This window comes from Protopterus annectens, chromosome 14.part0 (genome assembly GCF_019279795.1).
Source record: "Protopterus annectens isolate FY-2018-M chromosome 14.part0, PAN1.0, whole genome shotgun sequence".
NCBI classification, from domain to species: domain Eukaryota; kingdom Metazoa; phylum Chordata; order Ceratodontiformes; family Protopteridae; genus Protopterus; species Protopterus annectens.
In genome coordinates, this window is record NC_056748.1 from 660,062,091 (window position 1) to 660,134,179 (window position 72,089).

The window sequence follows — 72,089 nt, forward strand, 5'->3', positions numbered from 1 at the left end:
GAGGTGGAATCCTTCAAGGTCCCCGGGCCAGGGGAAACTATGGCCCAAACAGCTGAATCCTATATAAATGCATTCTATGGACACCTCCAGGAATGCATGGATCATGCTATCCCTAACAAAACCAAGGCCCAATCATCCAAAGGCAGGCATCCAGTCCTGTGGACCCCAGCCATAAACAAGCTGTACAACAGAAGAAGGAAGCTACTACATGATAGAGCAAAATCCCTAAAAGGGAAGGCATCTCTGATCAGTACTAGCAAAAAATTACGATCCCTCATAAAATCCTCCAAGGCCAGCTTCGAGAAAAAAATTGCACTAGACACTAAGGACAATCACAAGGCTTTTTTTAGCTATGTTAGGAACCTGGAGTGCAACTCCCAGATATGCTCAGAGTTGATTCTAAATGACAAAAAATTCACGGAACCCACAGACATTGCCAATCTCCTGGCAGACAGGTTTAGTGCAAACTTCTCCCCCCCCCCAAAAGAGCAAATATATATCCCAGCAGAGTGTAGCCCCCCTAGCATCTCAGATGCTCAGGTGAAAGCCACCCTCTCCAAAGCAAAAAACACTGCTTCAATGGGACCGGACGGTGTCCTGGGTTGCGTACTACACAAACTCCAAGAAGAACTAAACCCTCATGTAAAAATGCTGTACAATCTCAGCCTTACTACAGGATATGTACCCAATGAATAGCATACAGCAACAGTGGTCTCTCTCCACAAAGGTGGTGCCTCGACGGACCCTGGAAACTACCGGCCCATAAGCCTGACTAGCCAAGTCTGCAAGGCTATGGAGAGGATCATCATGGAACTCATAAACAATGACATTGGGGACCTACAGACACTAGATCCTACCCAATTTGGCTTTATCAAGGGCAGATCCTGCCTCTTGAACCTGGTCGACTTCTTTGAAACAGTCACCAAAGCCATAGATGAAGGAAAGGTAGTCCACACAGCCTATCTGGACCTCACGAAGGCATTTGACACAATACCCCACTCGGGCATCATAGATAAGCTATCCAGCTTAAATATAAACCCCTATGTCACAAGATGAGTTGCAAACTGGCTCAAAGACAGAACCCACAGAGTCAGAATTGCTGGAGCCATGTCTGACTCAAAACCAGTTACAAGTGGTGTCCCACAAGGCTCAGTCCTGGGACCTCTCTTGCTCGGTATATATTTTTCCGAGTTACAGGCTAACATGGGAGGACTGTGGCTGACCAAGTTCGCAGATGACTGCAAACTGGGAGCCATAATTGACTCTCCAGCTGACACAAGCATCCTTCAAAAAGGTCTCACAGAGATGGGTAACTGGTGCCAGAACCACGGTCTAAAGCTAAATGCCAAAAAGTGTATAGTCATACTCTTTGGCAAAAACAAAGTACCCACAAATTACCACATAGGTGGAAACCCATTAAGCACGGAGAAAGTAATTAGGGATCTGGGGACCCAAGTTGATAGTAATCTCTCCTTTGATAACCACATTGCCAAAGTGGTTAGAAAAACCTCCTACATAGCCCACCTCATCATGAAAGGATTCACATCTAGATCAAAGGAGGTCATAGTGCCCCTTTATGCAGCCCTAATCAGGCCCATAATAGAATACAATGCCCCTTTTGGGATGTACCTTACCCAACACCTGCAGCAACTAGAAAGACCCCAAAAGTACTTCACAAAAAGAGTCAAAGGACTATGATATATAAATCCAGTTTGATCATTATTTATTGCTCTGGATAGTGGTATTTTCATTCTGTTAGTTAATATTGTCACAAATATCTTATAGTCATTATTTAATAATGATATAGGTTTATATGAGGTACAGAGGTTTGTGGATTTGTTTTCATTTAGGATTGGTGTGATTAAGGAATGTCTCCAAAAAGGTGGTATTAAAGCTTGTGACTGAATTTCTAATAGAGTTTTATGGAAGAGGGATAGTATCTTTGAAGGAAAAAGTTTATATATTTCCATAATTATGCCATCTATACCTGGAGCTTTATTATTTTTACCCTCTTTTATTGTGTCTGTAATTTTTTTATAGGATATGGGTGCTTGCAGATCTAGTTTTAATTTTTCTGTTTTTTTTTTTTTTATTAGAACATTTTTCATCTAGATTTAATTGATCAATATGTATATTTTCTTTTTGGAAATGTTCCTTATAGTGATTTTTGTAGGCATCAAGAATGTCACTATATCCGGGACATTTTTCCCTTTCTTTTCATGGAAGATACTTTTAATGTTGAAACAAACAAACAGCGGCTTCAACTCCACTTCCGAATCAAGAAGCGGACAGAGCTATTGATTTTCAAAAAAACTTAGGTGCCATACCAAAACAGAATGTCCAGAACAGTACTCGTTTTTTACCCTTTCCGATAAGGAAGCAAGCTTCAACGTGCGAACGTCTTGGCAGTTGGGAGACCAGGAAACGAAAGTTTTCGGGAGAAAACGCGTCGTATCAGAGAAGGAGACAAAAACATTAGAACCATTGTTCTTTAACATGTCAAGGTATGTACTTTCTAAAAATGATCAAGACTTGTTAAACAAAGGGCTATCATTCGTCCCTTCACAGGGCAGTGTTTTATCAGACATACTTATTGATTTACGCTTGTTTGGGCGAGCAGTTGCTCTGAAGCTATATTTTTATACAGACGCTTCAAGACATAAGACTGAGAATGCATCTGGTTTGCATTTCCACAAAAAGAAAAGTTCTTATACACCTCCATTGCCAGCACATGTTGAATCCTTTATAAAAATATGCGAACAAGATTTATATCAATATTTCTTTAGCGGTGAAAGAAAATGTTTGTATTTTAACATGTCTAGAGATATTAGATTGTCTTTAAATAAGCTGATTAATGATTCTTCTATTGTATTGAGACCAGTAGACAAGGGCGGCGGTATTGCTCTGTTTGATTCTGAGAATTATCAAACTCTGATGTTAGATATGTTAAATGATGATGCGACTTATTTAAGGATAGATCAAAGAAAGCTCTCAGGAATCATTAATGCTATCAAAGACGACTTATATGATCTACTTATGTGTTGTCAGTTATCACCTGGTCTTTATGAGTTTTTACTTAATGATAGCCCAGTGGTTCCAATCATCAAGGGTTTACCAAAACTTCATAAAGGTAGCTTTCCCCCTCCTTTGCGTCCAATTGTGTCTAGTGAAAAGTGGGTCACAGAAAATATCTCCATATATTTAGAAGACACACTTAGACCTTTAGTTAATGAGGTCCCGAGTATCCTTAAAGACACTTATCAGCTATTATCAGCTTTAGATACATTAGAGACACATCTTATAAAAGGTAAACATTTATTAGTGTCTATGGACATTCAAAGTCTTTTTACTTCTATCCCTAATGACCAAGGGATACAAGCAATAAGAGAAGTACTCCAAGTCTTTCCTTCTGTGGACAGGAATCAGGAAATTTTAATATGTCATCTATTAGATTTAGTTTTAAATAATAATGTATTTTCATTTGAAGGGAACTTATACTTACAAGTATCTGGGGTAGCCATGGGCACCCCTTGTGCGAATACGTACGCAAACCTAGTCTTATATCACTGGGAAAGGGAATATGTTTTCACAAGCATCTATTTTAGCAAAGTTCTAGTCTATAAATGTTTTGTAGACGACATTTTAATTGTTTGGGATGGTTCCACAGAAGAATTCTATTTATTTAAAAATTATCTTGAAAGCACGACAAATTTTCTCAAATTTACAGCAGTAACTTCTTTTGACTCTGTATGTTTTTTAGATGTCTCTCTAGATATTAGAGATGGTACACTGACGTCAACATTGTATAGAAAATTATGTTGGAGAAACACAATTTTACGTTATGATAGCATGCACCCACGTCATGTTTTCAGTGGGATAGTTAAAAGTCAGTTTATTAGACTCTCTAAGATTTGTAAAGACAACATGGATCTATTAATAGAGGCTGACAAAATGGAAAAAATATTTTTAGATAGAGGCTATGATCAAGAGTTAGTAAAGAATATCAGAAGGCAAGTTCTAGATAGAGCAGAAACACCTAGAACTGCAACTAGATCCAAACACTCATTTTTTCCTCCTCATGCAAATGAAAATAAAAAAGCACAGATATGAGAGTGAGCTTTGTGACTACTTACACCAATGATAGTGTAAATATTAAGAAAATTATTGCTAATAACTGGAAAGTTTTATTATTAGATGACCGCACTTTGAATTTAGTAGGTAAGAACCCTCACTTTATCTATAGAAACAACAAGAATTTAAAAAGACTTTTATGTGATAAGGCAAATAATGGAAGACTTGATATAGTACATTTAAGGAATAATTTTGGTACATTTCCTTGCAACCATTGCAATTATTGTAAGTATCTAACTAAAAAACAAGAATTCACACATTCAGATCTTTCCTATACATTTGTACCTAGATTCCAGGCTACCTGCGATACCACAGGCATAATATATCTGGCCACCTGTGAACAATGTTCAGTGTTCTCGAGGCCTGACAAAGAGGAAGTTGAAAAATCGCATTTATAACCATCAATATGACATCAAAAATAAAAATGAGCTTAATGCTCTAGCAAAGTATATCCAACTTTTCCCTGGTCATACCTTTGTGTTTAGAGTATTACAAATAGTAGAACTGAACACTAGAGGTGGTGATTATATGAATTTATTAGAGTTGAAGGAACTGAAATGGATCCTTAGGTTAAAAGGTCACTATCCCCCTGGACTTAATGCCTATGTCTCATTAAGATCTTTTTTGAATACACGTAGATGAATAGTTGTATATTTATTTATCCATATTTACTTATTTATATATGCATTTTTATTTATTTAATCATTCATCTAATTGTTATATATATTTATACATATTTATAACATGGAACCTGATTTTAAACTGATTTTAGCATGGATTTTCAGTATTACATTTTTCTTGCAGACAAGGCCTTATAATTAGAAAATGTTTTATAAATTCTATACATATACATTACTTTGTTTCTATAAATAGCAATATAGTTTAAAAGTAAATAACAAGATTGTTCATAGAATAGTTTGAATATTATGCATAAATATTTAAGTTTTTTATCCAGGGACTTTAACCTATGAATTTTGCAGAATTTTGCACTGTTTAGTTTGTATATTAACGTGCATTAAGATTTCACAGGCATATTTTATATGAGTTTTCATATGCCTTAATTTGAAGCAGTGAGGTTTCTTACATACTTTTTATTAATGCTTTTATTAAAATTTTAAAATATATTTTTTATAAATAGAAAAAGTTCTGCATTACCTAGTGTTTTGCCCAGATGAAGCTTTTAGCATGCATAGTCATGTTGCTTGAAGCGTTTCCCTTTTAAGGGTTGATTGTTTTATTGTTAAATTAATTGAATAATTTGAATGTATCTTCACTATATATTCTTTGAAAGTTCATTCACTGTATACATGGTCTGAAGAAGCATATCAGGAGATACGCGAAAGCGCTTACCTTTGTTAAAATAAAGTCTTTCTTCTTTTATTGATAACAGTCTTGGTGAGTTTAAGTTTTGCCTACCAATACTTTTAATGTTATTAGCTTTTGATCGTATTTTATTCTTGTGCATAAATTATGTAGATATTTGGGAGAAGTGGCCAAGGTATTAATTTTTAATTTTTCTAAAGCTAAACTAGTTTTATGTGTTAGAATTTTGTTGTATTCGTTGTTTAATACTTCTACGTTCGTTTTCATCTCCAATTGATTTTGATTTTTTTCAACTTTTACTGAGAAAAGTTTGGATTGTAGATCTAATAATTCAGAATCCCATTCTCGGATTTTATTTTTATACCAAGTTAGGGTTTTGCCATATATGTAAGCTTTTGATGAGTCCCATATCATTATTTTATTTATCTCTGTGGTGCAATTAATATCTAAAAAGAACTGTAATTAAGATAATAATAAGGGTTTGAAGTCTTTAATTTTAGTTATATATGCTTGAATTCTGGAGTTAAAGATTAATAGTTTGTACCCATTTTGAAGTTTTAGTATCAATGAACTGTGGTCTGAAAAGGGGAAGGGAGTGACTGAGAAATTAATGATTTTAGAGTGTAAGTAATGGGCAGCAAATATTTTATCTATTCTAGTTTGGGTACCAAATCTGTGATCTTGATGGGAAAACAACAAAGATTTATCTTCTTTAAATTTGAAAGTATCTACAAGATTAAATGATTCTACCCACTTGTTTAAAGCTTTTGATACAGCAGATATACGCAGTTTCAGAAATATCAAAAATACAGTTAAAATCTCCTCCTAATATTAATTTGCCTTTATAATTATCAGAAATGAAATCCAAGTGTTTTTAACAGTTCATGTCCCAATGCCTGGGAACCAGTGTAGATTGGCTAGGGTCCATATTCTGTTATTATATTTAACTATTACTAATGCCATAAGGCCTTCTTTATCTTCCTACTTATAAATGATTTCTGGGTTAATCACATTTGTTTTCCATAAAATTGTTATCCCTTTTGTCTTTGTCTTATAAGTGGATTGCACCAATATCATATATTCCTTAGGATTCCATTTGTAATTGTCATTTGTTTTAAAATGAGTTTGTTGATGGAAGACAATTTGTGCTTTGTTCATTTTTAAATATTTCAGTAGATTTGATCTCTTGCTAGGATTGTTTAAGCCATTGGTATTGAAAGATAATAAAGTTAAATCCATTTTAGATTATTTAGACTATGTATTTTTAATTTTATTGTGACTATTAAACATTTTCCTCTGATAACTATAAAGTATATGTTTGAGCTTTTAAAGGAAATTATCAGTGTTATACTTTGAGCGTTTACTAATAAAGTAATGTTTTGGTCAGGCATACTAAAAATGTTTTTGTGAAATAAATTTAAATTAATAAATGTTAACAAAACTAAGATCCCCACTAGCCATGGAATGACACTTCTATATCTGGACCACACCATCTTCTGTTACTTTTTGCCAGACGCCATGTCCATATGAATGGAAGAGACAACTTTTGTTTTTGCTTTCCACTATCTGCCCTTATTTATACCAGTTTGATATCTCAGAACTTGTCCATGCCTAGTGAACAAGGTGCTTCTCCCTCTCCCCAGACTTAATCCAGTGTTGCTGAGGCCAGTCATGAAACTTAGTATCCAGGGGCTCAGCACATCTGTGCATCCATCCAGGGGAGGGTTTTGTTTTGACATTATTATGTACCTGTCCCCCCAGTGGACCTAATGGTTAAGGCTTGGGATAGGCATGCAATGGAGATGAGCAGATTATCACCTCACCTCTGCAGTGGCTCAGCCAAGTCTCTATCCTATACCCCCCTTTAGGCATGCCTACATTTGTGTCTTCCCCAGCCTCCATCAAAGGTAGATATGGTAGGCATAGGTCTACCCGGATTCATGTCAATCAAATTTTAATGAATGCAAATAAGCTGAAACCATCTTCAGTGAACACTGCTTTTTTTTGCAAAGGGCAAAGCCACAATGAACCTCCTCCCCCATATCCCCTGAAAATATATATCTATATATATATATATATATATATATATATATATATATACCAACTCTGAGGTCATACAAAAGTGGAGAAAAAGGCAATTTCCACTTTCATCGAAGATAATTTTAGCAAACTGGCTTAGGTTTCTTTGTGTTCACTCTAATCACCTTTGACAGACAGACATGCTCCCGGTCGGTACACAAGATGGCAATGCTCATCCCTAACTGACACTCTATCAGTTGCACAAGCCATTAATCAATGCTGGGTCAACTGAGTCATAGTCAGTGCTTTATCCCTCTATGTTACCAGAACATCTTCATAGGTTCATAGGTTCACAGGCTGGTACTAGGCTATCAGCCCTAGGGCCTATAGAAGCCTAGCCATAACAATTCCCTGGCTATTTCTTCCCACATTATTTACTTCCCTGGACCCCTGTCTAGCAGGGCGACTGACGTGATCCCCTGGGTGAATTTCCTTTCTCCCATCCAATCGTCAAGGTTCCTTTTAAAGATGACCAAAGAGGCACTCTGCTTGACATGTATGGGCAATCTATTCCAGAGTCTAGGGAGTCTCTGGGTCAGGAACCTATCCCTCCGGCATGTTTTGTTTATTGTGATGACAAGGTTTAGATCCATGGAGTGTGTGGCTCTGAGGGATTGGTATTTCTTTAAGTGTAGCATGTCCAACAGTTCTGGGTTTGACATGGCCTTGTATGTTAAGCAGAGATCGCCTCTGAGTAGACGATATGCAACAGGGTATAGCTGGAATTTTTTAAGGTGGTCAGCATAGGGCATCTGCTTTAGGCCTGTGATTCTTTTAGTGAGGTATTTCTGCAGCCTTTCCAGTTGTTGCAGATATCTTGAGAGGTACATACCAAATGGGGTGTTGTAGTCTATAATGGGTCTAATGGGGGATGAGTACAGTGGGACAATGACCTCCTTTTTTCTGGATGACAAGCCCTTAGTAATGAGGTGTACCACATAGAAGGATTTCCTAACTGTTGTGGCAATGTGGTTATCGAAGGTGAGACTACTGTCCACCTGTGTCCCTAAGTCTCTTATCACACTTTCAGTGTTTAGTGTACTGCCAGCTATATGGTAATTCATGGATACACGTTTTTTCCCAAAGGGGATAACTATACATTTCTTGGCATTGAGCTTGAGCCCATGGCTCTGGCACCAAGCATCTGTTTCTGTAAGGCCCTTTTGTAGAGTATCCACATCATTTGGGGATTCAATAATGGCTCCCAGTTTGCAGTCATCTGTGAAATTTGTTAGCCAGAGTCCCTTAGTGTTGGCCTGTACTTCAGAGAAGTAGATGCCAAACAAGAACGGTCCCAGGACTGAACCCTGAGGTACTCCACTTCTCACTTGTCTGGAGCTGGATTTGGAGTCGGCTACTTTTACAGTGTGAGTTCTGTCAGTAAGCCATTTAGCAACCCATTGGGTGATGTAGGGATTAATGCCCAGCTTAGTAAGTTTATCTATGATTCCAGAGTGGGGGTGGTATCAAAGGCCTTGGCAAGGTCTAGATAGGCTGTGTGGACCACCTTACCCTTGTCCATGGCTCTGGAGACTGATTCGAAGAAGTCACTCAGGTTCAGGAGACAAGATCGGCCCTTCACAAACCCAAACCGGGTGGAGTCCAGTGTTTGAAGGTTGCCAATGTCTTTGTTTATAAGTTCCATGTTAATACGCTCCATGGCCTTGCAGATAAGGCTCGTCAGACTGATGGGACGGTAGTTTCCGGGATCCAAGGTGGATCCCCCCTTGTGGAGTGGGATAACTGTAGCTCTGTGCCACTCAGTGGGCATGAAACCTGAGGTGAGGCTATGATTAAACATGACACTTAGGCGAGGTGCCAGTTCATATTGTAGTTTATATAGTACACAACCCGGGATGTCATCTGGTCACATGGATGCTGTATTCTTAGCTTTGGAGAGTGCATTTTTACCTGTGTGGCCATTATTACCGGTGTTTGACAATCTTCTGGTATTGAGATGGGCCATTTAGGGGGTGAGAGGGGGGTGAACTTGGCACTGAATCGATCTGCCAGGATATTGGCAATATCCTTGGGATCAGTATATTTAATGCCATTCTGTTTTAACTCAGAGCAGATCTGAGCATTGCCATTTAGATTCTTGACATAGTTATAGAATGCCTTGTGGTTGTCGTTGGAATCTTTGGCAATTTTATTTTCATAACTAGCTTTGGAGGATTTTATGAGGGATCTCAGTTTCTTACTGAGGCTGGTAAGGGAGTTTTTTGCATCCTGGGATTTTCTTCTTTTCTGCAACAGTTTCTTTCTTTTGTTGTAAAGTTTGTTTATGGCAGGGGACCACCAGATTGGCTTCCTTTTTTTGGATGAGAGCATCTTGATTCTATTTGGGATGGCATGATTCATGCATGAGTGGATGTGCTCGTACAGTGCCTTAGTGTAGGATTCAGCAGTTGAACTTTCAGTTCCCATCTGCATGGGTATCATGAAGTTTGTCACTTCTGACTTGAGTAGCATGAAGTTGGCTTTGGAGAAGATTTTTATGGAGGTTTCCTTACTGGGGGGTGGGGGTGGGATGTGGATGTTAAGGGTGTTTAGCTTATGGTCAGACCTGACTAACGAGGGGGTGACCATAGGTGTGGAGCATCGATTTCCTATGTTGGTAATGACCACGTCTAGGATATTGGAGCTCCTGGTGGGACTATGGATTAGTTTATCCAGGGAGTTGAAATTTATGAATTCCAAGAACAGTTGGGCAAAGGTGTTGGTACATGAGTAGTTTTCCCAGTTAATGGCAGAGTAGTTAAAATCACCCAGTATTAGGGTGTTTGGTTCTATCTTAATATTTTCCAGTATGTTTAGAACGGTGTAGTGAGAATTTTGGGGTATGGTGGGGGATCTGTAGCAAGCTACAATTTGGATTGCAGTCTTACCTAGTGTTAGTTGTACCTGGAGAATTTCAGAAGCATTGTGTTGGGCAACTAGCCTGGTGGTGTGAATATCCTTGGTGAATATTGACACTCCTTCACCTTTAGTGTTTCGGTCCTGGTTTGGTGGCCGAAAAGTATGGTAAGAGTTGTAGCCTGGTATTGCAGGGGTGCTCGCTGGAGCCTTGAACGAGGTCTCAGTTACTGCACAGATATCGATGTTCTCCATTTTTAGGAGTGCCTCGAGAGAGTGCATTTTGAGGTTTAGACTTCTAGCATTGAGTAGCATTACCTTCATATTTTGCATGCTTGTACCTGTTACGGTGGTGGTTTTGTCCTTTGACCTTTACCTAAAAAAGGCACTATAGGAGTGCAAGAGCCTTAGCCAGTAACCTGAATCCCAGGAGCGACAGGTGCAGACCATCTCTGGCAAAGCATTGTGGTCTGTCAATCATGTCATCCCAGGCAGACAGATACTGGATCCGCTTTGAATGACACCAGAAGCTTAGCCAACTGTTGAAGTCAGTCATTTTGTCCTTATATTGTGGTATCATTCTGGGTGAAGGCAGGATGCAACTCAGGGCTAGGGTCATACCTGCCTGGGCCACATGATCTGACAGCTCTTCCATGTCTCTTTTCATGTAGTCCAGGGAGGTACATCTCAGGTCATTCACTCCAACATGGACAATGACGGAGTCATATTTGTACTTGTTGTGGAGTGACATGAGTGCATGCATTATGTGGCGGATCCTGGCAACCGATAGGCAGCTGACTGTAATTGTCTCTTTGTTCAACCTGGTGAGTGGGACATCAGTGTGCCGGACTATAGAGTCCCCTATGACTAAAGTGTTAGGTACATTGTCTTGCCTTAGGGGCTGTTGCTGGGTGGCACACTGGTGTTGTGAACTATGTGACACTTTGGTTGTGATTGGTGTTTGTTTGCATTTCAGCTTCAGGGATCCTTGTTGCTTGGGCAGGTTACAATTAAGGGCCTCTGCATATGTGGATTTAGTGTTGCTATATGTGGGTGTTGGTGGTGTGGGTTTAGAAGGGCTATGTGTTGCTTGAGGTGTAGTGTGGGTGTTAACCTTCTTCTCTTGACTGTCTAGCACAATCTTGGGTGGACAGAGCTTGGCTTCCATTTTGGCTATGTAAGTGCATCTCTCACAGGTTGCAGTGTTGGGTGGTAGGAGGAAAGTGTTGTCTGTGTACATGAAGCAATTACTGCATTGCCCCAGTATGCCTGGATTCACTAGGTGGACAGGAGAAATCACCGAAAGCTGACTCTTGGACATGCCTGGTTTGGTGCTTTTTTTTTTTTTTTTAAAGTACAGGAGCTGTTTTCCCTTACCTTAGCAAGGTACTTTGCAATTATAGGCTGTTTAGTGCCTACTATTAATTAACAAGGAGAGTTGAGTGCTTGTATCAGTTTAAGGCTTCCTAGTGCTTTCCAGCAGGTATTAAAGCAACTGCTAGTCACAGGGATGCTTAAAGGTAAGATGAAAAAAAATGCACACTGCAGTGTGCACTAGAGAAGTTAGATGTGAAAGTAGGTAACTTAAGTTTTATCTGTTTAAAAAGTTAAGGTTTAGTGGAGAGTTACTATTTTTAAAACAGCAAGATGGATTGAAAGGGGTGGTCACTTTTGTATTCTGGTACTATGGAATACAGTAGGATGGCCAATAAATTTAAATAGTTGAAGGGGAGGGATTTCAAAAATTATGATTTTGTGATTACTCACACAAGCCAGTGAAAGTAGAGAGGAAATGAGATATATGGTCAGATTAACATAAGAGGCAGGCAACTAGAAAGACAGTGGTATTTAACAAGACAACTGTAACTGGGTCAGAGAGCGGGATTTCTGCCTGACTCAGAAGAGATAGAGCTGTGGTCTCTTTTGAAGTTTTAATATGCTGTTAAAGCAGGATGCAAGTAAAACACAAGGTAAAGAAAACAAACCACAGTATTCAAAATACAGAAAGGCTATAAAGTAATACAAAATACAAAAAATAAAAGCAAACTAACCTTTCCTTCACAGCAAAGTGTAGCAGAGTCTGGATGTGCCTTTCTGGTAAAGCTCTGAAATGTTTTATTTTACACCTTAAATAGAAGGTTTAGTTCTTAGCTCCACCCCCTCAGTTAACAAATGATTAACCTTAAGTGACCTCTTCTATCTTATGAGTGAGTCCTTAATTGATCAGTTCTAATTTCTGCCTCACTCAGTTCTAATTTCTGCCCGACTCAGAAGAGAAAGAGCTGTGGTCTCTTTTGAAGTTGTAATATGCTGTTAAAGCAGAATGCAAGTAAAACACAAGGTAAAGAAAACAAACCACAGTATTCAAAATATAGAAATATGGAAAAGTCAACTTGGCGCAAAATGTAAGTCAGAATTGAACTTGTGGTATCTTTCTATGAAGTACTAAGCTGTTGTGCAGGATACTGAAAAGAGGTTATCTTGTTTGAGAAGATGGGTAGAAGCCTGTACTACAGCAGTGATCCTACTCAAACATCTATTGCTTTGTTGGAATTTCACACAATGGTACTGCATTCTTCATATGGATCACTGTTTTAGTAGAATTCATTATATATGGAAAACAGACCACAGATCTCACCCAGCCCACTGGGGGGATTGCATTTGCATTTGCATACCCCACCCAGGCTCCTTCAGTGAATAGTTTGGAAGACATTCACTCCAGTTCTTGCTCTGTGCCTGCACTGTATATCTAGTTTGTAGTGTTTTGAGATGGTGAGGACTGATAACCAGATAGACTCCTCACAAACAGTTTTTATGCAGATATTGCCTGAAAAAGCCACTGAAGTGATGGCTGCTTTGGAGGAATGCACCTTTACATATTCCTGCAGAGACCTGCCCTTCTTGTCACAGCAGAAGACTATGCTGTTTGCTAGCCAGATGGAGAATGCCTACTTCATGATCAGTCTGCTCTCCTTGTATTGTGTAAAGTCCATAAAAAGCTGGTGTATACATTGTATGGCTTTAGCCACATCCATGATGGCACAACTACCAGTGGAGGTCTAGAAAATACAGAATACTTTACCCTTAGGATTTGTCCTGAGGCTGACCATGTCACTGAAAAACTGAATAGTTCCTTTGCCATCAAGGCTTGCAACTCTGAGATTTTATTTGCAGATGCTATTGTCACCAAGAAAACTGTTTTCCAAAATAAAAATCTAAGCAGTTCTGAGACTGCTGGCTCCATATGGTCCAAAACAAGCTGCTTGAGGATAAAACAGTAGTTCCAAGGTGGAGGGACAGACATTCTTGGTAATCAAAGATGAACTAACTCTCAAAGGGCTGCATACTGCCCATGAACAGGTATGCCCTGTAGAAAGCAAGGAGATATCTCAAAAACATGAACATTTATTCAGCAGTAAGACAGCCTCACTCAAAAGAAATCTGACCAGTAAGACAGGATGAGGGGAACCTCTACATTAATGGGTCATTAGTCCTCTTCTTGCACTAGACAGGAAACCTCTTCCATTTTGCTTGATATGATTTTCTTTAATTAGGTTTCTTGCCTCTTTCAAAATAGTCAGCACATCCTGACAAAACAGGTGTCTTACCGGAATTAAATTCAATTCTTCTAACCATCACCTTGTGTCTCTTCAGATTGGGTTACACGAGGTTCTAGCCCCTTGAGTGTACAAGTCTTTCCTCTGTGTCAAAATGTTTGGTGGTTAAATGGCCATTTATGCCACCCTCATAAACCACAGCTCCTAAAGCCAAAGCAGAGTTATGAAAAATCATTCTGTGCTTTCCTTTGCTGACCTTCTCCGGCTCACCACTGAATCAGTGGGGAGCAGGTGGGGTGACATAAAGAAATTTCCTTCTCCATTCTAAGGAAAAGCCATCCATTCTCCAAGGCTCACTTCAGAAGAGCTCTGTACAATCGATAAAAAACTGATGATTTAACAAGGAGACAAATTAATCCATCTCTGAGAATTCAAATCTGGCTCTCAGTTGCCAGAAAAATCTCTCATTTTCTTTCCATTCATGGTTATTTACATGTTTTCTGCTCAAGTAGTCTATGGTGCTGTTACAATGAGACATTCTATACCCCATTCTGAGTTGGTTTGTACTGTTAACTTGCAAATTGACATTGCTGGTCTGCAAATTGACATTGCTGGTCTGCACAAATGTGATGACCTTTCTTCTCCTGTTTTCTGTATCACATAACTGTGGCACTGCCCACACCAAGTTGCTGTATTGGGAAAACGGGAATGGGGGCAGAAAAAAGTTACTTTCGAATTTTAACTTGGCCATTTTTTTTCATTTTCCTGGTGGGTTTATCAAGCCCCTCCCCCCGGTCTCCCTCAGTGAATACCCTGGGGGACATTCACTCCAATACCAAAAAAAAAAAAAAAATGAAATCACCACAATGTCGACTGCTCCACGGAAACTGGATTTAAGGGTTATTCACTGTTAAAAACATTAAGACTTAGTGCTTTCACCAAAAAACCTAAAGGCATCATCAGAGCCAACTTCTTAAAAATACCATGCTTCTTATATAACTTTGAGTCATGTGATTAGCCCAATTATAAAACAATTGTGAAACAATTAAACAACAAATAAGAACTGCAGCTTCCTTAAAAGGACTGATCTCTATAAAAAATAACTCCCCTAACAAAATAAAGAAATAATAAATCTAACTGCAACTTATTCTCACCCTATAAGAAAGTCTTAACACAGTACTACATACATATTCATACAATATTTAAAACATGGTAAATGAATACCAAATAGTAATTATATTAAATTAAAAAGTATACAATGAAACAATAGTAAACTTTAAATTTGCAATGCTCTTAATTTGAGTGCACTAGCTATAGAACAATATTCATTAATATCAGGAGAAACTGTGGCATTCAATCTAAGTTGCCATATCATCTCTCTAAACTCTAACAATGTTTTAATATCACACCCTCCAATTCTTGCTCTGCTCCTGGGCTGCATATCCAGTTGTATCCAAGGGAATGTTTAATAATTCCACTTTGACTCCCCTAGTTAACATAGGTACCCTAAGGTCAGGCAAGGTGACTGATGGCTAAACCCACAGAAAGTCTAACAGATGAATCTACAGCAGTATAACTACATTTAATAATATGCTTCCTCACCCCTGGGGCAGCTGAACAAATTTCAAGAACTTGACACTTGATAGGCTTCACTTTGAATTTCTGCATATTGGTCACCTATCTGTGCCAGAGGGTTTTCCTTAATGTTAACTATATGCATTTACCAACTTATACCCATAAAAGACAAAGTGATGTGTACACCTTTTTACCAAATCTGTTTAGAACCCCTTTTCCCTGGTAATCAGTTACATGTTTGTTCTGAGGACTAAATTACCAGCTTCTGAAGTCTACAGGGAATTATGATATGGTCCAGCAAAAGCTTCTCATAGAGGTATTGGTGTATCTGTTGGACTTTAAAATCCTGTTCAGTTTCTTGGGTATGGGTGTTAGATGTTGAACTGTAAGGAGGCAGCTATGAAGGCATCCTCAAAGGTTTCACAAACTGGAGGGACTTCAGTAGGCTTCAGTTCCTCCAAGCTCAGAAGTTTGAAATATTTCTTTTACTATCCAACATTTTTTCCCCTATTTGCTGACCCTTGTTGTCTTTTCCCTAGGGCAGAATATTGGGTTAAATCTGGGTAAAATTGGCTAGGCTTGTAAAGGCTCTTGAGTCATTAGCCTAGTCATCTGCTATGAACCTATGAACCTAATGAACAGGAACTGGAAAACTGACTCACTGGTTAAAGTAATCGTGGGACTATATGACACTGCTTAAGTGATCTTCTTCTCCCTGGTGTCTCTTTTAAGGGTATTCTCTCTGAAAACATAGTTATGCACTCTTTTTATAGATCTTCCTGGGGAAAGGCCTTCCACAAAAGAAATAGATATAAAACTTCTCTGACTCTTGCAGAATAATGTCTACTTCTGTCTGTGTTCTGCATGCATCATTTTTCATTTCCTTTGGGTTTTCAGGTAAAATCCAAACTAATCTGGCAATCTATGAACAGATGAGATTCTACTAAACAGAAAAAGGACACTTAGAAGGATATTTTTTTCCACATAATTTGATGTCAGCACTTGCAAAGGATCTTCAGGTCTACACAAGGCAAAACCCATGAACCAGTGGTTTGTCAAGCAAACCTCACTGACAAACATTATCAAAGAAATGGAACAGGAAAAATGAGAAAAAAAGATTTTATTTCCACAACAGAACACTTATCTGCAAAGATACAAAACATGAGCATCTGCATACTTAAGTGTCTAAACATGTATATATCTACAGTAGGCCAATGTCCCCATTTGTATTTGAAGCAGGAATGCATTTTCATGTGGGGGGATGGCTGGCTTTCTCAATTATGTAAGCACAGTTCTGGAAGCAGGGATAATCACACATGTCAGCCTATGACTGACTCCAATATGTAACAAATTTCACTGCAACAGTGATCCATATGAATATATAATGGACTATGGTAAACTTACTTTCTAAGATATTATTAACAAATGCAGAAAGTTTAAGGAATAAGTACAATGACCTCTGTATTTATTACTAGATTTAGCTAACATTTCAGTAACCATTGTCATGGCAACACGATTCAGGGCATTACCAAGTGCCTCGGCTCTCCCTGATTAAATTGATCACCATAAATACAGAACAGATACTACTGGAGAGGAGGTTCTGTTTGTGTTCAGTATAGTTTACCGTCTGAAGTACTTCATAATTCTACTGAATATGAGATCATATAAGAGTAAGTGAAATCCAGTAGTCACCTAATTTTAACAATAGTTTATTAAAGGTCACCTGCCATAAGCTCTGAAGAACACAGGCAATTCCTCAGACAGCTCCATGACCTCCCTACAAGGCAGCTTTTTTTTATTATAAGTCATCTTAAGTACCCAGTTCCTACTATGAATAATTTTCATTATTCGTATTTATGAAACTTCTTTTTTATATTTTTATAATAATAAGGAAAAGTCTACACACATCATTAAGGATCTTTCCAAGGGTATAATATATTAGATATAATAGTAATCAAATGTGAGAATTTTACCTCTAAAGTAATAACTAAACACTTCAGACTATATCTCATAAATAAATAAATATATATATATATATATATATATATATATATATATATATATATATATATTTAAGTTGAAAATATGATCAAATTTCAGAAAAGTCAAATGACAGAAAACAACAAAAATCAACATTATTTGCAGTAGGCAAGCTCCCCTGCACTCCCATACCTCCTGCATATTATGGATCTACTTCGTTTAAATGACAATATATTTAAACAAATCTGACTTACTGAAGTAGGTTCCACAGAAATGGCTTTAGAATGAATGGACGGACTGCCAAATTTTTTTCCCTGTGAAAGGAGCCACTTGGCCTTTCATTTAAACGAAGTAGACACCATATTATATCTGACGAACAAAACCAACAATATCCAGGTGTCTCTGCAATAAACCACTAAGAATCCAGAAATAAGAGCAAAAAGGTAACAAAGACAAGGCTCCAGTTTCTTCAACAAACACAGCTGTTTTATTAACACAAGCGCTTTCACTAAATGCTTCTTCAGTTGTATCCATATTGTTACTAAAACACCTGTTTTAAACTATCATCACAAATCACATAACAAAACCAATCAACATTTTAATGGAAAATGCTTATAAAAACATATAAAAATATATACATTTAAAAATATCATCAAATGCAAGTGCAAAAATGCAAAAAGTATATATATATATATATATATATATATATATATATATATATATATGTATATAAACACAATTAAAATCATTACCTAAGTAGTGGTCTATTTTTTAAAATAGGTCTCATTGGCACATGGTCATTTAAAGTTAAACAGAATACCAGCATGAACACTAATGGTATTCTAGATAAACCAATTTGTTATCTTGTTACCTTAAGGAATTACTATATCCAGTCCTACATAACCTACATAATGTGTCCATAAAATATGGTTAGGTGGTGGCCTGGTCAACTAACTATAATTGTGAGGAAGTGTTTTAAAAGGTTTCTATCCAGCACTATTACTATAGCTGTTAATGGCCAATACAAAGTCTATATACTATATAAGCATGCTTTTCTAGGTTTCCATAAATGTGTTAGGTATAAAATGCTAGATTTACTAGACGTATGACCTATATGGAGGTGGACAACATTTTTGATAGTATCCATTATGACAATCCTACATGAACACTTAAAGCCCTTTTAATAGATCCATATGTAATTAGGTAGGCCAATGATTAGTTGCCATATTGCATATACAAAGTCTCCATGAAACATCACTTCACTGAATGGCAAGAAATAACTTGAGCATACATCAGAGTTAGGTTTTGCCCCTACTTCCCAGAAATTCAACCTTTTTTTCTCTTAACTGTTTGTGTTCAATGGCTGATTATACAAGCTTACACATGACTGCAAGATGGATGCTATTACCAGTCACCCAGAAGATATTAAACGTATTCAAAACACTTTAAATTAGTTCATTAAGTGATGTCACAATTAAGTTTAATGCTGAAAAATCATTTAGTGTGTTTGTTCAAAAATATATTAGCAAATCATTACATTTGGATGCACCTGTATATTGGTACTAGCATTATGGTAAATGATATTCAATTTTGTAAAAACATCATAACTACACATTTTTTGTTATTTATGTATTCTTCAACTTCTTTTGTGTATTACTCCTCTTTATTCTGTTTTGCAGATTGAGTGTTAAGATTCAGATGTATTTGTACATATAATTCTTTAATTATGCAAATATTTCATAGTGATTAATGATGTAGTATAAAATAATATGCTTTGCTGGAGTCAGCAGCAATGCCAAAAGCCATAGACTATCAAGCCATTGTTATTTGTAAGGATAGTCACACTTTGCATTTTTTTTGTCTATTCCTCTACATCTAAAAGGAATAGCTCTTGCATCAAGGTTGTAGAACCACTAATGATATTATTTCACCATCAGTGGTGCAACAGGTAGCACACACACCTTTGGTACAGAAGGCTGTGGGTTCTATTGTCATACTAGGAAGATGGGTTGATGACATTGCAGTGCAGTGAAAGGGAGGTGCTGTACTTCTGAGTGTGTCTTCCTTTGGATGAGATGTTAAATCAATGGCCGGTATGCCTGAGTTGTTAGTAATGCAGGTGAATGTAAAAGATCCAATGGCACCTACTGAAAAGAGTAAGGAAGTTCCATGATGCCCTGGCCAAATTTCTCCTAGTGGTATAAATATCACCTGGATCTCCCCTGAAAAAAAAGGCTATTAGCCTAGTGGCACAACCCAGTTGACAAGAATGAACGAATAAATAAATACAAATTTAAAAACAGATTTATTACATTCAACAAGAAAAAAAAGAACAAAAATCTTCTGAAACAAAATCCTAAGAATCTATGAATCTATTAAATTAAAATACAAGAATTCATCTTATATAAGTGTATTATTATGGCTGAAAATTTTCTTTTCTTTTCCTTTCTGGTGCACTCGCACAATCACCTACAGTTATAAGATATACTAATAATAAACTGACTACAAATATACAGGTCTATATTGAAACTTCGAATGCTGAAAACAGCGAACGATGTTTCATCGACACATCTTCAGCGAAAGCTGAAAATGTCGAAACCACAGAACAGAGATTTCTTTCCTAGGGAAAGAAATTGCTGTTCCAACCCCCCCCTCAAAAAAAATGAAACACTTTCAAACACATACACACATACCCTAACCCTAATTATACCCCCCCAAAAAAACAGTAAACAAGTAAATACACATATGCACGTAACCCAACCATACATCTAACGAAAAAAAAAAAAACAGTAAACATTTTAAAACATATGCACTTACCTTAACCCGCACTCTAACCCTAAGGTCAGTAACTCTTGCACATTTACATAAACAGTTCCAAACACACACACACACTTACCTTAACCCTAATTCTACCCTCCCAAAACAAAAGTAAACAGCTGAAAGCACATATACGTGTAACTCAACCATATATCTAACGCAAAATAAAAAAACAGTAAACACTTTCATACATATGTACTTACCTTAACCTGCACCTTAACCATAAGGACAGTAACTGTTGCACATTCACGCTCGGGAGCTATACTGGACAAGGGACCACACTACACTTCAAAACATAGCAAAGCAACAAAGCGGTCAAGTGACTTCTTTCCCAGGGAAAGAATTTGCTGAACAGCCACTTTGCTGTTTTGCCTGTTCACTCTACATGTGTCGACAAAAACACATTCGACAAAATGCATTTTCGTCATTCTAATAGGAACCCAAATATACAGTAATCCAAAAAAAATCAACCCTTTTTAACAACATTTTTACTGAATATATGTTAAATACAATAAAAACAAATAACTTTATAATTATCACAGATAAATGTCAATATAATAAAAGAAGTAATCATTTTCAAAATTACAAATGAAAAGGAAAAATAAACACACACACACCATTTTTCCCCAAAAAAGAGAGAAATAAAAAAAGGACAGAAATCAGATATCTAACAAGCACAACTATATACATTATATATAAAGTGAGTTAAGTCTTCAAGTATAGTTTGTCAAAAAGAAAGAACAAAATGTGCTACTTCTGATAAGAAAGTAGTAATCAATTTAGATATTTTGACAAAATAATATTAAGTTCTATTTTTAATAAATTAGTTTAACTAGTATGCCTTCTGTCTTAGACGGAATTTAAAATTAGGTATTTTATCCCCAGACTTATGTTTAATTTTTATTGGGTTCTTTATCATGAATTCTTAAAATTGTAAGAAATTCAGTTAAAGTGGAAAGTTCTGAGTTCATCTTCATTCTAGTAATTACTTTTCTAACACTAGCTAAAATGATCCAAATAATGGATATTGATTTATTATTGGAAAATAATTATAAAGATTCATATTTCTAGAAATATGAAAATTATCAGACCAAATAACTTCAGCAACATTTTCAATCTCTTTTCAATTATTATAAGCTTTGGACAAAATATGTAATATATATTCCCAAATAGGTTTAATTTCTGAACTACACTGCCGATATTTACATTAATTTTAATAATATTATAGTGTTGTATTTACACCTGATAACTCAAATAAAAATTAACTTTTAACAGACATTTTATATACAGTAATGCATGCATGGACTCATAATATTTCACATACACATACAGCCAAACCATATACTAAATATGGCAATAAAACTAAAGCAATTTATTTTAAGCAAATTGAAGGGTAGTCATAGTACATACACATCAACTTAAACAACGTTAACCCTATTCCAGCCAGCTGATTTGATACTATTCCAGCCTTACAAATTATAGTTCCATCAACTCTCTTTACAGTTTATATGGTAACCACTTAGCCACATATTTCTCCAAGGAATTTTTCTTTCCAAGACTGCTTTTTCTGTTATCTGTCTTAACCATTAATAGAACCACATTTCTAAATGTTAGTATTAATCTTGACTTCCATCTTTGTGTAACAGTTTTCTTGATTTTACTCCTAAAAGTATTAAAACTGGGTTGTACTCAAATGTTTAGTATAGTGAAAATTTTTCATACTAGAAAACCATAAGCATTCTATTCAAATATGCCTTCCTTCTTAAAACGTCAGATAATCATTCCAACACTTCCCTAAAAACTGTTAAACTCATACATAGCCAAACTATATGCTGCCATGTATGCAGCACTTCTTCAAACCTGCAGCAGTGCTATTCCACAGTCAAAAACATTATCTAGGTGTACCTTGACAGTGGCAGGGGTGCTACTCTGCTTTTCATGTAGTGGGTATTTATTCCTATGGTGATTAACACATTGCTACAGGGATCTGTCATGCTAACACGTCTTATTTATCTGCTGATAAAGGTTTATTTCATTTAACTGGGTATTTGAGGTACCATTTGTTCTGTAAAGAAATAGGCACTCAAAGAAGGTTGGATCATTCATGGCTCAAAATACTAGATAAATATCTCCATGGAAGAGTCTATAACAGAAAGAATACAATAAGAAGGCTGCTAGTCTGTCCTGATAACTAATATTTTTTGAAGCCACTGATCTTTTCATTTATGAATTTCTAAGGTCTTTCAAGCTGAGAGAGATACTTAGACAAGTACATGCCAAAAGGTGCATTATATTTAATAATGGGGCTGATGAGATATGAATAAAGAGGAATTAAGGCTTCTTTGGATTTAGTGGAGATGCCTTAGGAAATTAGATGAACCAATAGAGGGCTTTTTGAAATACTGTGGAGACATAATTGTCAAATGATAAGGAATTATCAATAAAGTTCCAGGATCCCTTAAAACATTGTCTGATTGGAGGTGTGAGTCACCTATATCTTCTTCTTTCGGCTTTTCCCGGTTAGGGGTCACCACAGCAGATTACCTGTCCACTCATGATTGGCAGTGGAGTTTTATGGTGCCGAGTTGCCAGCCCGGTGCCCAGCCTTCCACAGAAGACACACACATGCACGCACTCACTCCTAGGGCCAATTTAGAGTGTCCAATCCACCTACAGAGTCACCTATATAATACGTTAAAATGTTTTGTTCACCAAAATGAAGTACACTACATTGTTTCACATTTAATTTGAAACCAATTGTTAACAATTGTGAATCAGCAGAAGACTGAATAACAGCAACTGATTCACAGTCATCTACAAACATAGATCAGCATAGGCTAGGATTATTGGCTTGAAGGGGTAAGAAATAAATGCCAAATAGGAGAAGACCAAGCACTGAGCCCTATAGTACCTCACTGCTACCTTTTTTTGATTTCAGAAGTAACACCGATGATTCTAACTGCATATGTCATATTAGACAACCAGTGAGTTTTCCAGCTCACATCATAAGAATTTGCATCCAGATTTACGAGACCATCAATATCTGAATGGAAAATAGTGTTAAAGACCTTGGCCAGGTCCTTTATGACTCTCTGATTATCCTGTTATAATACATTTATATTACTTTTTATTATTTTTTACACCAATAAAGAAATGGCTTTTCTGTCAAAAATGCCTAGGAAACTACTAATGCCTTTCTAAAAAGAAGAAATCATCTTACACATATAGTCCTCTAAAAGGGTTTGCTTTGGTGCCATTGTTGGATGCAATTTCATATCTTTAACCAAGAAAGCTTGTTTAATATTAATTTATATTTTACCTTTTAATGATTTTGATAGACATCTATCTGAGTAACAAGTATACTGAGCAGATTCTAATTTAATATGTGACTCTGAGGTAAGACTCATTGCCTTTATGCATGTTCCTACATATCTCCACATACATGATATATAGTGACCTCTTGGCCTGTTTTTGAATTCTGCAACACTTGTTATTACATTCCAGTCTTCCGTGTGTATAACAATGCACTGCAGAAGGAATATTATTTCTTTCAGCATTATACCCAAGTCTTTGTAGTTTGTCCTTGGGGGTAAGTACACATGACAGACTCTAATACAACTCACAGCGATATACATGTTAATACTCACATAACTGCCAGTAACACTGATTAATAGAGCATCAGGTTCCTGATCATCCAGATGTGCTTCTTGTCATACAATTATCCAAAGTTTTAATCCTCCAAAGTCGGAAACAATTCTCGTTTTTGACTGGATTAGTTTAACTGATAATTTTCCATGTTATAAAACTCATCTTCCCACATTAACATACTATTTCATCTCTATCCCTCTATCATTTTATCTAGACTTCTTATCCTAATATTTATTCACTTAGTGTAGCATATATTGATATTGTTTAAGACCAGACATTTTCAATAAGTACAAGAAAAACATAAAGCTATTTACAACAATACACAACAGAATAAAAGTGATAACATTAATAGAATTCAAACAGTTTAAATTGTAACAATTTATTCATGACACATAGTTGACTAGCTTACAATAACAGAAAAAGCAGATTTGCTAGGTGCCCCATAAACACCTACAGCCCCCCCCCCCCCACTGGTTGCCCTGTACCAACTACACTGTAGAGGCGCCAGAAGGTGTTGAAGGCTGGGGGGGAGGGTGAGAGGGGCACTTAGTGATCTACAAAAAGCAATTTTTAAAAACTATTTACTACCAGAACATAGGTTCACTTGGGGGACATTTTAAGCTTAGCCAATTCCCTTTTGGTGCTTGAATTAACATTTCCTGATTGGTCTTACCTATCCCATTGCTGATAATTGTATATTAGCCATAGTGAGAATAACTGTGATCATACCATAGATAATTTGAGGGGACCCATGTAAGGGATGCAGCATTTAGGAACTGCCTCTATCCATTAGTGGCTCGAGGTGCAATCCTGGAGTACATTTTCTATTACTCATCCTTAGATCCAAGTTGCATTTGAATACGGACAGAGATGAGCTTTTTTTACTTGAATGGATAATCTGTTCTGGAACAGTGGTAGCCTCTGTGATATTTATTTATTTATTTTTTATTTTATTTCAGTTTGATGACCGGGGAGGTCCACTGGGCTCAGGAGCCCATTTTCAGTGGAGGCCCGGGGAGAAAAGCTCCACATTATAAAATACAAAGATAAACAGAATAAAAAGAATAAAAACAAAATACAAAAGATAAAAATAAACATAAGATTCAAGGTACAGATACATAAGGATGCAACTGTCAGTCTACATGGTATGAATGCTGGTAATTTTTGATACAGAGGCAATAAAAGGAATGGTGTTTACATAACATATTATTTATATCATGAAATGGATGATTAAAAGATTACAAAGAGTCTGAGTCTAGTAATGGCAGAGTGGTAGAACAAGCATAAGTTTTAGGAGGGAATAAAGGAGAGCAAACTATTTACAGTATTTACATATATACACAGGACAACAGTAGCAATAAGTAGATATGAACAAGGTTGATAGTAGTAAGAAATTGAATAGCATTACTGTTAATATGTACAGTGAGGAGGCTAGGTGGGGAAAGTGCAGTTGCACTTCCACTTAGAAAACAGGTAGGAATGGAGTAGTTTTTTGAAATTATTAGGATTTTCTATCAATCTTAAAGAAGGAGAGAGAGAGTTCCACTTTTGGCTAAGGAAAAAGAAAGGAGGTGCTGCCCGGGAGGTCGTTTTGGTTTGTAGACATTGAGTAGGTTTAGGTGGGCTGAACGAAGTGGCCTATTAGGGGTATATGGTTGAAGGATGTTGGATAGTGCAGGACATTTAGAGGGGTTAAATAATAGCCTGTGAGCAGTGGTAAGTTGGAGGTAGTCTAGAAGGTTGGGGAGTTCTAGCCAGTTTAGTGACTGGAGGGCAGAGCAATGATGGGAGGAGTGTTTGGCTTTGGTGGTGAATTTAGAAATTTTGTTATAACAAATTTCCATTTTTGAGGAGGTGGAGGTGGATAAGTTAGTTAATAGAGGGGCACCATACATTAGTGAGGGAAGAAGATAGGTAGTGGCAAGCGTTTGTCTAGAAGCAGGAGAGAGATAGTGGAAGTTTCTGTATAACAGGCCAAGTTTTTGATGTGTTTTCTTAATGTTGAGTTGAACATGGATGTCAAATTTTAGGTTTTCATCGATAGTGACCCCAAGAAGTTTGGCATGGGGGACAATTTCTATGGTAGAATTTTTAAGGCTTCTAATTTTGAAGGTCTTTTTGTCAAGAGGGAAGGATTTTGTAGCGGGGAAGAGTAGTATTTTAGATTTGTTAGCATTTAGAGATAAGTGATTATGGAGCATCCAGTTCTCAGTGGCAGAGAAGGCATTTTGTGTGTGTGCTAGAAGTTCAGGGAGATTGGTGGCACAGCAGATTAAGGTGGAGTCGTCGGCGTATTGTACGATATCAGTATTTGGGATAGCAGAGTGGAAGTCATTGATGAAGATATTGAAAAGCATGGGGCCAAGAATGGAACCTTGGGGAACTCCAGTGGGGGTAGGAAGGAAGTTAGAGGTGCCTTTTCTCCATTTTACAGCTTGGGATCTGTTGGAAAGGTAACTTGAGAACCAGGATAGTGTATTGTCAGAGAGGTTAAGGTTAGAGAGGTGACTAAGGAGATGAGTATGGGAGACAGTGTCAAAAGCCTTAGAGAGATCAAGTAGGACTGTTGAAACTATTTTGCCAGAGTCACGAGCATGATTGACTATATCAAGGAATGAAAGTAGAGCAGTTATAGTGCTATGGCCAGGACGGAAACCATGTTCAGTGTGAGAGAGGAGGTGGTTTTTAGTAAGGAAAAGCATTAGTTGAACATGAACGCATTTTTCCAGTATTTTCGATACTGGGGAGAGGATGGCTATGGGATGAAAGTTTGAGGTATTATTGTTTATACCACCCTTATGAAGGGGGTGTATAAAGGCAGTATGCCACAGCTTAGGGACATATGATTCCTGCATGGATCGATTGATTAGGATGCTAATGGGGAGAGCGATTCCATCTGCAGCAATTTGTAAGAATTTAGATGGAATATTATCTGGGGCATTTGAGCAAGGTTTCAGTTTGCTGAGAAGTTGTTTTATATATGAGGTAGAGACTGGTTTGAGTTGAAAAGTGGTGGGAGGGTTGGGTTTAGAGGCTGGGGTAGAGTGACAGAACTGTGAGGATGGGTTAGTAGGGAAGGACGTATTTAGTTCAGCTATAGAATTAATAAAGAAGGAGTTGAACAGAGTAGCAATTTCTGTGTCGGATTTGGTAGTATCAGGGCAAGGATTATTTTTGGTGCCTGGGTTGAGAAGAGAATTAATGGACTTCCAAAATTGTTTGGGGTTATTAGAATGGTTGGCTTGGAGAGTCATGTAGTAGGATTGTTTGTCTTTGTATATAAGTCTTTTAGTAAGGTTGCGAAGTTGTTTATATTGAAGTAGGGTCTCAGGATGTTTATTATGCTGAGATAGTTTCCAGCATTTGTCTCTCTGTCGCATGAGTTTTTTGGTTTCTCTAGTTAACCATGGTGTGAATTTAGATTTGATTCTTATGGTTCGCGGAGGTGCTTGGGTGTTAAGTATATTTAGGAAGGTAGAGTTAAAAGTTTCAACGGCACTATCAAGTGGTAAAGACTTTAGATTATTCCAGTTAGTTTGTTTGAGGGTATTAGAGAAGGTAACAGGATTAAAGTGAGTAAGGTTTTGTGTATGTAGGTATTGATGCTGGAGGGGGGAAGACTGTGTTGCTCGGTGGATGAAGGCTGGCAGGTGGTCACTGAAAGAGTCGGGAAGGATTCCAGAGTCCAAGATATTATTAGGGTGGGTAGCTAAGATCCAGTCAAGTGTGGATCCTGGAGGATTGCTCTTGTTGGGTCTGGTAATAGAATTGGTTAATTGAGTAAAGTTGTAAAGATTGACGGTTATGGCTGAATTTGGGTTATTAACTTTGTTCCAATCGATATTGACATCCCTAAAATATAGGTCTCTAGGTTAATATTAGTTGAGATCCACTGGAGGATTTCTTCAAGGGTGATAGCATTGTTACCTGGGGAATATAGAGGAGATGAAGCAGATACTTTTGTGAGTATTCATTTGTAGTAAACTTATAAGTAGTTCAGCGTTGTAAAACTGAGGAATAGGGTTTGGGTAAGGAGTAATGGGGAGTAAATTGGAGAATATCAAGGCTACTCCTCCACCTTTTCTGTTTAAGCGATCAGATCAAGGGCTTGAAAACCAGGGGAAGGATTTCAGAGTCAGAGATAGTAGGTTTTAGCCAGGTCTCAGAGATGGCTACAATGTCAGGAAGGTTATGGTAGCTTGTATGGAATAGAGTAGATTTATTTCTTAGACTTTGGGCATTGAGAGTAACTATTTTAGGCTTTTGAGATTGGTGGTTTTGCTACATTTTGGGAGGGAGAGATTGTTAGTAGTGCATTTTGGGAAGGAGAGATTGTTAGTAGTGCTAGGTCCAGGGTTTGGGTGGATATCGCCTGATTGGTATAGGAGGAAGAAGAAGGAAAATAGTAGGATAAGTAGTTTGCCTTTGAGTCTTGTGTGCAGTAGATTAGAACTTTGGGAGAGTAATGTATTGTAGAGATGGGTAGGATCTTTGGTTTGAAGTAGTGGAGAGGATTATGCTGTAATAGAGAGGATGATATGTTATGGAAGTGAGTTGTGGAGTGGTTAGAATTTGGAATGGAAGTTGAGAGGTGTGACCAAAAAGAATGGGGAAGAGAAGAGGAGGTATAGGAGGAGGTAAGGTGCAGTGGAATTAGAATTAAAAGCGTGATAAAGGGGATTCGAAGAGTGAGAAGGAGTGGAGAGTACATATTGTGAGTGGGTAGAGAAAGAAAGATGAGGAAGAATGGATGGAAACGTAGGGTGGGAGAAAGAGACAGAGAGCAGGGAAGTAACTGTGGTGTAATTAGTGTAGGGAGTGGTTTTACTAAGTGGGAGGATAGGAGGATGTATTTAAAGGGAGTGGCCTATAATTGATGGGAGGAGAGGAGAATGGCGGGAAGGCTAGTGATTGGTGTGGATAAAGAGGGGAGGGTTTAACTGGAGTAATAAATGTAGGTGGAGTGGGGGTGGGTGGGATATATATCCATCTCTCCAACATTCAATTTAGATACCAGGACTGAGTATTTCTGATGCCGTTTGACTTGCTGATGTTCAGTAATCCATCAGTATTAGGTCAGAGGATGCCTTGTATGCCAGACACAGGTCACCTCTAAGTACTCTGTAGGATACTGAGTATAGTGATAAATATTTGAGGTGGTCCATGCAAGGCCTATTGTTTATGACTTGTATCCTTTTAGTAAGGTATCTCTGTGGGTATTCCAATTGTTGCATGGGTCTGGACAGGTACATGCCAAAGTGGGCATTATACAAAATGATTGACCTAAGGAAGGCTTTGTAAAGGGGGATAATAAAATCTCTAGATCTAGTCACAATCAATTTGTTTATAAGCTGTGCAATATAGAAAGACTTTCTTAGGACTCTGGGACTTTTGGTCAAAAGTTAGGTCACTGTACACGCAAGTTCACAAATGCCAAACAACTGGGTCAGTTCTCAGGGGATATTGTTAATTTAGCAGTTCCCTGGAGTAGATGATTTCCCAAAGGATACAATAATGTATTTTTTGGAGTTTAGTTTCAATTCATGATTCTGGCACCAGTTATTGTTTGGGACAAACCTTCCTGCATGATGGTTAAATCATTTGGGGATTCAGTAACTGCTCCTAGCTTGCAGTCATCTCAAACTTAGTCAGCCAAAGCCCTCTGGTATTTCCTTTTACTTTTGAGATGTATATGCCAAACAGAAAAAGTCTCAGCACCGAACCCTGGGGGACTCCATTGGTGACTGGTCTCTTTCTAGAGGTAACTTACCTTATTTTGATCTCCTGGATCCTGTGAGCAAGTTGGCAATCCAGCAAGTGATGTAAGTGTTTGCTCCTAGATTATTCATCTTTTCTACTACAACTGAGTAGGGGATTGTGTCAAAAGGCTTGGCCAGGTCAAGGTAATGCGGTGTGAACTGTTTTACCTTCATCCATTACTTTGGTGACAATAGCAAAGCTTAAAATTTGCCCATGATTTTGAGCCTTTCACACTCTTTCTCCTGATTCTTGCCCTAAGAGGTTGAGAGATCAGAGCATATGTTTGACTGTCTCTGATTCTGTGTCATATTTTTGGTCTGTTCCTCATAATGTGTGTGATTTTCTGGCAAGTTTATGAGAATTGCAAAACTTAATGATAGACACTAGAGTTTCAGACTTCTAGACTTCATATTCTTCGGAAAATGCAAGCTAATGCAAAACCTGTTATTCTAGCACAAAGCATATAAGAGCAATGTTGTATTTAAAATCTGTCCCTGATTCTGGACATTTGATCTTTATCCCGACCCATTAAGTTTTTGGCTTTATCCCGTGAGCTATGACGTTTTGAAGTTTAAGTAAGAACTGTGAGCAAAAGCTGTTTACCACTTTCAAGCTTGACCTGTTGCATTTTTTCTTCATTTGTTCAATTAAATAAAAAAAGTTCAACAAACACTGGGCAACTTGAAAAACAACAATAATAAATAACCCAACTGAAGGTTTAAAGTCAGACAAGAAGCTTCAATAACTTTTTTATATGCAGAATAAAAAAATCACAAAGTATTTTTTATTGTTCTTTTAAATAAATGAATGCTTCTGGCATTACTTTAAAAATCAAACAGAACTGGGGCCACTTTCATTAAGACATAGACATAGAAGACATGGAAGATATAGATATCAGAACTCATCTAGGTGACAAACCAGTAGTAATGTAAAGGAAAGGTAGGAACTTGAAAGACCTTCTTAGGAAAGGACATGTTTATAACTCAACAGGCCATTTGGGCACATACAAATGTGAATCTTGCAACTGGTGTTACAAAGTTAAAACTGATACTATATTTACAATAAATAACATGGATTTTAGAATCAAAGGGAGATATTATTGTTCCTCGAAGGCAGTTGTCTATGTGGCTACATGTGACCATTGCCCTGTGTTCTACATAGGCAAAACAGAAAGAAAACTTACTGCTAGAATTTATGAACATGATTATGCCATAAGAAAGAACAATTTAAATAATGCCCTAGCTAGGCACATTCATGACAACACTAACCAGAATTTCAGGTTTATGGCTATAGATCATGTAGACATTAGTGACAAAAAACCTTGGGGAGTTTTGCTAGAATTAAAGGTACTCAGGTGGTAGATTCTATTGCATGCAGACAAATGACCTGGCATTAATGACAGGACTTCCATCACTCCTGTTTTAAAACTAAAGGCCATTGAAATGAAAAAAATAGCATAAAGAAAAGGTTTTGGTGGATGCATTGGTAACTTGTCAATAATTTCACAACAACTTTCATTTAAGTATAAACTTTAGAACATTAGTGTAATGCTTTTTTGGAATTGTCCACTTCTAGCTTTAATTAAGACATAATGTTTTCAATATACTGTATTTCTTAACATATATTCAAGATCAGAAATAGAGATTGAAGGGTTATTTATGCTTGTTCCCTTTTCCTGTTAATTATCAGCTAGCTGTTTTTCCCTGTGCCCAGTCACAATGATTTGAGATGTATTTAAATGGTTGTCTTGCACGTTTACATTTGTCTGATGACGTTTACACTGTTTAAACGAAAGTGCTTACGAATTTTATTCTTATCTTCTATTTTTATATTAAAATAGAGTTTTTACATCGTGCCTTGAGTTTGGTGCTTGTTGGAACTCAGTCTGCCAGTTTTTTATATTCTTTGGTTTGTTTTAACACATTTTCTTTTTCCAGTTTGTTTCTGTTATGGCCACTGGCAGCATCGTGGATCCCTCATCACCAATAAGGGAAAATGCCCAAGAAGGAACCAAAACTGAAATCGGGTATTTGACTGCATTAGTTAGTTTTGCAGCTAACCCAACGTATGGACAACTTATATGAACATGTTGGTCTTGCCAGCATAACCAACATTAACAAACTTTCGGACTCACACAGAGCAGCTAGCAAGCAGTCTACAAACTTCAATGTCACTCCCCAATGCCTTTTTTCTGGTCTATGTCCTGATTTGTAGCTTAGACAGGGGAATAACATGCATCCGTGCATTTTGGAAGTGAGAGATACTGAAAGCAGGAGCTTTCAAAATGGAGCTACATCAAATGGATGTACACAGGGTTTTAAGAACAAAATTCCACAACTTCAGGAGTGGTTACAGGCTGGGCTATCCAACACTAATAATGAACATTGCGCTCCTTCTGTAGAAGGTAAGCTGAATGAACTTGATTCGAAATTATTATACTGCAAAAAATTACAGCTTGAGAATGCCTACCTGAGGGAATGTACAAGGGTTAAAGTCATTCCCAAGGGTTTAAGGGTTTGGCATTTTCCTACTGGATTAGAGCACAATTCAGCTCTTCACTTGGATTTACTAAACTTTTTGATAAGTGTGGGCTTGAACTTCTCGAGCTATTAATCAAGTTTAACACCAATGCTATAGAAATGTTGTTTAAAGAGCTTGCTATTTTAGACAAAGCTATCTGTGAAGACAGAGAATACAATGTTATGAGGTTTGAACATTACAGAATATATACCAGCATAGACCAGCACATAAATAAATTAAAAGTTGGAAAATTAAGTAAAATAGATAGGGATGTCAATGACTATGCAAATGGCATGGCCTATCTAAACCCCCTGGGACTTATAAAAGGTTTAAAGGTGCTGTTATGGAGACAAGAAATCCTCCACCCATTCCCCCTAACTCTTTGGAAAACAATGAACCCATGTTTGAAAGAACTGAGGATGTGGTTTTGAATTATGACAAAGAGTACCCTGAGCTTAGGAGGAGTAAGAGGATTAAAAATAAAGTTTACTACAACAACAGACAACAACCCCAAGTGGGGTTTCAAGCCTTGGGGTTTCAAGGGGCCCGGCCGAAGAACAAAAACTGGAGGACTTGAGTATTTCACTAGACTTTTCTTGTGGCAATGATAATTGCACTGAGATTTCTGTTTATGGCTTTTCAGAAATAAGTAATGATTTAGAACAGAGTGGAAATATTTATACTGTGGTCTTTAACCATCACAAAGATTTTGCAGTTTATAACTATTTCAATTTGTGCATAGATGAGACTACAGATGATTTACTTTTGAAAGGAATGGCTTTTGTTTCTATTAAAAGGTTTAATGTCATTGACACAATAATTGATTTCAAAATGTACTTAAGAAAGTTGAACTTGCGTTTATTGTACGAGACTGAGTCACAGACCAATGCATGCAGTGGTAACATCTTTAAAATCAGTTCTACCTACAACCCCTCTCTGCATATTAAGCTTGCAATATATGAAAACTTGTGTGAGCTGGACCTTTATAATTTAAATAGTTTAAACAAGAGCAATTATAGGACAGCCCACAATCTGGCTAATATTAACCAGGAAGAATGTGATAGTATGTCAGTTTTGCAAAAGCAAGATGTGAGAGCCATGAAACCTGACAAGGGGGGTGGTGTGGTAGTTATGGACTTTTCTACATACACTCATAAGATGCTGTGTATCCTTGATACTAAGAATTATAAGGAGGTTTCTCTCAACGAATTAAATACTGCATATAAAAAGATTTATGGTCAACTGACAGATATATTCTTAGAGAGAAGAATGGACATTTATTGTATAACTATCGAAACATTATCACCCCAAGAGTTCCAGTATTCTTTGGCATCCCCAAAATCCACAAGGGTCTCTCAGATCGTCCTATGAGACCCTTAGTGAATGGAAGGGATTCCATCATCATGGCCTGTGCCCAATACTTAGACCATGAACTTAAGAAAATAGTACAAAAAGAAACCCAAATATGCAAAGATTCCTGGACCTTTCTGGAACAGATTAATAGAACTGAGTACAATGTGAATGACATACTGGTTACAATAGATGTCAGAGATTTGTATACTGTCATCCCACAAACCATCAGCCTAGAATGGGTTATTTGGTGTTGATGTAAGAACGTTCGCTCTTTTGCAGTTTCAAAGTTTTGATATAGACCCATTTCATTCCGGTTTCTGATCATTTTATAGTAAATGGTGCAAAATACCAGAGCTGGATCATGGTTAAATGGGGCCCTAGGCAGGGTAGTAGAATGGGCCCCACCATAGTAGCCTCTTCTGCCACAACCTCCTACTGCTCCAGCAGCAGTCCCCTCCCCGGCCACTCCAGTGTTCCATTGCTTGGCTATTTCCTCTCAGTTACCATAAACAGTGTTCAAACCTGTCAGCATACATACTGTTTTCTTATTTACTTCTACAATGATTACAGATATTGAAATAAAATAGCATAAACACTGATAGCCATTTGCTAAACAAACAATACTTTCTCACAATGAAAACATACTTCACATGATCAGTACACTTCTCTGCCCTTGAAACTCACATTCATTGAAACAACATGAAAAAACACATTTTGCATCTGGCCAGTGGAAGACTAATCTTACATCTGGGCTGCTTCCAAACCATAGGCTCCTTACACATTTTTAGGGCCATGTATACATGTATGTGTTCCATAGCTCTCAACCTTCCATCTCCAAAATGAGGAACACCAGCCCTCATAATGTGGAACAAATGGGCAAAATGTGGAACACATACTAATGGCTTACTAGCAACTTCAACTAGGAAGGTCATAGGATGGTTAAAATATGCTGGTTTTACTTATAAAGAAGAGCTTTTAAAGAATTAATATGATTCATTTCTATTTACAATGGATTTCACTTAAAAAAATTCCTAACACTGAATGTGTGACAGAGTCTTTCAATGCGGAACTTTAAGGAACTTGGAAGAACTTGAACTTTTTAAGACCCCAAATGAGGTACATTCCTCATAATGAGGTACACTTGACAGGTATGATGTGTTCTTTGATTCATCTTCCTGATTGTATTAAATTGTACTCCTTATATAATACAGCACACTTGTTAGAGTGTGTTTTACATTTATTGTTTTGAACAGTTTTCCAGTAAGCAATGAAACAAAATTTGTGAACCAATAATGACAAAACTGCCCAATTCAGAATATTTCAATCATAAAAGTCTACTCAAACTTCTGTCATTACAATCCACCAATATCAGTAAATATGCACAATCTCTGCAGAAGTAAAAGCCATCTAAATAATTCCACATAATTTCCACATTAAAGGGATCTGTAACTAATGAAGAGATTGCTGAAAACAACTTTATATTTCATTGTTTCATCCACAAATAAAAGTGACTGTTGCCCTTGAAGAATTGCTTATGTTACATTAAAATATGATAAACTGGAAGGGGGCAGAGCCTAGATGGCCAACTGAGAGCAGTGAATTTTGAGAGCTCCATAAACTGGTATAATATAGGAACATTTTATTATTTTCAAGTTTAAAATGTCAGAAATCTATAGATAAACTACATAAATATCAATTTTGGTGGAGAGATACAAACATTTTCCTGTCAAGTAACTTGGAGATATATTGAATCACTGAATATGAACAACTCAATGAATTCTCATCCAGATGCTGCTTTGAAAAAAGAACTGCAATTAATGACACCTATCTTACATGAACTATCTTTGAAGATGGATGGCTTTAAAAATGACTTAGAAAACCTCAAATTAAATTCTCAAAAACAGAATGATACTCTTAAGGAACTATTGCAGCAACACCATACAAAAATAACAACTATAGAGACTTCTCTAAATGACATTGAAGGGAGACTCAAAGAGGAAGAATTCCAAAAAGAATTTCGGCTTAGACAGAATGCATGGCTGCTTAACAAAATAGATGACTTAGAAAACAGGGAAAGGAGAAACCACATAAGAATCTTTGGTCTGCCTGAAAACACTGAAGGAGAAGACATTATTTCATTCTTAACAACTTGGATTCCTGAATGTTTAGACTTGAAAGAGGGACTTCCATTTGGAATTGAAAGGGCACATAGAGCACTGAGGAAACCTGCTTCTAACTCAACAAATACTCCACCTAGATCCATAGTTATAACATTTCTTTCATTTCTGGACAAGGAACTAATATTAAAATCTGCTTGGAGAAAATCACTCTTAAAATAAAATCAAAGCCTGATAAGGTTTGACAATGATTATTCTTCCAGAATACTAGAACAAAGGAAAAAAGTCTGGCCAATAATAAAACTGTTGAAACAAAATTACATTAAAGCACAGCTGGCCTTTCCAGCTAAGATAAAAATACTTTTTGCCAATGAGATGAGAACCTCTAATCAGTTTAATGAAGCTGCTAAATTCATCAAAAACAACAACACAGCGTCTATCCTAGAAGAAATGGAATTGATGGCCCCTACTCTTAAAATAATAAAATAAACAAATCATTGGACTGATGCTAGAAAGAAGAAACAAAAAACTGATTCCAAGATAGCTGTCCCAAAAAAGTAACTCTTACAACTACATCTCTCAAAGTATCAGCTGGTATGGTACATCACTTGTCATCTGTTTTTATTTTAAAAAAGGAGGGTTTCTTAAACAACTGAGAAACAGTAATAATTTATTCAGAATGTTCAAAGAGTCCAGTAATTCTTCACAAACAAAGGTAGGTCAAGATGGGTTACTATTTATATTATATATAAGCCAAACAAAGCAACATATAATATAAACATAGAAGTTTCTATTCCCCTATTTGAATGTAATGAATACTTATCTTGTTCATTTATCATTGTTTTTACTTATAATAATTTAAGTAATTAATTAACTGATTCAACAAGATACCATTCATCAGAGTTCAGACTCAAATATAACAAATTAACATAGGTTCATAGGTTGGTACTAGGCTATCGGCCCTAGGGCTTATACAAGCCTAGCCATTACAATTCCCTGGATATTTCTTCCCACAATATTTACTTCTCTGGACCCCTGTCTAGCAGGGCTAACAGTAACAGTAGAGTGTTTTGACAAAAAAATGCTGTCATGGAGACTAATGCCTTCTTCAGTTAAAGTATGATTCAGAAATGTCATGTATATCCTGGTTGAATAATGATAGCAAGCTCTTAGTACAGATGTCATCATTATTCTGTCTAAATATAGTTTATATCAATTATGGCAGGTATCACAGCTACGAGTGCTGTTTGATCAATCCTGATATGGTGTGCGTGGATGCAGCTGTGTCTGGCAGCTAGTACAAATGTCATTATTATTCTGTCTAAACATAGTTAATGTCAATTATGGCAGGTATCATAGGTTTGAGTGCTGTTTGATTAAGCCTGACATGGTGTGTGTGGATGCAACTGTGTCTGGCAGCTCTTGTATGTTGCCATTTTCATCTCTGGGAAGCTGTGGGTTGTGGCTTGTGATCGAGGTTTACTGATGCATGTGTATTAGGAAGAGACGTTTGGTGTTTTAGCCTGGATCTAGGGGAAGGGAGTAGATAAAACTGTGATATGGGATATTTTGGCAAAGAATAGTTTGCTTATACATCTGCCGAGTGAGAGGTGGGAAGGATGAAAGAATGTGTTATCTCATGTTGTGGCGGCTTGTTGGGGGGTTTGTTTTTTTTTTTTTTTTTTTTGATCTGTTTGCTCTCCATTCTTTTCCTGGTTGCTACCTCACTGAAGAGGAAGGAATTTAGGCTTGAAGTTGCAATGATGTGAAGCTTTGTTTCAGGTGCATCATGAGCCTCTGGTATGCAGTTTACAGATAGACTAACAGAAATAGACATTCCCAGCTTGCTATGGTAATGGAGACAGAGTGACAATAATGCTTAATGGCTCTGAGTAGCCTCCGAGATTATCCTCAGCAATGTTTTTGGTTTAAAAAATATATATAATAAAAGGGCTGTTTTAAACCACATGTACACATATTGATGGTCTCCCAACACTTCATTTAGCTCATTAAGTTGATTCTTGATAAAAAAAAAAAATATTAAGCACAATTTTATATTTAAAATGTATTTTGGTCCAAACACATTATGGACGTATATAAGAGTAGAAGTCTGAATTATTGTGAAAGATTAAGAGCATTTAGTCTTGTGCAGAACCCTTTGCAGTGGTCTGGGAGGTGAGCTTGCTCGGACGTGTTGGGCATATGGGGATAGCTGATTCTAGGGGTATTTGGGGTTGCCAGGAAGTGTTGGAGAATTATCAGATTTCCTTCATGGAAATATCTGTGGGAATGGAAGGTGTGTTGAGTGGTTCACTGGCAGAGTGGCCACTGCATGAAACAGGCTGGTAAAATGGAACAGGACAAATATCGGTTTGGATATTTTAAGAACAGCCTGAAAACACACCACATGAACTAGTGAATGGTATTTTGGCAAAACTAGATGGGTATTGTTGCCCGTGCTTGAAGTACTGATATGTGTGTATGTAAGGATGGAAATATACTTATAAAAAATAAGAAACTAGAAGGGTCTCATAATTTAAAGTATATAGACTGTATAAACATGCTTGAAAGGAGCTAATAATATGAATAAGCATTTCAGATTGTGGTCTCTCAAATAACTAAGCAACAGCCAAAACACACACACACACACACACACACACACACACACACACACACACACACACACACACACACACACATACACACAATAGTTATGTAATGTATGATTTTAGTAAATCTAGACATAAACTATATAAGACGAAGCAGTCTGCTGAATTTAGATATTAAAGACAGGATTTAATAACATGAGCTTGTGTATAATATCACTACTGTCTTAACTTGTCATAAATGACATACACTACTTTGAACATCAAGGGGAAGCATGATGATTTTATTATATAAGTAAATATGCATAACAAGTCATGTAATTCCTTCAACTTGAATTGTAGTTTTTGTAACCCATCTTGACCATATATAATACTTAAGAGGTTACCAAGGTAACTAATGTTTATGCATGACAAACAACTGAAAAAGTTTTTCAAGAGAAGCAATAGAAGCCTGAACTTGAAATGTCACAGAATGTAACAATTATCATCTGAACAAATAGTATTAAATTGACAATAGACACTCAGTTTAATAACATGGACTTGTGTATAATACCACTACTGTTTTAACTTGTCATAAATTACATACACTATATTGAACATCAAGGGGATGCATGATGATTTTCTCATATAAGTAAATGTGCATAACAAGTCATATAATTGCTTTAACTTGAATTGCAGTGAAGTGAAGCTTTGCTTCAGGTGCATCATGAGCCTCTGGTATGCAGTACACAGACACACTAACAGAAGCAGACATTCCCAGCTAGTTTTGTAACCCATCTTGACCATACATAATACTTAAGCTGTTACCAAGGTAACTAATGTATTATACATGACATCAAAATTACAAAGCTGTTCAAGGGAAACAACAGAAGCCTGAACTAGGAATGTCAAAGAATTTAACAATCACATTCTGAACAAATAGTATTAAATTGACAATAATCACTCAGTTTAACCTTTGCTGATTATACAAAATAGAATGTTGCCATTTAAATCTAAAAACTTTCAGTATATGCCATAAAATGGCAATTTATGAATATGGAAAGGGAATCTACAATCATTAATCATAAGTGAATTTGTTGTTTTTAACCTATAATTTCACTCATTTTATAATAAGAAATGACAGATATGAAAATCCTTATGTGTAGGAAATGGGGGGAAGAGGGATGCACTGATAATTAAAATGCACTAACTTTCATCAATGTTCCCATAAAACAAACTTGATGCTTTAAGTAAGTTAGAAACAAAGTGATTACTTAAATGTTGGCAAACATTGAAATATAACTTCTGATATATCCAGTAAAATACATTATATTATAAACATTAGGTATAAATATTATTACCATCTATTTATATTAAGTAATAAGTTTTGAAAGACTTCATCAATAAGGGTGAATATGTTAAATAACTGTGTGCTATAATCTTTTACTGAGGTTTTATATATGATACATCCTACTATACTATGATTGAATTGCTTGTCATCTATCTTTCATGTAAATATTAATTGCTTATACAATAAGTATACATTTATATTATATTAGAATTTTGCCTAATCTACAATAGTACTATATCTTTTCAAAATAATACAAATATTGCTTATTCCTATTACAAATATTCTCCATATGATAATTCAATTTATGGAGCTCAGATGTTCTGGATTGTCAAGGTATGAGTGGTAATCTGATGGACTTAGGTTTATCCATCAGATTAGGAATGATTTTCATTCCATGGCTAGTGCGGATCTTAGTTTTGTTAACATTTATTAATTTAAATTTATTTCACTTAAAAACTTTTAGTATGCCTGACCAAGGCATTACTTTATTGGTAAACACTCAAAATATAAAACTGATAATCTCCTTTAAAAGCTCAAACATATACTTTATAGTTGTCAGAGGAAAATGTTTAATAGTCATAATAAAAACAAAAAATACATAGTCTAAATAGCCTAAGATGGATATAACTTTATTATCATTAAATACCAATGGCTTAAATAATCCTAGCAAAAGATCAAATCTATTGAAATATTTAAAATGGAACAAAGCACAAATTGTCTTCCTTCAAGAAACTCATTTCAAAACAAATGAGAATTACAAATGGAATCCTAAGAAATATATGATATTGGCGCAATCCACTTATAAGACAAAGACAAACGGGGTAACAATCTTATGGAAAACAAATGTGATTAACCCAGAAATCAATTATAACTATGAAGATAAAGAAGGACTTATGGCATTAGTAATAGTTAAATAAAATAACAGAATATGGACCCTAGACAATCTATACTGGTTCCCAGGCATCAGAACAGGAACTGTTAAAAAAACACTTGGATTTAATTTCTAATAATTATAAAGGCAACTTAATAGGGCGGCTGTGGTGGTGCAGCGGTTAGCATTGCAGCTTCACAGCAAGAGGTTCTCTGGTTCGATCCTCGCCTGGGGTGCCTTCTGTGCGGAGTCTGCATGTCCTCCCTGTGGTCATGTGAGTTTCCTCCGGGTGCACCGGTTTCCTCCCACATCCCAAAGACATTCTGTAGGTGGATTGGACACTCTAAATTGGCCCTAGGTGTGAATGTGTGCATGTGTGTGCCTTCTGTGGATGGTTGGGCACTGGGCTGGCAACTCGACACTGTAAAACTCCACTGACAATCATGAGTGGACAAGTGATCCGCTGTGGCAACCCCTAACTGGGAAAAGCCGAAAGAAGAAGAAGAAGAAAGGCAACTTAATATCAGGAGGAGATTTTAACTGTATAGTTGATATTTTGGAAACTACAAATAAAAGACAGCTGTGTACATCTGCTGTATCAAAAGCTGTAAACAAGTGGGTAGAATCATTTCATCTTGTAGATTCTTTCAAATTTAAAGAAGATAAATCTTTGTTGTTTTCCCATCAAGATAACAGATTTGCTACCCAAACTAGAATAGATACAATATTTGCTGCCCATGACTTACACTCTAAAATCATAAATTTCTCAATCACTCCCTGCCCCTTTTCAGAACACAATTCATTGATACTAAAACTTCAAAATGGGTACAAACCTCTAATCTTTAACTCCAGAATTCCAGCATATATGACTAAAATTAAAGAACTCAAATCCTGGTTATTATTTGAATTACAGTTCTCTTAGATATTAATTACACCACATAGATAAATAAAATAATGATATGGGACTCATTAAAAGTTTACATATATGGTAAAACCCTAACTTGTTATAAAAAAAAAACAGAGAATGTGATTCTGAATTATTAGATCTACAATCCAAATGTTTGTCAGTAAAAGCTGAAAAAATCAAAATCATTTGGAGATGAAAAAGATAGTAGAAGTATTAAACAACAAATACAACAAAATTCTAACACATAAAAGTAGTTCAGCTTTAGAAAAACTAAAAATTAATACCTTGGCTGCTTCTCCCAAATATCTACATAATTTATCCACAAGAATCAAAATACAATCAAAAGCTAATAACATTAAAAGTATCTTCCATGAAAAGAAAGGGAAAATTGTCTTGGATATAGGTGACATTCTTGATGCCTATAGAAATCACTATATGAAACATTTCCAAAAAGAAAATACACATATCGCTCAATTAAATCTAGATGAAAAATGTTCTAATATAAAAAAATACCAGAAAAATTAAAACTAGATCTGCAAGCACCCATATCCTACAAAGAAATTACAGATACAATAAAAGAGGGTAAAAATAATAAAGCTCCAGGTATAGGTGGCACAATTATGGAAATATATAAACATTTTCCTTCAAAGATACTATTCCTTTTCCATAAAACTCTATTAGAAATTCAGTCACAAGCTTTAATAGCACCATCTTGGAGATATTCCTTAATCACACAATCCTAAAGGAAAACAAATCCCCAAACATTTGTACCTCATATAGACCTATATCATTAATAAATAATGACTATAAGATATTGGGTCTATATTAGAACACCGAACATTCAAAATGTCGAGTGTTCTAATATCAAACCCTATCAATCGAAAATTCAAAACATCAAACATTCAAAACAGCAAATTTTTTCCTAGGGAAAAAATTCACTGTTCCAAAACACATACACACAACACAAGCACACCAAACAAACAGCAATCCACACACATACACCTAAACTCTTACACCTAACCCTACACTAAACTATACATACACCACTAACTATCCACTTACCTTAACCCAAACCCTAACCCTAAGGTCTATCACTATCGCACAGTCACCTCATCCGCGCCCTAACCCTAACACACCTACCCTGCCCTAACCCTCACGTCCACACAATCACACACTTACCTGACCCATGCCCTAACCCTAACCCTAACTCACCTAACCCGCCCTAACCCTCATGTCCACACAATCGCACACTTACCTGAACCCGACCCATAACTTTCTACCACAGTTATGAAAATACCGAAGCAACAGAAAAGGACAACCAAATTCTTTCCCTATTAAAAAAAAATTGGTTTTCTGTTTCTTCGATATTTTCAGCATTCGCTGAAAACTGGTCACTATTAGAACACTCTACATTTTGAATGTTCAGTGTTATAATATAGACCCAAGATATTTATGACAATATTAACTAACAGAATGAAAATACCACAATCCAAAACAATAAATAATGATCAAACTGAATTTATATATCATAGACACACACATGACAATATTAAAATGATAATTTATCTTACAGATTATGTTAATAAAGAAAATAAAGAAACACTCATAATTGGCTTAGATATAGAGAAAGCCTTTGATTCCCTAAATTGGGACTATTTATTCAAAATTCTAATGCTATTTGAATGCCCTGCATCCCTTGTTTATCTCCTAAAGAATATATATATATATATATATATATATATATATATATATATATATATATATATATATATATATATATATATATATATATATATATATATATACACAAATAATTAAACGTATGTCAAGTTAGGTCCTTTTACCTCTGAATCTATACATATAACAAAAAGTACTAAACAAGGATGTCCCATGTCACAGATTCTATTTGCTCTGGCTATTGAAATATTGGCAGATTCAATTCTTAATAATATAAAAATCAAAGGAAAAGATGTTTATGGGCAATACAATTCTAAAGTAATGCTATTTACTAATGACATATTACTAACATTATCTAATAAAAAAAAGACATTAGAAGAATTAGATACATTAATTGACAAATTTCACATGACTTCAGGACACCATTTCAATAAATCAAAATTATTTTAAAATAAAAAAAAGAACTGCAGACTAAGGGGGATCACATCACAGGGAGAAAAGAATCTACCTTAAAATATCTAGGAATTGAGTTATGCAAGGATAATAATGACTTGGTCTCAAATAACTACAATAATATCATCAATACAATTAAAATCTCTGTTTAAAAATGGAACAAAATAATATTAACATTTGAAGATAGACTACAGTTAATAAATATGGTTTTACTGCCCAAGATCCTATATATAGCCTTGGCAATACAACTGTTACCAGAAAGGAATATATTTAAAGAAATAAATTCATGCCTAATAAAATTTTTATGGTTTTCCAAAAGAAACAGAATAGCTTTAATACATCATATGAGACCATGGGAACAGGGAGGATTACATTTTCCTGATATAGAAACATATATAAAAGCATCAATATCTAAAACAATCTCAGACTGGCTAAGTCCAAATTACTCGGCAAATTGGAAAGAATTACTAACTGTAATATCAATAAATTAATTTGATTTACATAAAAAATTTCAAATAATAGATCAAAATAATTTGCCATAGCACATATTATTTATTAGTATGCAATATAACATAACTAAACTCACTAAAACTCATCTGATTAATTATTACATTGACTCATTTAGGAAAAGTATAGATTTAAAAATCTGGTTTGATCTTTTAACACCATTTATAGTCACAAAGAACTTTCCACATAAAATATATAGAGAAATTGTTAATTCTTGGGAACAGAAAGGATTTGTTTATTGGCTCCAATGTATCAAAGAACTAACAGTTTTAGATATGCAAGTAATAAAAACAACATACAAAATTCCACAACAGGCCTGGCTAACTTTACAGAGTATTTTGTCATATTTGCAAGATTTAAGTAGAATAATTAATAATTCTTCATTTAAAGAAATACCTAAATTTACAAAATACATATATGAAATCATACATAATGACTTTGACATGGAAAACAGTATTTCAAAATTTTACAAAATATTAATAAACTATAAAACAAGACCATAACGTTAGTTCATCCAAAAATGGAATATGTTGGAGATATGAGCAAGTACACAATGCAGATTGGAACCACATTTTCTTTGTATTAAAATTAAGCCATTTTGGAATGGTATTAATAACTTTCTACAAGCTTTATTTAATGAATCATTTTATTTAACTAAAGCTCTTCTATTATTAAATGTGACCAAAGGTCCTCATTTGAATAGGTCAAGCATGTATCTAGTATGGACTATACTTGCAATTTCAAGGAAGTGTATAACAAGAAGATGGACTGTAAACACAATACCAACTTTGGAAGACTTCTACAGCCTACTGAAGACCATAGCATTATTGGAAATTAAAATTAAAGAACTAAGAATTTATCCAAAGCCATTTATCAACAACCCTTGGGGAAAAGTCTTATCGTTGATTGACAGTATACAATAATTGATCAGACACTCTGATAATGGACATACTTATAAAGTAACTGTATAGATTATGATCGTTTATAGTGTCAAGCTAATGTAAATAGTGTACATAGTTATTTAAGATGTTATGTATAAATACTATGGAATTCATTCAAATGAATTTAAAAAATATACAAAAATTTTGAGGAAAAAAAAGATAAGCTAGTGATATTGAAATAGGGAATGGATGGCAAACTGATAGCTAGATAGTTACTAGGTAACTCCTCCAAAGGAGGACATTCACAAGAATACAGCACCCATCCCTTTAAAGTTAGCTAGATAGCTAGATGATAGCTAGATAGTTACTAGGTAACTCCTCCAAAGGAGGACATTCACAAGAATACAGCACCCATCCCTTTAAAGTACAATGCAGTCCAGTACCAGCAATCCATCTGCACACTGTGGGAGTAGAACCCACAGCCTTCTACATCAAAAGCAAGAATTCTACCTGTTGTGCTACTAACAATGCAAACAGACTTGGCATAAACAAGACTAAACTTTTTTCCCCCGAAGTTCTCAACTCCTTGTAAAATCCACCTGACACTCAAATAAATGTCTCAACTTTGCAGCACAAGAAATCTGGAAAATGACAAAATTTACTGGAGGGGGCAGAAAAGGCCCAAAACCAGGGACACATTTTAAACATTGCTTGTATAATCTTAGAAAGTTGTTAAAATAAAGTGCTTTGTGTTACCATGTGTTTCCTGAAAGATAGGAAGACTGAAACTTAAAAGGCTATTATTATTTAGTAAATTCAGTTCTCAATGATTTACTAGAAAACCACAAATTTTAAGAGGGACAGACTAAAAATATGAGCCCGATATTCTGTGAAAATCCGGACAGTTGAAAGCTATGAACTGAACTCCTTGAATCACAAGTGGTAGTGGTATGGGTAGAAAATTTCTTGTACCTAATGTACAGGGTATGGGCCTGTGACACTAACCACCAGATGTACTTAACCTGGCATTACACATACATACACACACACAAACACACACACAGGTCTGTGCAGAAAACTCTCCTTACCTGGAAGTGTACCTGTACAGTATTTTAAATTGTGTGGGTCAGGCAGGAAGGTACGCGCAGATGTACAGGACCATTTTAAAGCAGAGCGATGCATGGTACTTTCTTAAAGGAGATGCTGCAACCATGGAGTATATTTTTTAATTGTTGAAGCCTCATGGCCAGGGTACACCCCTGCCACAGGTGTCCTATGTAATGTCCTATGTTGTTTAGTGCTGGTATCAGGCTAGCCATTCATTTTTAGTTTTTTTTCCCCAAGAGACATCCTTAAAAGTACTACTTAATACCTCCAGCATCTTCTATCTCCCTTTTATACTTCCCTTACCAATCTCATGTGGGTTAGATACCATCTATGTAGTACTGTCAGGTCTTGATCTCCGGCCCCATACTCCTTCTCCATGTGCTTTTCTACATGAATTGCCTTTTGCCAGTACCCTGCAACTCCCCTCCATCCTTCCTCCCTTTCCCAATTATTTCTCACTCTTTCTTCATTGACTTCTCTTCTTTTACTTAGGGCATTATTTTTCTTTTTCGTACTTTGCCTCCTGAACCTCTTCCACTTCCATATGGGTGCAATCCTCTTCTTTTGTCCCCCTTTCCTATCTGTTTTGTTTCCTGTTATCCTTTGTAGATTCTTTTTCCAGGTCTCTCTGAGTACCAGTTACTTCCACCACTGGGCCTCTGTTATTATTTATTTCTGTAGTAATATGCATTGTTTTAAATCTTTTCTTACCATCCTTTTCTCTGCATACCAAATCTTTCTCGAGTTATCCAGCTTATACCAATTTCTTCTTTTTTATTTCCTATCATTGCCCTCCCAAAACACACACACACACACACACACACACACACACACACACACACACACACACACACACACACACACACACACACACACACACACACACACACACACACAAACATTGAGTGATGACCTGGCTAAATTCAACATTCTCTCACAACCTAATGGCCACATTACTTATGCTTAACCCTTTAATGTCAAATTCTGCACTCCCGTAAACAGCAGCATAGAGGCATCGTTCCCATCCAAAGTAAATATAAAGTCAAATTTAAAAATAAGCCCCTGTGGGCTCTACAACTCCCAGCATGCCAAAAATGCACTTGCAAAACTGAGCAGGGGAACTTCAGTCCCTTATCAAATCAGCCAAACCCAGATATGAGGTAAAAATAGCCTCCTGAGTGAAAGGTAACAACAAAGACTTCCTTAAATAAGTTAGAAATCTCAGAAACAATGCCTAGCACTGTACAGAACTAATATCATATTATATCACATACGCAGGCCCAGAGGACATAGCAAATGCTCCACCCTCAAATTTCCCAAGAACATGCTCTCAAAGCACTATCTAAGGCCAAGAATACTACATCTACTATGGGGCAGGATAAAATTGCCAGGCTGCCTACTGGCTAACTGAAACATGAATTGTCAGACCTCTTACAGGCTATTTAAAATTTGTCTCGCAAGATGAATGGAGGACAGGAACAGTCATTCCATTGCACAGAGATAGCTCTGCAACAGACACAAGTAATTATAGAACTATAAGCCTAACCAGCCTCATCTGAAAGGCTACTGAAAGAATCATTAGCTACAGACTCTCAAGCCAACCCAGTTTGGGTTCATAAAGGGTAGATCCTGCCTACTTATTTATTTTATTTATTTATTAAACATTTGTTTACCGGGAAAGTCCAACTTGGAACAAGCCAATTTTTAGCAGAGGCATGTCTTTGTAATGTGGGAGGAAACCAGAGCACCCTGAAGAAACCCACACAGATGCAGGGAGGACATGCAGACTCCACACAGAAGGCAACATAGCCAAGAATTGAACCGGAGAACCTCTTTCTGTGAGATGACAACGCAAACCGCTGCATCACTGGACCATCCACTTAACCTGGATGACTTCTTCAAAAGAGTCATTGAGGCAATGGACAAAAAAAAAAATCAGTGCATACTGCCTATCAAGACATTCAACACCATCCCATGCTCAGGCATCATAGATAAACTCTCCCAACTAAATGTTAACCCCCTGTGTAACGCACTGGATAGCAAACTGTATCACAAACAGAACACAGGAAGAAAGGGTGGGAGCTCTACCAGCTCCAAAAGACCTATTACTAGTGGACTGTCAAAGAGTTCAGCCCTTGGGACACTTCTCTTTGGAATTTGCTTCTTGGAAGTCAATGCTAAGTTAAGGGATTGTGGCTGAAGTCTGCAGATAACTACAAACTTGGTGCCATCATAAACTCCACAGAGGACACCATGACCCTACAAGATGGCCTGTCCCAAACAAATAGTTGGTGCCAAAACCATGGACTGAAATTAAATGCCAAGAAAGGTATAAGAGCATCCTTCAACAATCATGACTTTGTTTATAACTATTACATTGACAACACCCCCCTGAAAACTGATCCCATAGTTAAAGATCTAGGAAACTATGTTGACAATGAAATCACCTTTGATCACCATGTAGCCATTATTGTAAGGATGTCCTTTTTCACTGCACAACTTATGCTGAAGATTATGGCATCCAGACCCATGGATGTAATTATTCCTCTGTACTTGGCACTTATTAGGCTAATCATCGAGTATAATGCCTCTTTCGGTATGTACCTGTCCAAACATTTGTCACACCTGGAACAACAATCAAGGGCCTAAAATCACACAAACTACACAGACCACTTCAATGCCTTGCATCTCAACTCAGTATCATAGAGGCTACTGAAAATTGACCTCTATCTCAAGTATATACAGCCTCAACATGTTCCATTCTATCAGAATACCTACTCAAGGGGCCTGAAACTCTTTTGCAAAATTTGCAAGATATACTGATATACCACATTTATGGAACTGGCTTCCCTTCCACATGAAGTAGAGTACTCTTATTACTCTATTGAAATGTAGCTTGTATGACTGGATGAGTAGCCACAAATTCACTGGTGGTTTAGAACCAAGGGCCCTCATGGATAGGAATAACAAGACTTAGTGACTGAAAATGCAGCTTCATATACTAAGTTCAAGATTGCCACTTCTTATAATATTCCATTTTCTCTGTGGTATGGCAGTTTCATACTTGTTATATATAAGTCTGAGGGGATGGGAGCTTGTACCTCACATAACAACTATAAAGGAAAACAGTGATATTTAATATTCACTGTTTTCCTGCAAATTTAATCTCTTTTCTTTTGTAATTCCTTGGCTCAGACTTATGAGCAACATAAATACAAAAGACGCCTGTAATTTATAATTAAACCATTTTTATGTAAGATTTTTTCCTCTAAAAATACATATTTTTATTTTTTTGTTTTTACCATTGCTGTATACCGAATGTGTATTTGAATGTACATGTACATTGCTATGGAACTTTTCTCCTCAGACCTTGAATTAAAAGGGCCTATTATATAGCTCAATCAGATTTCTCTAGTTACTGAATTGAAAAAAAAAAAAGTAAATAAAACAGTGTGGTGTGTGATATATTAGTACACATGTCATACCGTACCTCTCAACCTGGAAACAACAAAAATCTGGATAAAGGCCCATGAAAAGTTGGTACAACTGGCCAAAAATCTGGACATTGGCTTGCATAAAATTTTGCGTATGTAATTCTGTAACCCCACTCACACCAATGGAATTGTGGGATACCAACATTCAAATGCAAATTGAAGAAAAAAAACTAAATATAAAACAACAAATATCCTTTAGAAAAAGCAAGCTAACACAAAACTTGTTATTCTAACAACAGTCTAAGTTTATAAAAACAATATTTAAAATCTATCCTTATTTTTCGGTTTTTGATCCCCAGTGTCATGGAGTATAAATTATGCAAAAAAAGCGCCATGGGAGGCACATAGACTAAACAAAACCGATACATTTTGTTTAAATCTGCTTTTACAAGAAAGTTTAAGGTTATATCGGATTTTACAGCAACTTATTTTTAAATTTACAGTTAAAATGTGGTTCTTAGAACCAGGACAAGATCGTAGGGAAGAAAAAGTATATGGAGGAATGTATCAGTTATGATTAAATTGTCCATTTGGAATGCAAGATGTTAATTTGTGCTACAAATGTTAAATACATAAACATTTATAAAGGAAAATATCTAGTGTATTACCATATACACTAACTAAAGACCAGTTATACCAAAATACAGACATTCTAAAGAACAAATATGAAAAAGTACTTGTACGGTTCGATTCTCAGCTAGAGCGTCTTCTGCGTGGGGACATGCATGAATGGGCATACCATCGTTGAAGGCTGTGCAGCAGAGCTGGCAACTCGGTACGTAGAAATCAACTGCCAATCATTAGTGGACCGGAGTTCCGCTGTGGCGACCCCTAACCGGGAAAAGCCGAAAGACACAACAACTGTTCAAGATTGTCAAATTAATGATTATCACATTAAACTCAAATGTAATTTTTTATATCTCTGAATGAATCTTATTACAAAACTGAGATTTTTCTTCAATTCCATGCTCTACACAGATAAACCATAAGGTTTTCAAAATGCACCTGTATTAGATAAATCGCATAAACTAAGAACTTCTAAAGAAGGTACCTCAGGAATGAGCTGACTTTCCCTTTCTCATATTGTCCTGTCATACAGGCATGAAGGCAGGGAAAACCACAGCTTTAGAGAAAGTAGACAGGAAGTACTAGAATTTCTTTGTAATCTTATTATAAATAGAGTAAACTGTTCCTGTTTCTTTGTTTATACACTCTTCGTAGTAGCCAAAACAAAATTCAAACACTTGTGCTATGACAAAGTGGAGAGTACTGCAGTATACCTTCACAACAGGTATTGGCAATGTCATCCCAGACATAAAATGAAAATGTATCTGTACTGGCAATAATTACTGACAATGCATACCTGTTTTCTAGATCAGTTAAACACAATTTGTTTCAAGTATATTTGGAAGAAAAATCTGACTACATACAAGGACATTTTTATGTTACTTCTGCAATATATACAGTTCACTTTCAATGTCTGGATAGCACAATAAGGTCTAGTCATGCTCTAAAAATTGAGTAAGCAGGAGCAACTTGATATCATTGTAGTCATTAGCTGCCAATGGGGGAAAATAAAAAGGATACACAATCTCAACATTATGCATCTTAAGTAACAGGGCTACCCAAAGACACTCCAAATAAATTAATGCTGATCTCACAAAAAAGTGTTTGTCTACCCCTGACAAGAAAATCATCCAGTAAGTTACATAATTCAGGGGATACCTTAATGGTAAAATGGCAAACACTGGAAGAATGCAAAATGCAACTACTGCAGCCTTAAGGCTGCAGTGCTAAGTGTTTCTGCAATGCAAAGCCTATCCACTCAAGCTGGACCTGGCATGTGCCAGAACCTCATCAATTTAGAAACAAGCAAAGGCAGTTTTAAACACGCTGTCGTAGTGGCAGTGCACTGCAAAAGACAAATGCCAGTTTAAGCAAAAGTTGTACAATATAACAAATTCTCTCAATCATATTTTAAACAGTCATCATAGTTCACCTGAGCTGAAGTTAATTAAAATACATGCTAAATGGAGACTAAACAGGGACAGGGATTTGTTAACAGAGCATGTTATCTCTACATATACTAATTACAATTAACCATAATAAGCCAAAGTACAGAATGCTCTCACATAGCTTTTACCTTTAATCAGAAAACAAACTGTCAAATAGAAACGGCAAACCATCGTGCCTTATTTCCATCCCTTCAAGCCTAAATCTAACATCAAGCTCAAACAGTGATTCACTTATTCAAGATTAGTGGTAGCAGTGTTAAAGACAACAAATAAAAAAAACTGCATGTACTTGTCTTGTTCCCAAGAATCAATTGTCAAACCTCCTACAATAGCTTGCTAAAGAAGATCCATCTTCTATGTCTGCTTCCAGTAAGACTGGTGAGGAGACAGAGAGAAACAAACAGGAAGTCGAGCTCCTGGGATTGGTGTAAGAACATCTGCAGGTGCTTGTTTTCCTGCTGTCCAAACTATTGGCCCAGTAGTGGTCTTGTTATGTGGGTCTGGGAGGATGGAGCCCCACTGCTGGAGGTGGAGGTGGTAAAAGGAGGAAGAGGCAGTGTTGGAGAAGATGGAGGAGATGGAGTAGGGAGTGGGAGCTGCCTGCAGCCCTGATAGAAGGGTGGGATGTCAGCATTGAGGGTGGCAGTGGGGTAAGTGGAAGGAAAAGAGTATGGAGCTGGGAGAAGGGGGAGTTAAGTTGCTGCTGCTGTAATTAACAGTCCAACAACAGTAGAAACGGAGACTGTGGCTTGCCCACAGATGTTGCTGCTGGCCACTGCAGTTATCTGGCAGTCCTATTTCATCTTGGCCACAGCTGCTGACAGACACAAGTAGATCTGCAGAGGATTTCTGCTTTGGGGAGGCTTTTTTCCCAGTGTCACTAGGGGGGCCTGTAGGCATGATGAGAGCACTTTCTCTGGGTTGGAACTTGGACATCCTCTTTCACAGCACCGAGGCAGGACACTGGAGACAGTGCGAGGAACTGGAAAGAGAGGAAAGGGGGACAGGAAAAGGATAACCAAGATGATGAATTCCCAGAGATAAGTAATCAAAGAAGCAGAGCTAGCGAAATTCTGTGTTTTTCCTACCCCTGCTTTTATTCTCCTGCATTTATTGTCTCTTGAGCATTAAAAATTCACAATGAAACTCACTTCAGTTCAGATATATTCTCCAATCTCATCCTCCTCACAAGTCACTTGTAGGTGTGCTGTGCTGTGGCTGAAAACAACTGCCTCAACTAACTTGTTTTATTTATTTTTTAAATCTCCCACCCACCACAATCTCCAGGTCTGACAAAGTTGATGTCATCACACATGCCTCTGCACGTTGATGATGTTGCAGGATACACTGCCAATGTATGATGACGTCAGACATAACTTAAAATTATAAAACCAAAAAAAATTGGGAATTAAAGGGGCCCCTCGGAAATTCATGGCACCCTATTATTTTACCCTCAAAACTGGTAAATCCCAAGGAATTTGGTACAGTTGAGAGGTATGTGCCATAGTGTGAGGGATATTTTCTTTACTGTGCAACACTGGTACACATGCCATACTGTGTGGCATACCCATAACATTCTGTGGCACTAAAAGCCCGCATTTGCAATTGCCCCCCCCCCCTTCCTGTAACTAGTCTAGTCCAGATACAGATTTGCTGTATCCAGGACTGTTTGTAAGCTCCTGAGCCCACCAAGCCTTTCTGTGTTGGAGGGAAGCCTTCTAGCTTATAAGTGGGAGTGGTAAGCACTAGGTTACCTATCTACCACATAAGGTGGGGGGGGGGGTTCTGGCCCAGAAACTGTAGTTATTGGCTGTTTGGGCAGTTTTTCCATCTCTCTCAACTTTCTGATTTAAAAGCCTGCATTTGCACTTGTTTCTTTCCTGTAACTAGTCTAGTTCAGATACAGATTCTTAGTTTTAGCACTTCAATTTCCTTATTCATGCTCAGCACTTGTTCAGAACTTGTTGTAAGCACTAAATAAGCTAGAAATTACTACAACACTCAACCTTTCTCATTACCTAGAGGAAAACAGTTTTTGTACTTACTTTCCTCACTTGCCTAGAGAAAAACAGCTCTTGTACTCACTTTCCTCACTTGTCTAGAGAAAAATAGTTTTCTATTCAGGCATGTCCAAGGGTCAGCTCCCAGTGTTCTCTCTTGTCTATCTGATGAATATGGGCATCTTGGGGCAATGTAGCAATTGCTTCATGTACACAGACAACCCTATCCTCCTACCACCCAACACTACAACCTGTGAGAGATGCACTTATCTAGTCAAACTGGAAGTAAAGCTCTCTACAACCAAGACTGAACTTGACAGTCAAGAGGAGATGGTAAACACTTGCACCATGTGATGCCCATGCCCTGGCCTAGCAATCAAGTTGTCTCAATCCTCACCACTAACGCCAGAGAGGGTGTCTCATATATGAGGAAAGGATAACAAATACACACAGTAAAGTTCAATTTCTCTTAAGAGCACACAGAGATCACAGTCAGCCTGGGGCTGGTCACTCCCTTGCTCTCCAGATCCCCAATAAGACTCCCCACTGGCACAACTATAGGGTCCAGATCTCAGCCTAGCAGGGCAAGCTAAAATCTCCAGCCCCCTCTCTGTCCAAACAGTGCTTCATGTCCCTGCCCAAGTAGCTGATACACACACTTTGAGATATGTTTATACAACCACACAGACACTCCTGGGGAAGGCTGGCACAGGATCTCCAGCTGTGCCCCTTTTACCCAGACTATATGGTAGTAATTACTGCCACCAACCAAATAATATTTATCAGCTACTCAAAGGCCCTTAAAAGGGTGTCCAATTATTACTGTGCAATATTATTATCAAATTGGTAGATGTGACTAAACAGTCTCAAGGCTTATTAGAGTGACTTGGTACAGGATCCTTATATACATGCAATGTACTCTAGAGCTTAACTTATCTCTACACAAACCAGCCACAGTTAAAAAGTTTTAAAATATTTAATAATAAATAATTAAAACCACAAGACAATACTTTCGACTACACAGTCACTGCTAGTCAAGCGTTTAGAGATCACACAGGAATACTTAAAATAAATCAGTAGTGCAGTTATGACATCACAGAAAAACACTTAGTCTAAACTTTCTAGTTCTAGATATTGCTACAAGAAAACACAAGTCTAGGATAACTTAAATAAAGAAAACAGGCAGAGTGCTGTGAGTTGGATGATCCAGACCAAAAATGCTTAATGCTTTCAGATTCTCTCAGTTTAAATTGCTATTTCAGTTCTGATAAACATTGCATCATCTTTTTACACTTTCCTGGTGTTCCCAGGCTACACATAAACTGCATTTACATTCTTAACATCTCCCTTTTGTTATCTTGCAGCTGGTCAGGAATAGAGCAATAAAAATACATTTGCATGTTTAAATCTAACAATTTAACTCTTGGTTAAAACAATAGAAAGAATTTCTTCATCTAGACTTTTCAGCACCACTACTACTTCAAAGAGTCACCACATGCTTTACTTTGGTCAGTAGAGTGCACTGTCACATTTATTTCCAGTTCCACATGTAACAGTATTTCTTTACATTTAAGACAACAAGCCTGTAGTTTGCATTCATATTTATAAATGATAGAAGTATCTGCAAAATTCTATCTGGCTAGGCTGGCAGCCTTTAGCCTTCTCCACCAGTCTTCACACACCACACCACACTCATCACATAGTCGCACTAAACCTACACCACCAAAATCCACACATAGAAACACAAAAACATTCACGGAGGCTCTCAATAATCTGCTCAAGCAACAGAGACCTCCAAAGCAGAAACGTAAGCAGCCTCCACCCCCCAAAACAACCCAAATGACGCATAGCCCACAGACTCACTGTGCCACTCAACCACAGCCCATAAGACAAAACAACATACTCAACGCACTAGTCATAGTTGACTCTATAGTCAGGCACACTGATTTCCCACTCACCAGGCTAAACAAGGATAAGGTTACTGTCAGCTGCCTGTCAGGTGCCTGGATAAGCAACATAACCCACACACTCAGGTCACTCCACAACAAGTACAAATATGACTCTATCATTGTCCATTTTGGTGTGAATGACCTGAGACATACCTCCCTGGACTACAAGAAGAGAGATACGGAAGAGCTCTCCGATCTTGTAGCGCAAGCAGGTATGACCCTAGCCCTGAGTAGCATCCTGCCATTGCCCAGAATGATACCGCAGTACAAAGACAAAATGATTGACTTCAACAATTGGCTAAGTTTCTTGTGTCATTCTAAGGGGATCCAGTATATGTTTGCCTGGGATGACATGGTCGACAGACCATGATGCTTTGCCAGAGATGGCCTGCACCTGTCACCCCGGGATTCCGGATACTGGCTAAGGCTCTTGCAGACCCTATAGTGCCTTTTTAGGCAAGATTCAAATGATAAATTCACCAACATAATAGGAACAGGCAATCAAACACTGAGGGTAATGCTACTCAATGCTAGAAGTCTAAATCTCAAAATGTACTCCTTCAAGGCACTCCTTAAAAAGGAGTACATCGATATCTGTGCAGCGACTGAGACCTGGTTCAAGACTCTAGAGAGTACCCCTGCATTACCAAGATATAACTCATACCACACTTTTCGGCCATCTAACCTGGACCGGAACACCAAAGGCGGAGGTGTGTCCATATTCGTTAAGGATATCCACACCTCCAGGCTAGTTGCTCAGCATAATGCATCCGAGGTTATCCAAGTGCAACTAACTCTGGGCAAAACTGCAATCCAAACTGTAGCTTGCGACAGATCCCCCACCATGCCCCAGGATTCCCACTCCTATTTTCTTGATATACTGCAAAATATTAGGGTTCATCCAAACACCCTAATAATGGGCGATTTCAACTACCCTGCCATTAACTGGGAAAACTACTGTACCAACTCCTTCACTCAATGTTTTCTGGAATTCATGAATTCCAATGCCCTGGATCAACTTATCCACCCCCACTAGGGGCAACAATATCCTAGACCTAGTCATTAACAAAATGAGTGACCGGTGTTCCAAACCTGAAGTCAACTCCTCGTTGGTCCAATCCAACCATAAGCTAATCACCCTAGATATCCACATCTCACCCCCACCCCCCATTAAGGAAACCACGGTAAAAAATTTCTCCAAAGCCAACTTCATGCTTCTTAAGAAAGAAGTGGCAAACTTCATGACACTCATGCAGATGGACAATACAGTTACGATTGCTGAATCCTACACAAATGCACTCTATAAGCACTTACACGAGTGCATGGATCGTGCTATCACAAACAGAACCAAGGCATTATCCTCCAAAAAAAGGAAGCCAATCTGGTGGTCCCCTGCCATAAACAAACTCTACAAAAGAAGGAAGAAACTGTTGCAAAAGAGAGTAAAATCCAATGAGTGGAGGAGCTCCTTGGTCAGCCTCAGTAAGAACCTGAGATCCCTTATAAGATCCTCCAAAGCTAGCTATGAAAACAAAATTGCCACTGAGTCTAGGGACAACCACAAAGCATTCTATAGCTATGTCAAGAATCTCAATGTCAACACACAGATCTGCTCTGAGTTATAGCACAACAGCAGGAAAATTACAGAACCAACTGATATTGCCAACATCCTGGCAGATAGGTTCAGTGCTAACTTTACCCCCTCTCACCCCCTAAAAGGCCCATATCTATACAGGAAGAATGCAGATTCCCTGTAATCACAACTATGCAGGTAAAAGCTGCACTCTCTAAAGCCAAAAATACAGCATCCATGGGACAGGACAACATCCCAGGCTGCATTCAACACAAACTTCAGAATGACCTGGCTCCCCACCTAATCACCATGTTCAATCATAGCCTGATGTCAGGCTTTGTGCCCACTGAATGGTACAAAGCAACAGTTATCCCACTACACAAAGGACGAGCCACCACTAATCCTGGGAATTGTCACCCTATTAGACTGACTAGCCTGGTCTGTAAGGCCATGGAACGTGTCATCATGGAACTCATAAACAAAGACATTGGTAAGCTCCAAACCCTGGAACCCACCCAGTTTGGGTTTGTGAAAGGCAGATCATGCCTCCTGAACCTGATTGACTTCTTTGAGGCAGTCACCAAAGCTGCAGACGAGGGTAAGGTGGTTCACACAGCCTGTCTTGACCTTGCCAAGGCTTTCAACACCATCCCCCATTCTGGAATTATAGCTAAACTCACTGAACCAGGTACAAATCCCTATGTCACAAGATGGTTGCCAACTGGCTCACTGACAGAACCCACACTGTAAAAGTTGCAGACTCCAAATCTGACTTCAAACCAATGACAAGTTGAGTACCACAGGGTTCAGTCCTGGGGCCTCTCCTGTTTGGTATCTACTTCTCTGAAGTACAGGCTAACACAGAAGGCCTTTAGCTAACAAAGTTCACAGATGATTCAAACTAGGAGCCATACTCGAGTCCCCAAATCATGTGGACATCCTACAGAAGGGCCGCATTGAGACAGATGCCTGGTGTCAGAGCCATGGCCTCATGCTCAGTGCCAAAAAGTGCATTGTCATCCCCTTTGGTAAAAACGCTGTACCCATGAACTACCACATAGGGGGTAGTCTACTTAACGCCAAATGCGTGATACAAGACCTTGGGAGCCAGGTGTACAGTATCTCCTTTGATACTCACATCGCCACAGTAGTCAGGAAATCCTTCTACATGGTACACCTCATCACAAAAGGGTTCGCATCCAGGAAAAAAGAGGTAATTTTTCCCCTCTACTCGACACTCATTAGACCCATTATACAGTATAATGCCCCTTTTTGAATGTACCTCACAAGACATCTGCATCAGCTGGAAAGGTCACAGAAGTACCTCACAAAGAGGATTACTGACCTCAAACAGATGCCCTACACTGACCATCTCAAAAAACTCTAGCTTTACTCCATAGCATATCACCTACTCTGAGGTGATCTCTGCCTAACATATAAAGCTATGTCAAACCCAGAGCTGTTGGATATGCTATACCTAAAGAAACCCCAATCCTGCCGAGCTTCATACTCTAGGGACCTAAACCTTGTCACCACAATTAACAGGACATGCTGGAGGAATAGATTCCTGTCCCAGAGACTTCCCATACTCTGGAACAAGCTACGCATCTATGTCAAGCAAAGTTCCTCATTAGTACCCTTCAAGAAAAATCTTGATGAGTGGATGAGAAATAGGAAATACACCCTGGGGATCACTTCTGTGGCTCTGCTCAACATTGGCACAGGAAAATAACTTTCTTGGGTGGCATAAGCCAGGGAACCTTGTTGGCTAGGCTTATTTAGGCCCTTGGGACGATAGCCTAGTACCTACCTATGAACCTGTGTGGGCACACATTCCAAACTGAGTGACACTGTAACACATACTATACTGTGTACCACATAAGCAATATCATGTAGCACTGGAACACACACATACCATAATGTGTAGCATGCATACCATGCTATGTGACACTGTAACATACATACTATACCATGTGGCATACATACAGTGCTGTGTGGCACTGGCACATACACTATACTATGTGGTACATAATACACTGTATGGCTCTGGCAAAGATACCATGCTATGTTGCAAACATACAATACAGTATGCGTTGACACACATACCATAAGGTATGGCACATATACCATGTGGTGTAGCACAGACTTCACACAGTGTAGCAAACATATCATACTGTGGGTTAGTGGCATACATATGCTTTGTAGTATCAGTTCCATACATACTATGCAGTGTGGAATCTATGCCATACTATTTGGCAATGGCACACATACCATACTGTGTAGTACATGAGCAATATCATGTAGCACTGGAACACACATACCATATTGTGTGGCATGCATACCATGCTATGTGGCACTGTAACAGACATACCATACAATGTGACAAGCATACCATGCTATGTCGCACTGGCACATATACCATACTATGTGGTATACAAACTACAGTCTGTGGTTCTGACACACATACCATGCTATGTTGCAAACAGACAATATTGTGTGGTGTTGACACACATACCATAAGGTATGGCACATATACCATATGGTGTAGCACAGGGTCCGCATTGTGTAAACATATACTGTGTGGTACTGACATACATATGCTTTGCAGCACCAATCACATACATACCACACAGTGTGGAATCTATGCCATACTATTTGGCAATGGCACACATACCATACTTTTGCTGCACATATACCATACTGCATGGCACATATTCCCTATTGTGTATCATTGGCACACATACCACACTGTGTGGCAGTGGCACCCATGCATAATAACGATATCAGGTTTCTGTCTAGAATATAACTGCCGGCACTGACATACCATCGTTCTACTGTCAACCACCTCCAGAGTATATAGCATTTAGTTGCACCATCCTTGTTTCTTCATTATCCTGTACATGCTAAAATATTACAGAGTGAAGTATGCTCTAATGCACTTAGCAATTTAAGTATGTATACCATTAAGAAATCTAATACAGCTGGATATTACTATAATTTTCACTTCTCTAGGGCATCACTGTACCACCTAATTTGTTTTTTAATATAATGATATAAATCATTGTAAATATATGTCACTTTTTTGACAAATAGCAACTTTTTTAACACTTTGCCCTCATTTCCTTCCAGTCATCATCACCCTCCAGGCCAATCATCTCATTCGTTCTCATTACCAGGAGGCAGGTAACATCCATAAGACAGTCTTTAGAGGTGGGTGGGCTTATCCTTAATCTCTACTCTCTGTGTTCATCCAATGGCAGCCTGTAGGAGGAAGAGTGTACAGTGAGCATCAGTGATGAGCACCTCTCACTTCTTCAAGGGCCTGATGTCAACACGACACCCAGTCTACCCAGCGGATCCACTGCATGGTAATATCCCTGGTATTTGCCAGGGAAATCCATCCCAGTGCAGATGTGCCCCATTGTATGCACCCCCTCCCTCTTCAGGTTGGGTATTCACATCCTCCCTTGCCTGTGCAATCATGCATCCAAACTGCTAATCAGACTTGAGTTGCTTGGGCCATAATCACATGTCTATCCCTCTACACCACTGGCATAGGCTAAATAACAACTACTTTGTATCATTGTTGCCCTGGCTTTCCCTCATGCAATACCAGTTTTTGTAGATTTATACAATATTTAAAATCTTTGCTAACCTACTTCCTAATTATAAAAATAAATAGGACAATAGCATAAGTTTATAATGAGAAATAAATTCAAAGTACAGATTAAAAATTAACTGGTAATTACAAGCAAAGCTACATGGCTTTTTTTTCTGTGGCCAAAAGGGGCTTTGGTTATTATATGCACAGATTTATGGTCAGAAGACCAGTACGATTAAATACAGTTTCTTTTCAGAAATTCTGGTTGCTACAGTAAGCCTGTTCATGTTAAAATGCAGATTACATTAAACTTCAGTTATAAAAAGGCAGCATAAAAAACTTAATAGCTGTAGGGCGTTTCAATCATCTTAAAGTAAATTATGTTCTGCATGAAACAAGAAATACAATGTACCTGTTTGTACACAGAAATTTTAAAGTGCTGTTGCTAAAAGATGGCAATATGCTGAAATGATATTACATAAACCATCAAAGACAGCAATATATTTAGTACTTGTGAATGCAACTGTACAGCCAAGTACCATTTAAAATAGCTGAAGTGAGAAATAGCGATTGTACACTATTAACATGTAGAGATAGAAATCTATTCCAAATAAATAAGCAAATTAACTAAGAAGAGAAGTAAACAACTTAATAAAATATACTAGTAAGCACATTAGGTAAGAAAATAAATAAACAACTAAAGTAAAATATACCAGTCAATAATGGACCTTTCTTGGCAAGAGCTATAGCATTAAGCAAGATGGATATTTGGAGTCGTAAGTGCAATTTGAAAAAGACAATCCCTCTAACTCTCTCTTATCTGCCTACTTGCTGCCACTAGAAAATACAACACTACTTCACTCCCCTTCTCTTTTTCCAGTTTCCCAGGCCTCATGATCCTCTTTGAGAATTTACTTTTGCCTCTTCAGTTAGGAAATGGGATTAAGAGCCCAATTGCTCTTTTAATTAAAAATTATGTTCTCGTATGATGTTTGTCCAGATTTTGCTAACTTTCACTTATCATGCATTCTCTGTCTATCTTCTTTCTCAGTTCAGCCAACTACCTTATACTGATCTACCATCTTACCCATAGTGTGTCTCCTCTATAACTCATCTATCCAGTGTACACCTGTCCAAATAACATTAAACTGTCATCTTTGCCTAGACTACACAGTTCTAAATTTATCTTTCTGTCATTGTGATGTTCTCAATAGGCATTATTTACAAGAATGAATGCAGCAGTTTGAGTGGTGAAACTGAGGGAGGAACTGATTGGATTTCTTTGTGAGGAAACATAACAAACTTGACAACTCGCTAGTCTGTACTCATTACTAGATGTGTTTGCTTTGCCAATTGTAATTGTTTTATTGTGCTGACTTTTCTCGCCAGGTCATGATGAATACTCAAGTTCATTTTCCTCTCCACAATGTAAAAGGATAAAATCCACCCCCCCCCCAAAGAACATCACTCTCTTCCTGTTTTCCCCTTTGTAAAACGAATGACCTTGTACTTTTTAATACTGCATACTAGTTAAATTTTCTTTGCTCATGCTTCATAAGTGTTTCAGTTTTCACACAATTTATTGATTGTCATGATATAATGTATTCTTGATCTTGAGATACTGGGAGATAGCCAATGTGTGTGCCTGAAACAGCACTAAGGGAAGCAATCCATACATATCCCGCCCTCAAGTTCTAATAGTGCAACTTTCTCTGTTACTTCTTCCTCATTCTCTTATCTTTTTATGGATACCATGGATTTCCCACTAGCCTCCAATGGCAATGCCATCTGCATATTTGCAGTCCATCCCACACTGTCCCAGTTGTTTTTTTTTTCCCCCAGCCTGATCACCCCAACATAAACCAGTCTTCTGAGACCGTACTACTTTTCAAATTTCTGCAATTAGCTACTTTGTATGTCTGCACTTTTACTTGCTTGTGCCTTCAGATAGATAATTTTTCTCATATCCCTTTGCATTTTTCCCCATTTGATATGTTTTCATGTACATTGCATATAATAAGGAGAAAAAGAACCTTGCAGTGAGCCAAAATACTGTAGCTCTAAGCAAGGACTAGGTTCTATGCATTATGTTCATAAAGAAAGGAAATAAGAAAAAAATAAACAAAGTAAAGACAGCAACTGCAGCAAAGAATGTTGGTATGATTTGCTTTTTCTTGGAAAACAGTTAGGTGGTGAGATCCCAGTTCCTGTACTCCTATATGAGGAGGCAGTAACCTCTACCTCATCATAGGCTGACTTTAAAGAAACTCCAGAGTTGGCTGACCCATAGGCTGACTTTGTAGAAAGTCCAGAGCTGGCTGGCCTTCAAGGAAGCTGGTTATGTTTTAAGGAGGCAGGATATGGAGATGACATTTTGAGCAGAGCAAAGGAACATTTTCCTGAAACAGAATAAGAAGCTAGACAAAATGTTAATAATTCTTAATCATACATTTCAGCTATAAAGTATAAGTAAACATGCAGTAGGATAGCATAGCAAGATTCTTAATAGGTTCACATGGTTTGTGCAAGAACACATAGCCTATGGAGTCAAGGTAATATATCCTCAGGGAAACAAATCATAATCAGAATGATCAAAAGACAGAGGAATCCAAAATAAGTACTAGTCTTGTGCTCTATAGGAGAGCAAACCTAAAAATTATTTATTTATTTTATTTTATTTTATTTTATTTTATTTTACATTTGTTAACCGGACTAGTCAGGCTGGATACATGTCCATTTTCAGCAGAGGCCCGAGGAGAAAAGCTCCACTATCAGACTATAATGTTACAGTTTAAAAAGTCACTAATAAACTAACAATAAAATAATGACAAAAAAAGCAAAGTACAATCGCATATACAGTGTTACTGGGCTAGTCTGACTAGATGACATGTCAATTTTCAGCCGAGGGCTGAGGAGAAAAGCTCCAGTATCATAATATAAAATTTACAGTTTAAAAATCACTAGTCAAAACAACAAATCAAACATTGGCAAAAAGCAAGATACAGTTAATATACAGTGTTAAATATGAAAGCAGGTAGTGTAACAGTTATAATGTAGTTAGAGAGAAAGAAAAAGCAGAAATGAAGTAAGCAGAAAGTGGAAAAAGTACAGTTTGAGTTTGGTACTAATATTAAGGGCATAGTAAAGCTGAGGAGTAGTCAGTAGGAGAAGAGAGGGGGATCAAAGGTAGTGATGAAGGCATAAGGTAGAAGGATATAGGAAATCAGATAAAAGAAGCAAGAGAAAGAAAGCAGAAGGTCAGAGGGGAAGTCAATCAGAATTTGAACAAAAGAGTGAAAGTACAAAGGAGGGGACTGGAGAGGGTAACAAATTTGCTGAGCTCAGTCGGGATTGGAGCATGGGCATAGCCAGTGATTTAGTAAGTGATTTCTAATCTGTTTTTTGAAAAGGTGACATGAGCCTAGGGAGGTCAGTTCTGTGGGAAGTTTATTCCAATATGATCCGATAGTGTTTGCAAATAAGGAGTCACCTGATTTATTATGAGATTTCAGAGTAGTAACTAGAAGCTTGCTGGCTGATCGAAGTGTAGTGAGATTTTTATAAGGTGTGATGAGGTTATTCAGTATGGGTGTGTTGGAGGGGTAATGTAGAATTTTAAAAGTGATGATTAGTTGCTGTAGGAGTATTAGGTTTGGAAGTTCTAGCCAGTTAAGTTTCTTTAAGTTAAGACAGTGATGAGTATGGAATGGAGAGCCAGTGGCAAATCTGGCAATACTATGGTAGGCTATATTAAGTTTCTGAAGGTTAGCTTTAGACATGTTGATAAAAGAAGGAGAGGCATACAGTAGTGTAGAAATGAGGTGAGTTTGGGCAAGAGACACTCGGGATGTGGCAGTAAGAAAGGGCTTAAGTCTGTAAAGGGCACCAATCTTTTTGTTAACTGTCTTGATAGTTAAATCAATGTGATAGTCAAAATTTAGCTGATTGTCTATGGTGATGCCTAGCAGTTTTGTGGAATAGTCAGGTTTAATGATAGTGCCATTACAGGACACAATGGAAAAAGTGATTGGGGTGGATTTAAGGGTTGGGGTGAAAAGTAGAAGTTTGTTTTTTTTGGGGATTTAGGAGGAGACAGATATGTTGAAACCATTTTTCTGCTGCTGTGAAAACCAATTGGGTAGAGGAGTGGAGTTCTACTGGGGATGGAGCAGAGCAGATGAGAGTAGAATCATCAGCATACTGTATACAAGTGGATGTAGGGAGGGAAGTGGGCAGGTTATTTATGAAAATAGAGAAAAGCAGGGGACCTAAGATGGATCCTTGTGGGACGCCAATAGTAACTGGGAGTTGAGAGGATAGATGGCTGTCCCAGAGGACTGCTTGTTTTCTATTTGTCAAGTATGAGTCAAACCACTGTAATGCTCATGAATCAAGTGAGTGGGATTTTAAGGTATAGAGGAGAAGTTGATGGTTGACCATATCGAATGCTTTTGAGAGGTCCAAGAATAGTGCAGAGGAGAACAGGTTGTTATTGCAATTTTTGTTGATAGTGTCAGTGAAGGAGAGAAGGGCAGTAGAAGTACTGTGGTAGGGCCTAAAACCATGTTGTGAGTCTACAAGCAAGTTGTTATTCAAGAGATGATGTAGGAGTTGATGGTGTATGCAGCGTTCCATTATTTTGGATAGTGGAGATAGAAGGGCAATAGGCCGAAAATTGGAGAGTTCGTTAGAGTTACCTCCTTTATGGAGGGGAATGATATGGGAGATTTTCCAACAGGATGGGATTTTGGATTCAGTTATAGTTCTGTTTATTAAGATGGAGACTGGGTAGGCTATTTCGGTTGCAGCTAGTTGCAGATATTCAGCTGGAAGCTTGTCGGCAGAAGGGGTGCAAGGTTTGAGTTTAGATAGTAGTTTACGTATATAGGTTGTGGAGACAGTATTAAACTTTAGCATGTGGGTGCTGTTTTGAGTGGGGGTTATTTGGAGGGATAGGGGGGGAGTCATGGTGCTTGCCAGTGAGGCGACTGTTTGAGAGAAGAAGTTGTTGAAAGTGTTGGCTATTATGTTAGGTTGGGTCTGAGCTAGGCTAGCTGGGGTAGGTGTTTTGGTGTTCCCTGGATGGAGTAGTTTGTTTATTCCTGACCAAAATTGTTTTGGGTTTTGGTTTTGTTGATATTGAAAGTGGTAGTTTTTCTTATCCAGATAGGTAAGTTTCTTTGTTTTGTTTCTCAGGTGTTTGAAGTTTTGATGGTCAGTAGGGTTTTTTGTGGACCTCCATTTAGTCCATAATTTATTTCTAGCTCGCATAGTTTGTTTAGTTGTTTTGGAGAGCCATGGGGCTGCTTTGGAACTTACTCTAATTAAGCGGGATGGGGCATGATAGTTTAGAATTTGTAGGAAGGTATTGTTGAAATGGGTTGCTGCTTCATCTATTGGGAGGTATTTTAGAGTTGACCAGTTATATTCCTTGAGTTCATTTTGAAAGGATGCTAGGTTGAAATCTGTTTTGTTGTGTATGGTACGATAAGTAGTTAGCTTGGGATTGTTGTATTTTTGTTTAGTGATAAAGGTAAGGAGGTGGTCGCTGATATTGTCAGGGAGTATTCCTGTTTTATAGGAGAGGGGATTGTTGTTGATCAGTATCCAATCTAGAATGGTTTGTTTGTGGGTGGATTTGTGTATTCTAGTAGGGGAGTTAATGGTTTGATGAAAGTTAAAGAGATTAAGGTGAATGGTGGGTTTGGGAGATATGCAGGAGTTCCAGTCAATGTTGAAGTCTCCTAAGATTATGGTTTCCTGAGGAAAGCTACAGGAGACCCAGCTTAGGATATTTTCTAGAGTGTTGATGTTATTGCCTGGAGGGATGTAGGAACATATTATATATATAGCCTTGGTTTTATTAACTTGGAGTTTGGAACAGAGTATTTCAGCATTTGCTGGGGAGGGGGGCAAGGAGTCAATTAAGGCTACCTGAAGTTGGGATTTGTATAAAAGGGCCACTCCCCCGCCCTTTTTATTAAGACGATCTTGCCTTAAGGTGCTATAGCCTGGGGGAGTGAATTCGTTGTCTTTGGTACTAGGTTTAAGCCAAGTTTCAGTGAGACAGAGAATATCAAAGGCGTAGAAATCAATTAAGGCATGGAGTTGTGTGATTTTGTTGTTGATGCTACGAATATTTAGGTGAGCAATAGAGAGGGAGTCAGTGGAGAAAGGTGAAGCAGAACAGTTAGCAGTTTGGTTTGAAGGGGTGTAGTTGAGGAGAGTATTGGGACCGGGGTTGGGGTGGATGTCCCCATGTATCAGTAATAGTGTTTGTGGGACTTGAAATACTTTTAGGTTTTTGAAGGGTATTAGATAAAACCGTTTTGAGGTTGGGAATCTGTAATGGTGGACTTTGTGGTAGAGAGGGGGAAGGTAGGGACAGGTTGATAGTATATTAATATGTGTTTGGTCAGGTAGAGGAAGTGTAGATGTGGTGTGTTTGGCTAATACAGGAGGTTGGTTAAGCCTGAGATATTCGTAGGAGGTAAGAGTATAGTAGTAAAGAAGGATGTTAAGGAGAAGAAGTGAAAAGATTGAGTTAAGGCTTAAAGGCATGTTATTAGTGAGATGAGGTTAGCAAGTATAGGACTGTACGGTATGTAATAGTAGGGTGAGGTGAGGTAGTTAGATAAGTTTGTGGAGAGAGGGTGTGGTTGTAGGACTTGAAGTATGGTGTTGATAGGTGATATGTACAGGAAATGTGATAGGTAGTTAGTTAATTTGGGGTGTGTCTAAGTAAGTTTAAAGGTAGGGCCCCTGGGGGTGGGTGGGAATTGGGGGTAGGGTGGGGAGCAGAGCGAACGGAGCGGGGAAGAGCAAGACGACCAGTTGCAGAAAACAATCAGGCAAGAAGAGAGAAGCAGGTGTAAAGATAAGGGTGAGCTCAAGAGTAGAGAGTTGGTGGAGAATGTATGGTAAGTGGGGGGGTAGGTGAATAGTAGTGGGTAAGGTAGAGGAGTTAGTCGTGAGAGAATAGCAAGAGGCAGTGGTCAACTATGGAACTGGAAAGGACAATGCGAGTTGTAGTGGAATACTCCGAAAAATATGGTAGTAGGATTCGTGGTATAAAGGGTGCCACCTAGTGGCCAGGTCAGGAAAGGATATCAGACAGAGCAAGCAGGGAGTTTACCAAGAATAAAGAACAAGAGTCAGGGTAGAGAGAGAGGTTCCTAAGGACAAAGCCAAAGAGAGGAGGGAAAGAGAAGGGATCAAAAGGCCAAACTAGAGGGGGGGGGCGCTGGTTAACCTGGTAGGGGAGCAAAATATGTCCTGGTGAGTAAAGCTAATCAGTACAAGAATAGGACATACTTTCCAAAAAGGTCAACTCTGGGAGGACAGTCTTATTTAGGAGGACGTATAATCCTATTCAGGAGTTTGGTGCTTAAATGATGTCCACAGGGCCTCTTAGGCTAGGGAAGGACAGGAACCCAGGTGTACAATCTGATATTGTTAAAGGTAGAGAGAGAAAAAACAAACAAAGGGAAATAAGTCATTAGTCAATGATGTGTGTACAACATAACTAGAACATATGCTTTAAATCCAAGAAACAAGGACAGTACAGAGATTACCCTAGGACACACTGTATAAAGCGGAGTAGTTAGACTGCTAATGAAACACAGTAGGGCTCCCAAAGAACAAACCTTGCAACAGTTACAAGCTAGAAAAACATTTAGGCAAACGACATCAATCCCAGTGTTTAGATACGTTCAAATTCTCAACATGAGCATCAAGCAGTCAGCAGTTCCTACAGAAAATGGCTAAACACAACATTCATAGCCAAGGATCTATAGTCAAATATTACAGGATCCCAAGGGGGATACGAGTTATATATAATGTTGCTTCAATGTGTGTAGGTCAAATACATAACATACATTGTGTATATATGTGCAACACAGCTAATAGGCTTTTGTCAAGAGCATTAAAATATAAACAATGTGCAATACATTTCAGTAGTCTAAACACCTTAGCAAAAATAAAGTCTTAAATAGCTACAACTCTCCATGAACGCCAGTAATATGTTGTGGGAGACCACGTGGAGGCTTGCCTAGGCAAGGGACGCTGCTGATAAGTTGCAGCAAGGGGAAATGCTAAATATAGTGAAGGTTATAAGGGGTATATAATGGTATACACAGTTGCAAGCAGTGTAACAAATGATGACTACCGCTGTGGTAAGCACAATATAGGAAACATATGAATGTCCGTTTATTTATCACAATACAGCTAAAACCCCCTTAGCGTCCAAGACGCTTAGGCTACAGGTGTAGGCTATGGTAGGCTGACAGGATAAGGACTACCTCTGGGTCGCTAGGCAGAAAAATAAGAAAAAAAAGACAAAAGCCTGCCAAGCGTAACCGCTGCTAGGTAAAATTTGTTAAAAAGGCGCTTAAGGCACTTTACGATCCAAACAAAACAGGCTTAGAGTGAGCGGTAAGAAGAACGCTACCACTGGGCTGTTCTAAGTGATAAGTGGGCATAGTTCACAAAATCACAGACATCTACTGTCTACTTCTGACAAAGGAGGACAGTCAATGAAAAGAGGTTGAAATAAGAGGTATAGAAATTTTAGGCTTTATGTATATAACAATTTGCACACAAGGAAGTACCTACATTAAAGACAAGGCCGTTTGTATCAAAACTAAAAAAGTTAATGGGCAACAACAGATGTGTTTTAAAGTGTGCAAGAAAAGCACAAAATTATAGCATGTATTGATCATATAAAAAAGAAGTCCTAGTGAGCAAGGCAAAATAATTTCACGTGGAACAGCTGGCCTTCTGGAACATGCCAGAATTCAATACCTTTATTAACAAAAGTAGACATACGAGTTAAACAGACACCTGGAAGCAAAGCACTTCAGATAGAAAATACAGAGATAATAGTAAAGATTATCCAGAAACTCTGCACAAAAGCAAGTGTACAAATGGTAAATGTAGTTTGCAGTACAAAATACAAAATGCATATACAGTTTTATATGTAGGAAAACTGATTTGTGGTGCTAGGAACGAAACTATTTTTGTGTGCCTTTAAACATTAAAGATAAAATAGGAAAAGCTGATGCTGAGAAGATATCTGTTATAGATGAATATGCCACTGAAAGATTTCACCAACCAGTAGAACTTGCCATCTTTCTGAAGGAGCAGAGAAGACATCAGCTTCTAGGAGGCAGGGCAGGTCTTATCATGTTAAATTAAATGTAATTTATTTACACAACAAAGGGTGGACAACAGAAATAGAAGGATTAGAGAATGTAAAGTTGAAGTCCAGGTGTTAGCTTGGTTCCCAAAGCAGAAAAGTTTTGGTCTACATGACAGTATCCATTGGAAGTAAGCGAGACAAATAAATGAGGTAAACTACAGAATCACAGTAATAGTAGAAGGCCAGAAGAGATATGCCACATCACCAGCCTGAATCCATGAAAGGAAGCACACAACCCCATTCTTAATTTGGTGGCAGAAATTAGTGAATCTGATGCAGAAAGCCAACTAATCTTGATGCCTGCAGTTAAGCTAAACAAAACCATATCTAAGGTACAGAAACGGTAAATGAGGAAATTTCTGTTTGGGAACAAGAAGGTGCTTTCATAACTGCCTAGCATAAATAAATATGGTTCAATACTATGAGGGGAAAATATTACAACCCGAGAGAAAACCAAAACCCCAAACAACTGCCATACAGAAAGTGGTATAAAAATGGCCTAAAGATGACATAGTGGGGGTGGGGGTACAAAATGAGTGTTGCAACACCACAGTTTCAGCCTCAAAAACTTGAGAGTATGAATGGGAGCTGTAGTGATTGTCAGAAGCACAGCAGCAATGTAAAAAGTCACAATAATTCAGTGCATGGGAAAGGGAAACTAGCAGGAGGGCTGGAGAAGGCAAGAGTCTTAAAAGTCTTAAACTGGCCACAGACATTCAAAGGTAAAACACTGTATTAGCCTGGCTAAATCTATCACAATATAAATGGCCTATTTTGGGCAAACTAATCATCTGTTAGACATAAAATGGATGATTTCAAGCTGGGAGTCAGATCAATTATACCATAGTATGGTCCTTATTGTCAAATAGAACATAACTAACCCATGCATGTATAAATTATGGGGTAAACATTGTCTATGTGTATAAATATAGGTACAAACAATATTTATAACAGTTATATAAATAAGCCATTGTAAACTGAGTGATATTTCTTTAAATGTAGCAAGTGTTTTGCTAAGAGTACCTCTGGTGCTTTATGAACAAAGAGAATTATGTCTCCCTTAGTAAAAAAATACACTTCCTTAATGAACTGCTGAATAGAAAATAAAAGCATAGCTGAGGAAAGCCCAGTCAAAGAAAGCAGTTGCCATTTGTTAAAAGGGATTGGGAGTCAAGAGCCATGGCTCTGCGAAAGAGAATCAACCACAGTTAAGAAAGGCCTTGTAGAAGAATCGGGAAATCATTCTTGTCAGATACAATTACATATTTAGAGAAGCAAAGATGAAAAGAATAATACCAAGAACAGTAATCCAATCCTCTTCTTTATTTAAACACTACAGGAACTCATAAACGGTTTTAAACTCTTTTAGAATTAAATACCTAAAATCTACTGACAATAAAGTATGAATCATTAACATGTCATTATAAATGCTTAAATGCATTTTCAAAAGTTAATGTTTTAAACAGTGTGTTGTAAAAAACTGATCTGAACACTAGCAAATCACTGTGCACAGTGTTGTCCATATTAAAATGTCATATGATAAAGCCTGATATTACTGTTCTTACAATTACATATTTAAAAAAAAGAAAGAAATACTTCGTGATGCAGAAGTGCCATCTACCAAACTGTGTATTTATTGGCTCAGTAAGAAACTTCAGGTCTTGTTGAACCTATAACCAGCCTTACTGGTGCAAATTTGAAGCCACAACTCAGATACCAGTTTAAATAGCACAACCCATTCATAAGGCAAGAATGTAGTAAAATACCTATGAAAGTACCAAGGATGTAAAAAACATTCGTGTCCAGAGCAGTTTTTAGCAGTGTCAACAGAAGGATATTAAACTCCCAATGATATAAATGTGACAATTTAAAAAGAGATTGGCATCCAGAATACCAGCCTCATTTGGTATAGTACTGTATAAAGCTTGTATCTCTAATGTGCAAAAGAATGCATCAAAGTTAATATGCAAATCTTCCAATATCTAATGTATAGTGTAAAGTTCACTACTTTTTTTTCTTTGCATCTCAGTCCTGATGTTCTTCAAATATGCACCAAGTCAATACATAGTTGTAGTTTGCATTTATGTGATGCAGTATTAACTCTACAGTATTAACTTTCATTAAAGTAAAGTATACAATGCTTTTATTATGGTCTTTTGATTTTTATAATACTAGCATTTTTTTTCTTTTTCTGCAGTCTTAA